General features: G+C 36.9%; 1 protein-coding gene across 4 annotated transcripts; it reads left to right on the top strand.

Annotated features, from left to right (window-relative positions):
- Positions 1-8,405: 8,405 nt before the first annotated feature.
- LOC126963127 (ATP-dependent zinc metalloprotease YME1L1-like) lies at positions 8,406-33,723 on the top strand. 4 transcript variants are annotated; one of them, XM_050805119.1, is made up of 7 exons: positions 8,406-8,599; positions 9,810-9,872; positions 11,564-11,676; positions 11,894-12,049; positions 17,023-17,090; positions 18,150-18,403; positions 29,872-33,723. In XM_050805119.1, exons 1-6 carry the CDS (start codon positions 8,547-8,549, stop codon positions 18,192-18,194), a joined length of 498 nt encoding a protein of 165 aa, XP_050661076.1. In that variant the 5' UTR covers positions 8,406-8,546; the 3' UTR covers positions 18,195-18,403; positions 29,872-33,723. The 4 variants fall into 4 exon arrangements, 3 of the variants coding, with proteins under 3 accessions (XP_050661076.1, XP_050661077.1, XP_050661078.1); XR_007728945.1 differs by lacking the exon at positions 9,810-9,872; XM_050805120.1 differs by lacking the exon at positions 18,150-18,403.
- Positions 33,724-56,608: the final 22,885 nt, after the last annotated feature.

The raw sequence follows: 56,608 nt of genomic DNA, 5'->3' as shown, positions 1-56,608 counted from the left end.
ATAACATGTTTAATTTAACATATATGTTAAGTACACATGTTTAGATGAGATTACCCAGGGAGTAAGTGTAACCAGAAGAGAGTCTAAATACTGAGCTATAGAACACTTGAAGGTTCATAAGACTGAGAGAAGAAGCCAGGAACCAAGACTAAGAAGGAACTGCTAGTGTTAAGTGACAAAGGTATCCTAGAAGAAAATATTTCTATGATGAGGGGAGTGATCAGCAATGTGAAATGCTATTGATGGGCCAAGTGAGAACTGACCATTTGATTTAGCAGTAGGTCACTGGTGTACCTGATAAAGAGCAATTTTAATGGAGTTGCAGGGGTTAAATTCCGACTGCAGTGGGTTTACAAGAGGTAAAAAGAATTGAGATGGAATAGAGGATTACAAACAATTCTTGGATTTTTTTTTTTTGACAGAGAAGCGCAGATAATTTATCTCATAGTACAAAATAAAGTTGGAATGTCGGTAAACTAGTAGGTGGGGGTTGTGGAAATTGACAGAATCAAGGTAACGAGAAGAAAGAATACGGTTGCGAGAGGAGGAATGAGTGATTTACGGAGCAAGTAAATTGTGTAGGAATAGGAGAACGAATGGAAATGGGAAATAAAGCTGTTGGGCTCACTTGAAATTTGGGATCATGAATTTACATCAATACAAGTCAAAATGTTTTTTTCTACTGATTTTCTATTTCTTTTATCTCTTCCACATATAAATTCCAGAACTTTAGTCCCACACCGTGCTCTTCTCTGTGCTTTGCCGTTACATCTGCTCTATTATATTTGATTTCTGAGATCTCTAGTGGCTGGGTAATTATCTTTCAGGAAAGTTTTGGAAGAAATTCTTCCTGCAGGAGGGATCTGAAGTATGTGATCTGAGGACTCTTCCAAATCTGAAGAGACTGGTTATGTTATTATTTCTGCTTTTCCTCTTTACATACTTGTGTCTCATGTTTTTTTCAACCTAGACTATTGGGGAATAAGGAATTGGGAATCATTATGATAGTTTTACACCAAGCAGTTATTTCCTTTCCTTTCCAGTTTAAATGGTTATGAACCCTGTTGGAATTGTATAAAGGGAACAATTGAGGAAGAGGTTGATGCAGTGATTATTTGAAACCTTCAATCATCAGTGTGGAGGGCTCTTCTCATTGTGTTTGAGGTCTGCGTGCCTTTTCTAAATTGAGCCTGTATTAAGGCTGTGGTCAGATAGGGCATTGTTATTTTCTGCCTGTAATGTATATACTTATTTACTGAATATACCACACTTCTTTTGGAATGAGATAATTTTTTTCTTTTTTGAGACAGCGTCTCGCTCTGTGGCCCAGGCTGGAGTGAAATGGCGTGATCTTGGCTCACTGCAGCTTCGACCTTCTGGACTCAAGTGAGACTCCTGCCTTAGCCTCCCTTATAGCTGAGATCGCAGGCATGCATCACCACACCTGGCTAATTTTTTAATTTAATTTTATTATTCTTTTTAGACAGTGTCTGGCTCTGTCACCCAGGGTGAAGTGCAGTGGTGTGATCTTAGCTCACTTCTACTCCTGGACTCAAGCCATCCTCCTGCCTCAGCCTCCCAGGTGACTGTGATTTCAGATGTGTGCCCCTACGCCTGGCTAATTTTTGTACTTTTTTTGTAGAGTCGGGATTTAGCTGTGTTGCCCAGGTTGGTTTTGTTCTCCTGAGTTCAAGTGATCCACCCATCTTTTCATCCTAAAGTGCTAGGATTATAGGTGTGAGAGGCATCGGGCCCAGCTGATTTTTTCCTTTTTTTTTTTTTTTTTGTAGAGACAGAGTCTCACTTTGTTGTCCAGGCTGGTCTCAAACTCCTGAGCTCAGGCAAACCTTCCGTCTCAGCCTCAGAAAGTTCTGGGGTAATAGGCATGAGCCACCACGCTTGTCCTGGAATGTGGGGATTTCTGAGTACTAAACTAAAACCATGCTGATGACTAAGCATAATGAAAGTAGACATCACAATTAAGATAGATCCTACAAAGTTTTCCATGCTAAAATGAATTAATTTTATAATTGTCATAAGACCTAAATTTATATAGAGCAAATTCAATAGCATTTATCAGAACAGCTTTGCCATTACGTAGTTCCTGTGTTCAAATTTTTACCAAATATCAAAGAGCTTGTATAGGAATATCGTTTCCTTGCCTAGAATTTCTGAATATATAGGCATACTTGTATATATAGCCTTAAATATTAATAAGGGCTTTTAATAACTTGATTCGTTACCTTGATCCCATTAACTATTTTCCTTGATAGATCTTACGTTCCTCAAGTGAGAATTCTCTTGCCGCAGAATTTGGGGAGATAATATAGTTTATTTGAATAGTAAATTATGTTTAATCTCTTCTCCTTTATCCCTACAACTTAAAATTGGCATTGTATCTATTATTTTGACCAAATGTATTTTAGTCTTCTTTTAGCACATGGATATTATCTTTCAAGTTGTCTTTTAATAAACCAGCCAAGTCTTTTTTTTTTTTTTTGACCATAAATCTCATTGAAGTTTAACAAATTCACACCAAGGTGCATAAATTTTCAAAAAGTGTCTGTGTTATAGGTATCCAGCTCAAGAAACAGAGCATTATCAGAAGCCCAGAACCTCCCTGATGCCTCCTTCTGGTTACCGTCTTCCCTACCTAGGGACACTTTCCTATCTAATACCACACATGAATTTTGCCTGTTTTTGGATTTTGATAAATGTAATCCATATAGAATATCTTCTTTTGTATGACGCTTTTTTTAAATTTTTATTTTTTGGATAGAGTCTTGCCCTGTCACCCAGGCTGGAGTGCAGTGGCGCAATCTTGGCTCATTGCAACCTCCACCTCTTGGGTTCAAGCGATTCTCCTGCCTCAGTCCCCCAGGTAGCTGGGATTACAGGTGCCTGCCACCAAGCCTGGCTAATTTTTGTACCTTTAGTAGAGGCAGGGTTTCACCATGTTGGCAAGGCTGGTCTCAAACTTCTGACCTCATGATCTGCCTGCCTTGGCCTCCCAAAGTGCTGGGATTACAGATATGAGCCACCACACCTGACTGAGGCTTCTTTTATTCAACATGATGTTTGTGAGATCCATCAGTTATTTGAGCTGTGGTTTATTTATCCTTATTGCATAGTATTCCATTATACAAATACCACAACACTGTGCAATTATACTACTTTAGGTGGACATTCGGGTTATTTCTAGTTTTTGGCTCAAATAGAGCTGGTGTGAATATTCTTGTACACATCTCTTGGTGAACATATGTACACACTTCTGGACCTAGGAGTGGGCAAAGCTTTCATATATATATATATATATATGTGTGTGTGTGTGTGTGTATATATGTGTGTGTGTATATATATACACACACATACACATACACACACACACACACATATATACACACACTGTGAAAAGAAAATGCTTTATTTTTAACCATTAACTTGATTAAAATGTTAGTAATTTTTTTTTTTTTGAGATGGTGTCTCACTTTGTCACCCAGACTGGAGTGCGGTGGTGTGATCTTGGCTCACTGCAACCTCCACCGCCAGGGTTCAAGCAATTCTCTACCTTAGCATCCTGAGTAGCTGGGATTACAGGTGCCCACCACCAAGCCCAGCTAATTTTTTTTTTCTTTTTTTTTTTTTTGGTATTTTTAGTAGAGACGGGGTTTCTCCATCTTGGCCAGGCTGATCTTGAACTCCTGACCTCGTGATCTGCCCACCTCAGCCTCCCGAAGTGTTGGGATTACAGTCATGAGCCACCACGCCCGACAACATTAGTAAATTTTTAATTAATGGTTTAATCAGAATAACTTTCAAAGACCATTCCAAGTCTAACAAAAAAAACATAACTTTGCTCTTTAATAAGTATAATATTTCCTGGAAATACGTCTGGGACTTTTTCTTGAAATAATAAGTGAATCATGACAATAATTGTATATTTTTGGAATGCCCTTTGGCATAAAGATATGTTTCATGTTTAAGTCTGCTCCTCATTAGGTAGTTTATTTTTAACTATGCCCAACGTATTTGACTTTTGTTTTCTCACTGAGAAAACGAAAATTCAGAATGATTTTTTGGGGATAGTAAGGAGATTTTGCATAACTGGAAATAATGGTCAGGGGAAAACCCTTTGTGTGTTTTATAAGGGGCCATTTTTGTGTACTTCTTTCACTGAAATAAAGAAGGCCAGGTTAATTCCATATCCAAATTAAATTTATGATTTTCAAAAGAGAAGCCTTGATAATCTAACCAAATGTATCCATTATCTAAAGTTATTTGAAAAATTGTGTCACTTTAGGTGGAGGAAGCTAAACAAGAATTACAGGAAGTTGTTGAATTCTTGAAAAATTCACAAAAATTTACGGTTCTTGGAAGTAAACTTCTGAAAGGTAAGATATCTTTTCTTTCCCATGATTTGATGTTAAAAAAAACCCTGTAATATATCACTAATATAATTTTAACTGATTGAAGTTTAAGTCTTAATTGCTATTTTACAAAATGGATGATCATTCTGAACAAATTCCACAGCCTTTTTTTTTGTAACTGCAAATTTTTATATAATTTCAGACTTTAAGTTACAACAATAGTACATAGATTGCTCCTCATATCCTTAACCTAGGCTCACACATTTTTAATATTTAGTTCTTTTTTTTTTTAGATTCGGTCTTGAGTACAGTGATGCAATCATGGCTCACTGTAGCCATGACCTCCTGAATTCAGGTGACCCTCCCAAGTAGCTGGGACCACAGGCACACACCACCATGCCGGTTAATTTTTGTATTTTTTGTAAAGATGAGATTACTCCATATTGCCCAGGCTCCTCTTGAACTCCTGGGCTCAAGCGATCCACCCACTTTGGCCTCCCGAAATACTAGGACTGCAGGCATGAGCCAGTGCGCTCAACCTAGCTCCCTTATAAAAATCATTCACTTTGTCTCTTTACACATATATAAATATAAAAATTATTTGTCAGTAAATAAATTTTTAACTATTTGAGGGTAAATTGTAAACATAGTCACCCCTAAGTGTATTCTTTTACATAACTCCAGAGTAATACGAAAATTAGGACATTAGCTGGGTGTGGTGGCTCAGACCTATAATTCCAGCATTTTGGGAGGTGGAGGCAGATGGATTGCTTGAGGTCAGGAGTTCAAGACCAGTCTGGTCTTGAACCAGGGGCCATTGGAGTTCTAACCAGCCTGACCAATATGATGAAAACCCGTCTCTACTAAAAATACAAAAAAAAAAAAAAAAAAAAAAAAATAGCCGGGCTTGGTTGCAAGTGCCTGTAATCCCAGCTACTCGGGAGGCTGAGGCGAGAGAATTGCTTGAACCTAGGAAGTGGAGGTTGCAGTGAGCCAAGACTGAGCCACTGTACTCCAGCCTGGGGGACAGAGTGAGACTCCATCTCAAAAAACAACAACACAAAAAAGACATTTAACATATCTACAAAACCATTATGAAATTTACAGTCTATATCCGTTGTAGTGTTACCCTGATCCTTACCCTCTTCCCCAGTTGAAGACCCAATCCAGGATCACATATAACATTTAGATTTTTATTGTTTGTTTGTTTTAATGAAACAATTCCTTAGCCTTTTTGTGAGGGAGTGGGGAGAAGAGGATTAATCATGCTTTTTATAATTGAAAGAGTACTTGCCTAATTATTTATAGAATGTTTTCAGTTTGGCTTTGTCTGATGTTTTCTCATGGTTAACATGGTTTTTAATGACTTCATAGTATCCTTCTAATTTATGGTTGTATCACAATTTAACCATTTATACTCAATTTTTATTTGGTTTCCAGTCTTTTGCTATTAAAAATAGTACTGTGGTGATCATCTTAATTCAAGGCTTTGCCTTCATGTTTAATTATTCCTTAGACTACATTTCTAGAAATGGAGTTGCTGAGTTAAAGGATGACACTCCTTTTTAATGCTTGTTTTTATACAGCCACCTATCTCTAGTGAGAATACAGCAGTGTATGAAATTATCTGCAAGGAACCTTTGCTAATTTAGGGCACATTTATTAAAGCAGTGCTATCACATCACGGAGTGAATGTTTAAAACCACAGAAGTATTAATAGCTACACTCCTCCCCGCCTTTTTTTTTTTTTTTTTTTTTTTTTTTGAGACGGAGTTTGGTTCTTGTTTCCCAGGCTGGAGTACAATGATGCGATCTCGGCTCACTGCAACCTCCCCCTCCTGGATTCAAGTGAGTCTCCTGCCTCAAGCCTCCCGAGTAGCTGGGATTACAGGCATGCTCCACCATGCCCGGGTATTTTTTTTTTTTTTTTTTCCAGTAGAAAGAAACGGGGTTTCTCCATATTGGTCAGGCTGGTCTTGAACTCTCGACCTCAGGTGATCCACTAGCCTCGACTTCCCAAATTGCTGGGATTATAGGCGTGAGCCACGTGACCGACCTACTCTTCTCCACTTTTTTTTCTTTTCTTTCTTTCCTTTTTTTTTTTTTTTTTTTTTTTTTTTTGACAGAGTCTCGCACTGTCGCCCAGGCTGGAGTGCAGTGGCACGATCTCCGCTCACTGCAAGCTCCCCCTGCCGAATTCACGCCATTCTCCCGCCTCAGCCTCCTGAGTAGCTGGGAGTACAGGTGCCCGCCACCAACCCTGGCTAATTTTTTGTGGTTTTAGTAGAGACGGGATTTCACCATGTTAGCCAGTCCCCCGACCTCGTGATCCACCCGCCTCGACCCCGCTAAGTGCTGGGATTACAGGCCTGAGCCACTGCACCCGGCCTCACTCTTCCTCTTTCTAATCGCAAGGAGTATTTTAAATTTGTAGAAAATTTGAGTAGTATAAATTTGTAGAAAAATCTTCAGATACCAAGATGTAATCCACAGAAATTAATATGATTTAAACCAGTTAAGTATCACTGAAACATGACAATACTAGAATAGTCATAAAGCTATCTTTGAGCTTGAGCTTTCTTTACTGTAATTTTTTAATGTTAAAATGCAGCAAACATGTATGTAAAGAAGTTTTGTTGCTTTTTAAATGTAATATGTATATTTACAAAAACATACAAATCAGGCAATTCTGTTTTTCTAACATGTGAAAATTATTATGATATTATGAAAATTTTCAAACATATGGAAAACCTTGAAAGAACAGTACAATTAACGTCCATATCCTACCAACTTAGACTAAACAATTGTTAACATTTTGTCATATTTGCTTTCTGTATATGTGTGTGTTTCCCCCCCCCCAAACATTTGAGAGAAAACTATAGACATCAACTACTTGACATCTAAAGACTTCATTATACATCACCTAAGAATAAGGACAGTGTCCTAAATAAACATAATAATCTTATCCCACCAAAGAAAATTAACACTATTTCCTTAATATCATATTGTCAATTCAAGATTCATGAATTGCATTTGATTGTTTAGTCTTTTAATCTATTTCTACTTGAATTTTTATCTTACTTATTTAGTGATAAAAGGGTTTGTATTTTTTTGCCTCAAGGTTCTCCCTGTCATGTCTGTTGTTGGTATGTAAACAATACTTACATGATACAGGAAAATTAATTTTGGACAAGATTCTGAAGTGAACCTATAGCAGACACAAGTATGGTTTACTGTGTTTCAAAATCTTGCTTATTGTTATGACCTTAACCTGAAAATTATATAAATGAATAACTATTTGTTTTATAGGTTCATATCGGGGGATTTTTAAAAAATACTTTGAATCATTCTTGTTTTGTTTTCTTTTAGGAATTCTTTTAGTTGGACTCCCAGGGACTGGAAAGTCACTTGCTGAGCAGGAGAAGCTGATGTTCCTTTTTATTATGCTTCTAGATCCAAATTTGATGAGATGTTTGTGGTGTGGGAGTCAGCAGTATCAGAAATCTTTTTAGTACATTTTGATGTATCTTTCATACAATACTAAATTTTGTTAATTTTAAGGGAAGTGTGTATCTTCCCCTTTCTTTGATAATTACTTTTCTTTTTCCTTTTTTTAATTTCTATTTTTTGGGGCCTCTAGCTTTGCATGCTAATTAGTTTTGATAGCTAAAATAGCAACTGTGGGATCTTGATTTGGATAGCTTAATATATGAATTATTGAAAGAGCTAGTGGAAGTGCAAAATGAGGTTGGAGGCTACCAAAAATCTCTTAGGTTTTTTTTTTTTTTCATTTTATTCATCAATTTTATAGTATGGAATTAGGGAGTAATAAGCTTCAAACCTAATTGTATATGATATTTGTATATCTAGGAAGAATGAATGCCTAATTGCTTTTATTTTAAATCATTTTCTTTGGTATAGTTTTTTTTTTTTCCTCCCGAAGCTACTATTCTTAAATCAGTAAAAATTGACCTCCTTTTGTGTATTTTCTTACAATGAATATTTTTGTTGGCTTTTGACAGTTTTATAGAATTTTAATATTTATCTTGTTCAAAACTGTTAACTTCTTTCAGCTTATTTGAATCTTTTTTGTTGTCTTAGGGGAAGAAATGCGAATGTTCCTTGTGTTACATTTATTGAGGAATTAGATTCTGTTGGTGGGAAGAGAATTGAATCTCAATGCATCCATATTTAAGGCAGACCATAAATCAACTTCTTGCTGAAATGGATGGGTAATTGAGTCTCCTTTTGTCTTAGAATATGGTGATGCCTCCCAGCATTTGATATATGTAGAAGTGGTCTTATGCAAATTATTTCCATAAGGCATTTCATATCTAGAGATATGAAAAATGTGATGTGTATAGGAAACAGAGTAGTCCCTCAAGCAAGAAATCAAGACAAGCTTTTTCTCTCATTATTGTATTGTTTTCACTACTAATTGGATATTTGAATATCAACTCATTTAATTTGTGGTATTTATATTCTTTTTCATTTGTTGTTGTACTTAAGATAGAAAAACAGTGATTCAAGCTGAGACTAGTAGTCTATTTGAAGAAATACACTTGTTTCTACACAGTTTATGACTAGCTTTTAATGTTGTGGCAGGTTTAAAGCTTACCTCAATGTTTATAATGTAAAAAGCAAGAGTTGATGTTGTTTTGAAAGAAGTGTCTTAAAAGTCAATATAAGACATTTTGAAACTACATAGGAAGCCCAGGAGCGAATAATTTGAATTGGTATGCTTGAAAGTAATTTTTTCAAAAATTAACCAGGCACCTAAACTTTTTTATATTAGGTTATCTTTTCCTACATAGACCAGATGATTGTGAAGATATGTAGCCACAGATGACTGGTGGTATTAGTCTCTTTTCTTAGCAGGCGGATCATGAGGTCAGGAGATTGAGACCATCCTGGCTAACAGAGTGAAACCCCGTCTCTACTAAAAATACAAAAAAAAAAAAAATTAGCTGGGCGTGGTGGCGGACGCCTGTAGTCCCAGGTACTCAGGAGGCTGAGGCACGAGAATGGCATTGAACCCAGGAGGTGGAGCTTGCAGTGAGCAGAGATCGCGCCACTACACTCCAGCCTGGGTGACAAGAGAGAGACTCCATCTCAAAAAAGAAAAAGAAAGAAAGAAAATAGTCAGTGGCTTGTACCTAGAAATTGGGGAGAAAATTTTTTAAAATAAATAAAAAATAAAAATAAATTAGTCAGGTATGGTGGCATGTGCCTGTTGTTCCAGCTACTTGAGAAGTTGAGGCAGAAGGGTCACTTCTTCCCAGAAATTTGAGGCTACAGTGAGCTATGAAGGTACTCGTGCACTCCAACTTAGGCCACAAAGGGAGTCCTAGTCTCAAAAAAAGAAAATGTTTTGTGTAGAGCATTTCTACATGTGTGCTGTGCTTCAATGTTAGTGAAAATATGACATATTTTCCTATGTAGTTGTCAACCCAATGAAGGACTTATCATAATAGGAGCCACAAACTTCCCAGAGGCATTAGATAAGTAAGTATTAAAAGAAGATTTTTGTGAAGTGCTGTTTACATGCTACAAAATTATGCTAAAAGAAGTCCATTGCAAAACATCATATTATATGATTCCATTTATAGGCAATGTCCAGAATAAGAAAATCCACAGAGACAAATTAGATTAGCTGTTACCAGAGGTTAGGGAGAGTGGCGAATGGCTGCCACTTGATATGGGATTTCTTTGTGGGGATGGGAATATTCTAAAATTAGATTGTGCTGATGGTTGTACAATTCTGAATATATTAAAAACCACTGAAGTATCCACTTTAAATTCTGTTATGTGAATTACATCTCAATAAAACTGTTAAAATATTTCTTTGTTATATGTCACAAAAGTTTTATGTAGACAGCATTTTTAAAATAAATTCACTGTAGCATTATAACTAGGTTTAAAGTTACTATGAAAAAAATTTATTGTACAAGTTATTCATATTTTTATTTGATCACTAGTTTGTCACTGCCTAAGACTCTAGTCTAATATTCTGTACTTAGTCTAACATTCCGTACAAGTCTAACCACACACTTAGATGTGTGCTTCTCATAACAGTTTTTTGTGGAATTATTTGTTCCTGAACTGAGCTGCTTTCATGCTTTTGTTTCTGAGGGGTAGGCTATCTAGGTACACACATGTATCTAAATGAGCCTTGTTCTGCCTTCTGGTTATTGACACTGTTACTTGAGCCTTGTTTCAAAAGGAATTATCTGAATATTTACGTACAAAACTCCATCTGTTCTCTGGCTGCCCTTGGCTTCCCACTCATGTCATTAGGGTGTCAGTCCTGTTGAATCTGAGCTTTAGCATCATCAGTTTATTAATTTGTATTTTCCTTTTACATTATTCCTGTAGTACCTTAATACTTCCTGGTCGTTTTGACATGCAGGTTACAGTTCCAAGGACAGATGTAAAAGGTCGAACAGAAATTTTGAAATGGTATCTCAATAAAATAAAGTTCGATCAATATAAGTCTAATTATATCGAAACAAACATTATCATTTCTATAAAGTGGTGATACACAACTCACCCTGTGTGTGCTCCTTTCAGGGTAAATGTATTAATATTAAAAGACCAGTTCATTTTTATCGTCTGTTTTTTTACCATTAGTATGTTCATTTAAAAGTCCATTCCTTAGTTATTGTGTATCCAGGAGATTCTATTGTTTTGAACCCTGATTCTAAAGAAAGGTTTTTTTAGAGTATTCAGACAGATAATATTTGAGGAAATATATATGTATATACATATTTTCTAAGATGAATGTAAAATGCAAAATAACAGAAAAAGCTTCAGAAACAGTAGCTCATGATATAGTCAGTATGGGGCCAAAAGAGAAGAATGCAAATTATAAAACAAAACATATGAAGATGTATTACCCATTTTAGTAATAAATGAAATTATTAAAGCTGCAGTAGTTTCAGAGATAGCTGGATCAATTCATTAAACTATATATGTTTCCTATAATTAGGGCACCTTTTATGTCCAAAGTAAGTATTTCCAGATGAAATTCAGAGAAAAAATGTCTAAACTATGGCTCAGAATAGCTATAGCTAGCTATTTTCTTTTTTTCCCTCAGAAGGTGAGTTTTTTGTTTTTGTTTTTTTGCGTTTGTGTTTTGTTTTGTTTTGTTTCTGTTTTGTTTTGTTTTGAGACAATGTTTCATTTTTTTTGCCCAGGCTAGAGTGCAACCGTGCGATCTCGGCTCACTGCAACCTCTGCCTCCGGGGTTCAAGTGATTCTCCTGCCTCAGCCTCCCAAGTAGCTGGCATTACAGGTGCACACCACCACGGTAAGCTAATTTTTGTATTTTTAGTAGAGACGGGGTTTCACCATGTTGGCCAGGCTGGTCCAAACTCCTAACCTCAGGTGATCCACCCGCCTCAGCGTCCCAAAGTGCTGGGATTACAGGCATGAACCACTGCACCCAGCCAGAATGTGAGTTCTTTGTGAAGAGCTTCTTTTTACCTGTTTTGGACTTTTAGTGTTGTGTTCTCTTTTTACATTAGCCATTGATCCAGAAATTATAGCTCGAGGTACTACTGGCTTTTCTGGAGCAGAGTTGGAGAATCTTGTGAACCAGCCTGCATTAAACATAGCTGTTGATGGAAAAGAAATGGTTACCATGAAGGAGCTGGAGTTTTCCAAAGACAAAATAATAATGGGTAGGTTTCACTCCACCTCCTGGGTTCACGCCATTCTCCTGCCTCAGCCTCCCCAGCAGGTGGGACTACAGGCACACACCGCCATGCCCGGCTAATTTTATATTTTTTTTGTATTTTTAGTAGAGACGGGGTTTCACCGTGTTATCCAGGATGGTATTGATCTCCTGACCTCGTGATCCACCTGCCTCGGCCTCCCAAAGTGCTGGGATTACAGGCATGAGCCACAGCGCCCAGCCTCCTTTGTTTTTTCAAAAAATTTTCTCAGAAATATTTTTTGGTTTTAATTGTACAGGTCTTTCACATAGCTTTTCAGATGTACCCATAAGCATTTTATATTTTAATGCTATGATAAATAGTATTATTTCAAAAATGTCAATTTCTTAATTTTTATTCCTAATGTAGAGAAACACACTTGATTTTGTATCTTGATCTTCTATCTTGCAACTTTGCAAAACTCATTTATTAGTTTAAGTCGCTTTTTAATGAATTTTATTGAGCATTCTGGATTTATTGAGTTGAGTATTGAAAAGCTGCTGAAGCTTAGAAGACAGTATCTATGAATAAAAAGAGTTTTACTTATTTCTTTCCAATCTGGATGTCTTTCAGTTCCCTTCCTTTTTCCTTTCCTTTCTCCTTTAAACATTTTTATTTATTTTTAATTTCTATAGGTTTTTGGGGGAACAGGTGGTATTTGGTTACACGAGTGATTTCTTTAGCAGTGATTTGTGAGATTTTGGTGCCCCCATCACCCAAGCAGTATACACACAACCCGATTTGTAGTCTCCTATCTCTCACCCCCTTCCCACTCTTTCCCCAAAGTCTCCAAAGTTCACTGTGTCATTTTTGTGTGTGTTGTTTTTTGAGACGGAGTCTCGCTCTGTCACCTAGGTTGGAGTGCAGTGGCGTGATCTCAGCTCACTGAGACCTCCGTCTCCTGGGTTCAAACAATTCTCCTGCCTCAGCCTCCCAAGTAGTTGGGACTACAGGCGTGTGCCACCACGCCCAGCTAATTTTTTGTATTTTTAGTAGAGACAGGGTTTCACAATGTTAGTCAGGATGGTCTCGATATCCTGACTTCGTGATGCACCCGTCTCGGCCTCCCAAAGTGCCGGGATTACCACTTTGTCATTCTTATGCCTTTGCATCCTCATAGCTTAGCTCCCAATTATGAGTGAAAACTTAGGATGTTTGGTTTTCCATTCCTGAGTTACCTCACTTAGAATGATAGTCTCCAATCCTATCTAGGTTGCTGTGAGTGCCATTAATTCATTCCTTTTTGTGGCTGAGTAGTAGTCCATAGCGTGTGTGTGTCTGTGTGTGTGTGCGTGAGACACATTTTTGCAACTGCAAACTGTGCTGCTATAAACAGGTATGTGCAAATCTCTTTTCATGTAATGACTTCTTTTCCTCTGGGTAGATAGTAATGGGATTGCTGGATCAAACGATGGTTTTACTTTTAGTTCTTTAGGGAATCTCCACACTGTTTTCCATAGTGGTTGTACTAGTTTACATTCCCACTAGCAGTGTAGAAGTGTTCCCTTTTCATCATATCCATGCCAACATCTATTAGTTTTTTATTGTGTGCATTCTTGAAGGAGTAAAGTGGTATCTCATTGTGGTTTTGATTTGCATTTCCCTGATCATTAGTGACGCTGTGCATTTTTCATATCTTTGTTGGACATTTGTCCATCTTTTCAGAATTGTCTATTCATGTCCTTAGCCCGCTTTTTGATGGGATCTTTTTTTTCTTCTTTCTTTCTCTCTCTTTCTTTCTTTCTTTCTTTCTTTCTTTCTTTCTTTCTTTCTTTCTTTCTTTCTTTCTTTCTTTCTTTCTTTCTTTCTTTCTTTCTTTCTTTCTTTCTTTCTTTCTTTTTTTGATGGAGTCTTGCTCCGTCACCAGGCTGGAGTGCAGTGGCACGATCTTGTCTCACGGCTACATCTGCTTTCCGGATTCAAGCAATTCTTCTGCCTCAGCCTCCTGAGTAGCTGGGATTACAGGCGTGCCCCACCATGCCCAGCTAATTTTTGTATTTTTAGTGGTGAAGGAGTTTCACCATGTTGATCAGGCTGGTCTCGATCTCATGACCTTGTGATCCACCCGCCTTGGCCTCCCAAAGTGTTGGGATTAGAGGGGTGAGCCACCGTGCCTGGTCGGATTGTTTGTTTTTTTCTTGCTAATTTGTTTGAGTTTGTTGTAGATTCTGGATATTAGCTCTTTGTCAGATGTATAGATTGTGAAGATTTTCTCTCATTCTGTGGGTTGTCTGTTTACCCTGCTCACTGTTCCTTTGGCTGTGCAAAAGCTCTTTAGTTTAATTAAGTCCCAGCTATTTATCTTTGTTTTTACTGCATTTGCTTTTGGGTTCTTGGTCACGAAATCCTTGCCTAAGCCAATATCTAGAAGAGTTTTTCCAATGTTATCTTCTAGAATTTTAATAGTTTCAGGTCTTAGATTTAAGTCTTTGATCCATCTTGAGTTGATTTTTGTATAAGGTGAGAAATGAGGATCCAGTTTCATTCTCCTACATGCCACTCACCTGTTTTCAGAAATGATTACAGTGGCTAGAACCTCCAGTACAATGTTGAATAGAAGAGGGAAGAACTGAAATTCCTGTCTCATTCTTGATCTGAGGGAAAACCATTCAGACTTTCCTCATTACATAGGATGTTAGCTGCAAATAACTTATTTTATTTTATTTTATTTTGAGGCAGGTTCTCACTCTGTCACCCAGGTCAGAATGCAGTGGCACAATCTTGGTTTACTGCAACCTCTTCCTCCTAGGCTCAAGGAATCTTCTCACCTCAGCCTCCTGAGTTGCTGGGACTATAGGTGTGTGCCACCACATCCAGATAATTTTTGTGATTTTTTGTAGAGACAGGGTTTCACCATGTTGCCTAGGCTATTCTAGTACTCCTGAGCTCAAGCAATCCACCCGCCTCGGTCTCACAAAGTCCTGCTGCAGATATCTTAAAGATGTCCTTTAACATGTTGAGGAAAATCTCTTGTATCCTTACTTTGCTGATATTTTTTTAAAAAATGGGTAGTGGATGTTGAATTTTGTCAAATTTTCTGCATCTACTAGATAATCATATGGTTTTTCTTTTTAGTTTGTTAAGATGGTGATATCATTAATTGGCTTGCAAAGGTTAAATTTATTAAAATAAATCTTAAAATGCAGTTCTTTCATGAATTTTTTAGGTTAACTGCAAATCTTGTGCTCTCTTTAAAATTGTCTAAACTTTGTCAATTATTTTTTAAAATTCTGGCAAAACATATATAACCTAAAATGTACCATTTTAACCACTTTAAAATGTACAACTTAGTGGCATTAAGTACACTTACAATGCTGTGCAAGCATCACTTCTATTTACTTCTGGAATTTTTTCATCATCCCAAACAGAGACTGTCTGTACCCATTAAATAATAAATCCCTATCATGCATCCCCTAGCTTCTGGTAACCTCTATTTTGCTTTCTGTCTCTATGAATTTGCCTATCGCAGGTACCTCATATAAGTGGAATCACCTGATATTTGTCCTTTTGTGTCTGGCTCATTTCACCTAACATAATATTTTTAAGAGTTATCTATATGGTAGCATGAATCAGTAATTTTTTTAATTTTTAGTTTTTATTTTTTTCAGACAGGCCTCACTCCATTGCCTAGCCTGGGGTGCAGTGGCTTCATTTTGGCTCATTGTAACCTTGATCTCCTGGGCTCAAGTGATCTTCCCACCTCAGCTTCCTGAGTAGTTTGGATCATAGGTATGCGCCACCATGACCCAGCTAAATTTTTTGTAGTTTTTGAAGAGCTGGGGTTTCGCCATGTTGCCTGAGGTGGTCTTGAACTCCTGGGCTTAAGCAATCCTCTCACCTCAGCCTCCCAAAGTGCTGAGATTAAAGACGTGAGCCATCATGCCCAGTCAGTAACTTTATTTTTTTCTTATTGCTAAGTAATATTCTATTGTAGAGGTTTATCACATTTTATTTATCAGTTGATGGACATTGGGTTGTTTACAAGTTTTGACTATTATGAGTGATGTTGCTATGAACTCCATTGTGGACATATGTTCCTCTTGGGTGAATATCCAGGAGTACAATTTTTGAGTCATAGGGCAACTGGTTTTAATCTTTTGAGGAACTATAAGACTGTTTTTCAAAGCAGCTATCCAATTTTACATTCCCACCAGCAGTGTATGAGTGTATGAGTGTTCCAATTTCTCCACATCCTTGCCTATACTTTTTTGTGTGTGTCTTTTTGATTATAGGCATTATAGAGGTGTGAAGTGTTCTTATTGTGGTTTTGATTTGCATTTCCCTAATGACTAATGATGTTGAACATCTTTTCAGATGGTTAATGGCCATTTGTCTGTCTTCTTTGTTTTGTTTGTTTGTTTGTTTTGAAATGGAGTTGCGCTCTTGTTGCCCAGGCTGGAGTGCAATGGCGCGACTTTGACTCACCACAACCTCCGCCTCCCGGGTTCAAGCGATTCTCCTGCCTCAGCTTCCCAAGTAGCTGGGATTACCGGCATGCGCCACCATGCCAAGCTAATTTTGTAGTTTTAGTTCAGATGGGGTTTCTCTATGTTGGTCAGGCTGATCTTGAACTCCCGACCTCAGGTGATCTGCCCACCTTGGCCTCCCAAAGTGCTGGGATTACAGGCATGAGCTACTGCGGCCGGCCACTGTCTGTCTTCTTTGGTAAAATACCTAATCAGATTCATTGACCATGTTTTAATTGATGGTCTTTCTGTTGTTGAGTTGTAAGACTTCTTTATATATTCTGGTGAAAAGTATTTTTAGTACTCTTTTATCATAAACTTTATTATAAATCTTAATGTTCTTTATTGTTTTGTTTCTGTGCTTGTCCTTTTTTTAGTTTTAATTTTTTATATTTTTTGAGACAAAGTCTTGATCTGTCACCCAGGCTGGAGTGCAGTGGTGCAATCTCAGCTCACTGCAACCTCTGTCTCCAGGTTCAAGTGATTCTCATGCCTCAGCCTCCGGAGTAGCTGGGACTACAGGTGCGCACCACCACACCAAGGTAATTTTATGTATTTTTAATAGACTCAGGGTATCACCAGGGTGCCCAGGTTGGTCTCTAACACCTGAGCTCAGGCAATCCACCTGCCTTGGTCTCCCAGAGTGCTAGGATTACAGGTGTGAGCCACCAAGTCCAGCCTGTTTCTGTGTTTTACACTTCTATCTCATCAACCTCTTTGCCTTTTCTCAGGAATTTAGCAATGGCAGCATATATTTCTTTATTTTAATCTTGGTTTTATAAATTGCTTCCTTGCCTAAAAGAAAAAAAATTATTTTCATTACCCAACAATTTCTTAGCCTACTCATACCCACTACTTCCCTGTAATCCACATTATCTCCTAAAGAAGGGATTGGAAGGATTACTTTATCTTGCTTAGGGAACTTTCTTTATGTTGGTGAGGAGTTGCTTTCATGAAATTTTACTCAGTTGGGGAAACCAGGGAAAAGCAGGCATGCTGCTGCTTCACTCAGGAACACTGGCCATATTGAAAGGATTAGTAGACCCTCAGCAAATTATCTAGGATACTAATAGCTGCCATCTCATTAATTGTCAGGGTTTCTTATAAATCAAAGGGGAAAACAGAACTTACATAACAAAATATTCTGCTATAAAGGTGGCAAATATTTGACTAAAACTGGTATGTTTGTTCCACGTAACAAAACTAGAACCGAGTTTCTGCCTTTCTCATTCCCCTTACGTTTTTATTTTTATTCGTGTATTTATTTTTTGAGGCAGGGTCTCACTCTGTCATCCAGGCTGGTATGCAGTGGTGTGATCTTGGCTCGCTGCAAACTCCACGTCCTGGGTTCAGGTGATCCTCCCACCTTAGCCTACTGAGTAGCGGGGATCACAGGTGTGTACCACCATGCCCAGCTAATTTTTTGTAGAGACAGGGGTCTTCCTATATTGACCAGGCTGGTCTCGAACTCCTGAGCTCAAGTGATCTGTCCACCTTGGCCTCTAAAAGTGCTAGGATGACAGGCGTGGGTCAGCATGCCTGGCCACATTTTCATTTTTTATTTGACAAATGTCTTTTTCCCCTTTATGTCATGCTTCCAGGTGTCACTCTGGAAGTGTCACTCTGGAAGTGTCAATTTGAAATGACCACACACTGAATTGTGAAGGTTATTGAGGACATCCATCTCATGAATGAGAAAGCTCAGGAAGTCTGAGCAGATGGCTCTGGAAGCAAGAAGGAGGAAAGATAAACTTCTCTTCCTTCCATGCTGAGATTCTGCCCATTATTTCAATGTACACTACAAAAACCACAGATGAACATCAGTTGTTTAACTACAAGAAGAAAAATATTCAAGGTAAAGTAATTGTGAGGGGAACTGTTTTCCAAAAGCCAATTATTCTATGGGCAAAGTTCAGCATATACTAGATGAATAACAGGTGTAAGGTTAGATCTCATGGTTTTGATTTGCATTTTCCTGAGGATTAGTGACATTGAACTTTTTTTATGTACTCATTGGCTGTGTTTATTTTATTTTGTTGAGAAGTATTTATTAGGTTCATTTTGCCAATTTTTAAATTATTTGGGGTTTTTTATTTAAACAAAAATATTCAAGATAAAGTAATTGTGAGGGGAACTGTTTTCCAAAAGCCAATTGTTCTATTGGCAAAGTTCAGTATATACTGGATGAATAACAGGTGTATAGTTAGATCTCATGGTTTTGATTTGCATTTTCCTGAGGATTAGTGACATTGAACTTTTTTTATGTACTCATTGGCTATGCTTATTTTATTTTGTTGAGAAGTATTTATTAAGTTCTTTTGCCCATTTTAAGTTATTTGGTGTTTTTGTTTGTTTGTTTGTTTGTTTGTTTTGTTTTTTTGCTACTGAGTTGTTTGAGTTTCTTATTTTGGGTATTAAACCCTGGTCATATGTATAGGTGGCAAATATTTCTTCCATTCTATAGGTTGTCTCTTAATTCTAAAGAGGCCTTTTTGATGTAATCATATTTGTTGATTTTTGTTTTTGTCGTCTGTGCTTTTGAGGTTTTATCCATAAAATCCATGCCTGGACCAATGTCATGAAGTATTTCCCCTATGTTTTCCTTTAGTAGCTTCATAATTTTTGGTCTTGCATTTAAGTCTTTAATCCATTTTGAGTTGATTTTTGTGTATGGTGAGACATAAGGATCTAATTTCATTCTCTGCAAAAGTATAACATTCCTACCTTTGAAAAATTAGAGGTCAGGCGCGGTTGTCTCACGCCTGTAATCCTAGCACTTTGGGAGGCTGAGGTGGGTGGATCACAAGGTCAAGAGATTGAGACCATCCTGGCTAACACGGTGAAACCCCGTCTCTACTAAAAATTTAAAACACACACACACACACACACACAAAATATTAGCCGGGCATGATGGCTCATGCCTGCAGTCTCAGCTACTTGGGGGGCTGAGATAGGAGAATTGCTTGAACTCGGGAGACAGAGGTTGCAGTGAGCCAAGATCGCACCGCTGCACTCTAGCCTGGGCGACAGTGTAAGACTGCATCCAAAAAAAAAAAAAAAAATGAGCAATTAGAGATAAATGAGTGGAACGTTTGCTTTTGGATTTTATAAATGGGATAATTTTTTCAAATAGTAAGTACAATTAAATATTGTGGGCTTAGAAGTCAAGCATAGTTATCTTTAAATCTTGACTCTACCTGTCACTTACTATTGTGCAACATTGGACAAGAAGGCTCTTTGTACATTGTGGAACACAGAATAACTCCTTAGTAACTATTAATTGTGGTAACAATAAATATTAATAGTAGTATTACTACTACTATTATAGTAGTATAGTAGTAGTTTCTAAGAAATTTCAATTATTTAATGCCTTGAAAGATAAGAAAAAATTTCTTTACTACTATTACTATTAAACTACTACTATTATGGTAGTAATACTATTACTATAAACATAATAGTAGTAATACTACTACTATAATAATGACTAATGTTATTGTGAGTATTGGGTTAATTTTTAAGTTTGGTTAAGAAGCTTGGTAAACCCAGAGCTTTTACGACTAGGAGCATTACTGTTTTAAATGTTTAGTTATTTTCAAAATTTCTCAATAGAAACACTGTCTCTCTTAAAGCCGGCTCAAAGTGTCTAATGTATTCAACCTCATAGAAAATAATGTTTGGAGATAAAACTGAACTGAATTTGTCAGAGTAGAAAATCTACCTTCTGAGACATGTAGGACATTGTAATGAGGCAAAATTTGGCTCCAAATTTCTGGAATTAAGTGAATTGAGTAAAGTACCCAAGTCACCATTTTCAGTCAAGAGAAAATATACACTTTGGGATAAGGGGGTGGTAGAGAATCATGCAATTCTTCTGCCACTTAATACAAACAAATTTAAAATAGAAGGTAATCTGTCTCAGAGATTAAGTTAAGAAGCATCTTAACAACAGAATTATTCTAAAATGATTTCCTTGATGATCAATTTAAAAATCATGTCATTGCGGTAATTGAAATTGCAATGCATAACACATAGTGGTGGTGGGAGCTGCTGAGTTTCAGAGGACTAACAGTACCATCATGACACTCAATCTATGCCCTGATGATAGGGTTGCCCAGGGTGGTGAGATACTGGTGTATTCATGCTGACCTTGCTGGAAACAAATGAGTTCTAAGAAATTTCAATTATTTAGTGTCTTCAAAGATAAGAAAAAAATTACTTTAAAACATTGAATTGCAATTAGACATATAAATATCTGACATTTTTTTCCCTCAATCATTACTCTGTTTTGCAGTTTGGGCATCTAAACTTCAGAATACAGTCAATTCTTGGCCAGGCGCGGTGGCTCACGCCTGTAATCCTAGCACTTTGGGAGGCCGAGGCAGGTGGATCACGAGGTCAGGAGATTGAGACCATTTCAGCCTATATAGTGAAAACCCGTCTCTACTAAAATACAAAAAATTATTCGGGCATGGTGGCGCATGCCTGTAATCCCAGTTACTTGGGAGACTGAGGCAGGGGAATCGCTTGAACCCGAGAGGCGATGTTGCGCTTAGCTGAGATCGCACCACTGCCCTCCAGCCTGGCAACGTAGCAAGAGTCTGTCAAAAGAGAAAAAGAGAGGAAGAGAGGAAGAGAGGAAGGGAGGGAGCAAGGGAGGGAGGGAGGAAGGGAGGGAGGGAGGGAATTCTTAATAGATCAGGCCACAGAGTTCTTAAATTCTGGAATGAAATGTGTACGGTCTTATATATTCTCAAGCAAAGTACTGTATGGTACTTCTGTGAAACTTCACGGTTTTAATTCCATGATATGAGAGAGATATAGGCGAAGAGTTTGACCTGGATTCTTTTGGAGACTGCTCTATTTTAGTTAGGCTTACTAGTGTGAATTAGCTCTAAAATGTATCTCTGGAGAGCTGAATGACTTTAATAGTTGAATGAGGGACTTTTAATATTGACGTTTTGGAAGTGGATCAACACCTACAAAGAACAACAATTTTCTTTTCTTTAATTAATATAAGCCTGCCCCATCTGTTAACATCTTACTACTGCTTTTGAGAGCTACTTAGCATTGCTCCTAGTCAGTAACAATGAGGTGAGAGTATTAGTTAAAATGGAGAGTATTAGCTCTGCTTTTAGATTTTAGAGAAAACTCCATACTGTTTTCCCTGGCTCTACTAATTTACATTCTCACCTACACTGTAAAAAGTAGTCCCTTTTCTCGGCATCCTCTCCAACATTTAGTTATTTTTTGTCTTTTTGATAATAGTCATTGTAACTGGGTTAAGATGATGGCCCGTTATAATTTTGATTTGCATTTCCCTAATGATTAATGGTGTTGGGTGTTTTTTCATATACTTGACCATTTGTATGTCTTCTTTTGAGATATGCCTATTCAGGTCACATGCCCAATTTTAATCAAATTATTACTATTTTTTATTTTGAGTTCCTTGTGTTTTCTGAATATTAGTACTTTGTCTGAAGCTTGCAAATATTTACTGCCATTCTTTGGATTGCTTCTTCCCTCTGCTGATCGTTTCCTTTGCTGTGAAGATTTTTTTTTTATATAGTCCCATTTGTGTATTTTGTTTTTGTTGTCTATGCTTTTGAGGTCTTATCCTTAAAACCTTTGCCTAGACCTAATGTCCTGAAGCAATTCCCTTTTCCTTGTTTTTTCTTCTAGTAGTTTTATAGTTTTGGGTCTTACATTTAATTCTTTAATCCATTTTGAATTGATTTTTGCATATGGTAAGAGTTAGAGGTCTAGATTCTAGAAATCCTGCTGACTATTTATTCAAAGGAAAGAAAATTAGCATATCAAAGAGATATCTGTCCTTCTATATTTATTGCAGTACTAGTCATGAGAGCCAAGATATGGAATCAACCTAAATGTCCATCAACAGATGAACAGATAAGGAAATGTGGTCTATATATCCAATAGAATACTATTTAACCATGAAAAAGAATGAAATCCTGTCATTTGCAGCCTACATAGATGAACCTGGAGGACATTATATTAAGTGAAATACGTCAGTCACATAAATATAAATACTGCATGTTCTCACTAATATGTGGGAGTTAAAAATGTGAATGCACAAAAGTAAAGAGCAGAATTATGGTTATTAGAGGCTGCAGAGTAGGGATGAGGGAAACATAGTGAGGGGTTGGTCAATGGATAAAAAATTGTAGTTACATAGGAGGATAAGTTCTAGTGTTCTATAGCACTGTAGGATGAATATAGTTAACAGTAATTTGTGGTACATTTTCAAAAAGCTAAAAGAATTTTTAATATTCCCAACACAAAGAAATAAAAAATGTTTAATGTGATGGATGTAATTACCCTGACTTGATCATTACACATTATGTACATGCATGAAAATATCACTCTGTATCCCATAAATATGTACAATTACTACATGTCAACTAAAAATGAAAGAAAAAAAAATGTAGGATAATTAAGTTACCATCTGAATGACATTTGGGCAACTAAATATTTTATGGGCTATCTTCCCTTTCCACAATCATTGATTTAGGTTATTAATATTTCATCATTATTTCATGATTCAATTCAAAGGAACTAAATCATCTATTTTAGAACTACAGGAAAAAAGTTAGAAGGCAACTGATAATTATTAAATATTGCAATGTATGTAATAAAAGATAAATATTATTGTTCACCTACAAACTATCTTGCTATCATTAATTTTAGTCCAGTGATTGTTTTGTATCACATGCTAATTATAGGTATGAATTCTGCAAACAGTTTTGATTTACTCATGACTATTCTTGTTACAAGATTGGGCTAGCTATAGCAGAGCTGGTTGACGTGAAAATACAGTCTGAACCTTGTTGAAAACTGGTCTGTAGTTTTGAGGGAATATCTAAATTGGCCAATAACTTTGCAGGATTAAATTTTATTTTCATGTGGGCTGGTTGATATTTCTTAGCCCTTAGCCAGCTTGTATCTATGGAGTTCATTCAGAAAAGCTGTTAGGCAAGAAATAGGATCCATGATTTGGGCAGAATTGTGGCAGCGACAGGACTACCATTTTTCTTGCTTATAGGTATTATTCAAATATTTCACAATAGATAGATGGAGTTGTGCTATTACAATAACTTGGAATTACAAACTGTTAAGAGGCTCTGCAAGGAGTATGTCTGTGTGAAAGAGCTATGGGCTTGTCATTATGTCCTCAATGGAGACTTGGATGACTAAATTCCCAAATGGATAGATGATACTGTAGGCCAAGGTGACCATGAAGATAATTTATTGTTTCTCCTGACATTTGACCCCAAAGTTGATCATTGAGTGCAAAAGAAATTTAATGAGTGATGATTTTAGTCAAAAAAATTATTATGGAAGTTTTGTGCTACATTTTCAAATTGCTTTATCTGATTTCCATTCTTAACAATAACTTAATAACTTTGATTATGTCTTTTAAAGTACCTGGAAGTCTTTTTTAATCAAAGAGATCAGATGTTAATGCTCATATTTCTGGGAAAGGCTGTTCTTGGAATGTTTACTATTGCCTGTGACCTGACTGAGGGGGAAACTGATCTAAAACATGAGTGAATGTAGAGAGTGGCACGCTTCAGGCCTCTGGAGATAGCTCTTGAAATTGAGATGAGACCTCATTCTCTCACAATATGTAAGAGTTGCCTGAGAGTAAGTGATTTAAAGTCCAAATAAATGTAAGCTTTATGAGACAGTGGTTCCCAAGAGTTTCCATTATAAAACTCCCTTATTAACAGAATAATCAATTTTGATTTTAGTATTCATTAATTGATGAAATCCACAACAGAAAACCTCCATGAATTCAGTAACATTTTAAATTAAATTTATGTAATTTATTCTTTATGTCTGTTATATTGTCTATAAATCATACCCCTTCTTATAGTCCTTCAATGGCCTTTGGAATAAAATAAAACTCTTTTTTTTTCAATTTCTATTTTTTTTATTATTATTATACTTTAAGTTCTAGGGTACATGTGCATAACGTGCAGGTTTGTTACATATGTATACTTGTGCCATGTTGTTGTGCTGCACCCATCAACTCGTCAGCACCCATCAACTCGTCATTTACATCAGGTATAACTCCTCTTTATCATAACCTTCAAGGTGCTGAGACCCATCCCCTGCCTACCTCAGTGATCTTGTTCTCCCATCCCATTCCTTCTTTCTCGCTGTATGCTTCAACCATACAGGTCTCATTTCTGATCCTTGAAAATATCAAGGTCATTCCAAACTCTACACCTTTGTCCTTATTTTTACTTCTACTTAGAATGCTTTTCCTCATCATTGCAATAGAGAAGACAATGATTGGATCTCATTGTCATGTAATCCTTACATTGTCAGAGAGGACTTCCTGACAACCCAATCTGAACTAGCCTTCTCTACTTGCCACTTCACTTATTGATAGCCTACTTCATGGTAACAAAAAAGTTGAATATCCTTTTATTAGCTTAAGAAAAAACCTAGTGAGGGTCTGTTTATTAACAGTGAATAGTGCTATCTCCCTTATTTGAGAAGTAGGTATATGTTTTCCTATACTCTAAAATTGCCCATTTTTACCTAAGATTGTGTAGAAAGACATTCTATAAAGTATTCTTTCTTTATATTCGGAAATTTTCTCTGTAATAAGTAAATGGGGAAATGGATTTTCCAATTTATTACTCTAAAATTGAACATTTGGAAGAACTATTGCTAATCCTGGCATTAAATTATCTGGGGATATTATACCACCTGATGAATTTTTTTAAGGAAAGAAAAAGGATTATCATGTTGGTTTCAGAATTTACAAATTAAGTTACACTAAATTCTTGAGGTGTTAGAAAAATAATCTATATCGTATATTGTTCTGGAGCCAACTTGCTCTGGCTCATATAAGTTCTGCTTGTTAATTTCCAGGAACTTTGCAAACAGGTTGATTTTGCATGAAAGCTTGAAATTGGCCATGGTGGGAGTATTTACATCATTGAAATTGGCAAATGCTACATACCATGACTTCCTCCGCTTTTCTCCACCCCAGCCAGACAACCAGAATACCAGCATATCATTGTATATAACTAAAATTTCAGAAGCTGAATTATTAAGCTATATATAATGTCAACTCAGTGATGACAAAGGAATATGGATAGCTCAAATTAGTCAAGTTACCTTTATGGGTGTTTGGATTTAAAAAGTCACACATTTTGGGCATGGAAGAAAAAGACTTTCAAAAATAAATTATTTGTACACAGAGATAGATAGTAAAGATAAAAAAATCATGATCTTTATGTTTGCTTCTTATATAAGTCAGGCTGCTGAATTATTTCAAAATATGTTTAAAATATATACTCTGGGCTGAGCAGATGGCTACCTTCTGGTACTTGTGTTATCAGCTTTCCCCAACTCTAATACTAATAACAGAGCTCAACTAACTGATTTTATATGCATTATATCTTAGTTATAGTGAGTGTCTTAGACCATTTCCTTGGGGAAAGAAAAGGATTCAAAGAAGAGTTCGCTGGAGGCCCTGATTAATTATAGTCTGTAATGTTGGGGCAAGTAAAGACTAATGAGTGTTGACCTAAGGTTTTCAGTAGTCAATGGGAAAGGGCTTAAAGGAAAATTACATGAAAAGGCTGGGCTTTGGGTATTATTCTCTGACAAGAACATCTTTAGGGTTGTACTACACAGAGGCACAAGATATCTATCTTGCTATGAGAACAGAGACAAATTATTTGTGTCAATTCAGAGACAATAATACTATTTGGCAATACCTGTATGAAGGTATAAATAGTAAGATGTAGGTCCTATATTGATTAGTTTCTTTTAAAGTGACGCAACAGCCTATATGGAAGCCTCCAGTTTGTTTCTTCTGAGACCTGAAATTAAATGTCCTCCATCCAAAATAAAATTTGAGAAACAAAAGCATCCTGAAATCCTCTCCCTCCCATCCCACACTCTGCATTCTGTGATAAACAATTGGAAAGTTTGGATAATTCTAAGGAATTGTGTTAGAGCTCATTGTTTAAACTTTTGTAACGTCTTCAAACAGGTTAATCTTATTTATCAGAGGGGGAGAAAGTGACTTTCTTTAATCATCTTTGGATGGTGCTAATTATAATTATGTTCTTGGAAGAGGGCTTCATTTTTAGTCTTGCTGCATTTCTAGGACTTAAATATCTTTGGAGCACTATAAATACTTCCCAAAGGATAATATACCATCTGTATGTAGCTAAACAAGTTGTGGTTCTTGATTAGTTTTTATTGTGCAAGAAACTATGAACCCATCAAATGGCCTCACTCTCTGAGAAAAAAAAAAAAAAGAAAGAAACTTTTAGGAAAGAGAAAATATAATACAATTTGGCCAAAACTAATTTCCTGAATACTAAATAAGCTCATATTCTTGAAAAAATAATCCCAGAACAGTAGATCTCAGGAGTCAATATGAAGGTGCCACTGGTATTCTTGAGACCAGGAGTGGTGAAGGTAATTATAAGGAGTGGTGAAGATAATACTACAATTAATACTGCTACAACCTTTATCTCCTACCATTTGCTGAAAGTAACATTTTATTCCTCAGTCTTCACATATAAACCTGTTAAGTTGGCATTTTAAAAATATAATTTTGTAGATGATAACGTGAACAATCAGAAAAAGTAAGACAACCCACTCAGATTTTTTTAGGTGCCAGGGCTAGGATTAAGACCCAAATATCTGTCTCTTCAAAGCCTATGGTGGTTTTTTTTGTTTTGTTTTGTTTTGTTTACATTTTCAATAGGCACATACTTTCTTACTCTAAAATTAATTTTGTATCCTGCATTTTCACTTAAAAATAATAGAAGAATTTCCTCCATGCGATTAACACTCCTCATAAACATAATTTTCATTGCATCCTAACATTCCATTCTAGGATTATTCTTCATAGTAATAAAATTTCAATTGTTTTTATTTTTATGTGTATCTTTGTACTACTTAAAACTAAATCATTACAAAACATAATATGTAAAGGCTAGGCTGGTTAGACTGAGATCTAGATGAAAAGCCTCCCAGAAATGGGGAGGGAAGACTAATGCTTTAGTCTATATTCACTACTGCAGGTCATTTCCCTGGAAGCCACTTGCTAAGCAAATGTGGGTAAAGGTCAGCTTGTGTTTAATTTTTTAAAAATTAAGACTTTTAATATAACATTCCAAATGTACTGTCTCCTCTCTGAATTGCTAAGGTCTTTCATCTTATCCAGCTTCTGACTTTTTGTTAGTGCTCTGATTGTACTCCTCTTGATAAAGTATTCCTTAATGTCTCTTCCACTTTGAATTTTGCATTCTTAGAAAGTCATTTGGAACTTCTTATGCCAGCAAATAAACACCACAATGTTTTAAGTTCTGCTAAAACTTTTTTGTTCACTACTGAATTCCAGTTACAAATTTGAGTGTCTTTCCGACTGACTACCTGTATTGAATCCATACCTAAAACATGTTGCACTTCAAACATCTTGTTCAATAGTTTTGTCTGCCTTATTACCTCAATCTAAGCTGCTTGAAGAAGAAATCTTCTCGGCCAGGAGCTGTGGCTCATGCCTATAATCCCAGCACTTTGGGAGGTCGAGGCAGGCAGATCACGAGGTCAGGAGATCGAGACCATCCTGGCTAACACGGTGAAACTCTGTCTCTATTAAAAAATACAAAAAATTAGCCGGGCATGGTGGCGGGCGCGTCCCAGCTACTCGGGAGACTGAGGCAGGAGAATAGAGTGAACCCGGAAGTGGGAGCTTGCAGTGAACCCACATCGCCCCGCTGCACTCCAGTCTGGGCGAGAGAGCCAGACTCTGTCTCAAAAAAAAAATAAATAAAATAAAAAATAAAAAATTTTAAAAAAGATAAAAAGAAATATTATCTAAAAAAGCATGAGATGTATGTATAAAGAACTATCACATTTCTACCAGTTGTTTCAAACAGCTACGTAGGAATTCAATTTTTATTTTTATTGATTTTTTTTTTTTTTTTTTTTGAGACGGAGTCTCGCTCTGTCACCCAGGCTGGAGTGCAGTGGCCAGATCTCAGCTCACTGCAAGCTCCGCCTCCCGGGTTCACGCCATTCTCCTGCCTCAGCCTCCCGAGTAGCTGGGACTACAGGCGCCCGCCACCTCGCCCGGCTAGTTGTTTGTATTTTTTAGTAGAGACGGGGTTTCACCGTGTTAACCAGGATGGTCTCGATTTCCCGACCTCGTGATCCACCCGTCTCGGCCTCCCAAAGTGCTGGGATTACAGGCTTGAGCCACCGCGCCCGGCTGATTTTTTTTTTTTTTTTTTTTTTTTTTTTTTTTGAGGTAGAGTCTCGCTCTGTCGCCCAGGCAGGAGTGCAGTGGCGCAATCTGGGCTCACTGAAAGCTCCACTTCCCAGGTTCACGCCATTCTCCTGCCTCAGCTTCCCAAGTAGCTGGAACTACAGGAGCCCGCCACCACACCTGGCCAGTTTTTTGTATTTTTAGTAGAGAGTTTTTTGTATTTTTTGTATTTTTAGTAGGGTTTCACTGTGTTAGCCAGGATGGTCTCAATCTCTTAACCTTGTGATCCGCCCACCTCGGCCTCCCAAAGTGCTGGGATTACAGGTGTGAGTCGCCACACCCGGCCGAATTCTTATCTTTTTCAATCCAAAAATATTACTTGAGCAATATTATCTCCCACCATTTACCGAAAGTAATATTATATTCACCAGTCTTCACACATAAAGCTGTTAGGTTGGTATTCTTTAAAAACTATTTTATAGATGACTGGCATCTTAGTAGATACTGGGCATACAGTAAAGAACAAATTTAAAATGATCCCTGCCTATGGGGTGCATAAAGTCTAACAGAAGAGGTACATATAAAGTACATAGGCATTTTTTTCTTTAATTGTGTATTATACAGTACATCCCTGATGTTCTCTTACAAATATAAACCGTAGTAACAATATTTGTTTTGGAGTTTAAAATTTTTGTTCATATTTATTCTTAAACTAAATTACAAACTTTGAAGTGTGTATCCATTGGTTTTCTAGCAATCTATGTGATTAAGAAAAAGTCTAAAGCAAAATGAACTTGTATGATTTTGTTGGTTGGTTGGTTGGTAGGTCACTTATTCATTAAATGATAGGATACTTAAAAAAAAAATTCGTAGTGCCTTTTTTTTTTTTTTCTGTCATGGAACTACTTTATTCTCAGGTCTTCCAGAAAATTAATGGATTCCTAACAAGAAAATACATCTGTGGTGTGCCAGAGCACTGTATGGCTTTGCTAAACCGCACAAACTATGAAAGAGCTTGTCAGATGTGCCAGTAAATCTTCCCTTTCTTGCCATAGGTCCAAAGATCTTATAAAGGAAGCTATCCTTGCTAATGACTTTATGGAGAACTTAGAGCTGTCACAGATCCAGGAGATTGTGCATTGTATGTACCCAGTGGGAGTATGACAAAGACAGTTGCATCATCAAAGAAGGAAATGTGGGGTCACTGGTATATGTCATGGAAGGTACGGTTTGTAACTCCAATCGTCTGACATTCAAATAGTCTCTTTTCATCTTATCAGCCTGCACACAGATGGCAGTGCATTACATGGAAAATTCCATTTTTCCTTCTTTTATTGAGAAATTAGTTTGAAAAGAATTGAAACACTACTTAGATACAGTGGTTAACTAAGTGAAGTGTTTGTGTTTAGAATATTAATATGTTAATCCAGAATTTTTTCAGACATGGATAAAGTTAAAAATGTGAAAAAAGAAATGCCGTTTATTACACTGAATAAGACTGCATGTAGTCAGGTCACTGAGCAAACCTACAAAGCTTCAGCAGAAGCTGGAGATCGCTGGAAGTATTTTTGGTCTGATAATTTAAATGCCTTCAACTCCACCCTTAACTTTTAATATGTGACTAGTTTTCCTGCTATGAAGCTTCAGTAAAAAGAAAATGTTTTTCATGTGCATGACAGAGGCAGATAATAAAGGTTGGATGGCATATCACCTGCCTAAATAGGAATGATAGCTTGTTTCATACATCTTGTAAATACTAATATAGAAAGTGCTTTGAAACAAACTTAAGCACGCACTGTGTAAATATGTTTTATGCCCAGGTAAATTTTCATAATATTTATTTCTGACTGGAAATTTATAATGACATGTTTTTCTTTTGTAGTAAGAAAGTAGCTTGAGATAATGACTGAATTAGTTGGGAAGAAAGTGAATTCAGAAATACCTTTAATGTAAGATGGTGAAGCATGAAAATCAGTTTCTTAGGTGGTGATTAAGGTTTTATCCAAAAGATTTGTGTGATAGTGTCCTATAATTATCAAACTTGTAGGTTGTTCAGAGAAGGCGTGTATTTGGGCAAGTCACTTCATTTCTTTCTTTCACCTAAACAATTTGTTAAAAAAGAAGATACTCTTTCTTTCTGCCAATGGTTTTCAACTGGTGATGATTCTGTCTCCCAGGGGACATTTGGTGATATCTGGAGACATTTTTGGTTGTCACAAACTGGGTGATGTTGGGGAGACTGCTGACTTCTAGTGGGTAAAGGCCCCGCACACTGCTCAAAAGGGTAGTTGCCCAGAATAAAGTTTTTTCTGGCCCAAAATGTCCTTAGAGCCAACATTTAAAAAATCCTGCATTCTACCTTCTTTACAGGATTGGTATCAAATAAGATAATTTGTATGAATGTTTAATGTAAAGTATAGAACACCACAACATAATAATAAGTATTATTATTCTATTAAAAAGTTGACAGTGTATAAGAAATATTCTTTCTTCATTCAGCGTTCACTTTTTATTTATTCTTTGTCAACTTCTTGGATATATGTTAGGCATATATGTTAGGCATTCAGTTTTTAAGTAGTAATTTCTATCACTTATTACCCTAATAGTTTTCACCTTCTGTGCCAACAATATAAAGTTCTTTCCAGCCAAAAAATATAAATATTCATCTAGACTTTCTTCTGGTGACAAAACACAGTAAACAAAAATATACATAATGTACACTTGGCAGAGAATTGCAAAGAAAGGTGAAATTATAGGGCAAGGCTGTATGTGAATAGTGAGAAGAAAGGATGAGAAATGTAAAAAATATATATAGAGGTCAAGTATAGAATATAAAAATAGAGGCAATATCTTAAGAACTACTAACAGTTAGAAACCATGTTTTGTTTTGTTTTTATTTTTGTTTATTTTTTTGAGACGGAGTCTTGCTCTGTCACACAGGCTGGAGTGCAGTGGCACAATCTCGGCTCACTGGAAGCTCTGTATCCTGGGTTCATGCCATTCTTCTGCCTCAGCCCCCCAAGTAGCTGGGACTACAGATGCCCCCCACCATGCCTGGCTAATTTTTTATGTTTTTAGTAGAGACAAGTTTTCACCATGTTAGCCAAGATAGTCTTGACCTCCTGACCTTGTGATCTGCCCGCCTTGGCCTCCGAAAGTGCTGGGATTACAGGCATGAGCCACTGCGGTTGGCCTAGAAATCATGTTTAAAGCATTTCGGAGATTACATCAGTAGCTTCATATGATATTATTTTTCAGATATTGGTCAGCACTTTTTAGTAAAACAGTTATTGTATAAAGGAAAGTATACTTTTACTTCATCTGTTTTCAAATGCTAATTATTGCTATTTCATTCAAAAAACCACAATTTTGAACACCTGTGGGTTCAATGTTCCTTCATCTTGAATATGTCTTACAAAAATAGATTCCCAAACAACTATGTAAATTATTTCTAAAATTTATTCTTCTTGTCCTTTCTTACTAAGCCTAACTGAAAGTTTCTAGCTATATTGGAAGAAGGTTGGGAATGATAGTTAATTAATATTTGTTAATGTTTAGAAAATGCCCAACACATAGAACATGATTTTTCTAAATATTTTACATATAAAGTTTATTTAAACCTCAAACAATCCTGTGATGTAAAGGCTGATATTTATTATTCCATTTAGTAGATGAGGAGACTGAGGCTCAATGTGGTTAAGTAATTTGCCCCGGTCTCCCAACTAGTTTACAATAGAGTCAGGATTTATACCCAGGTTATTTGGGTTCAGAGCTCAAACTGTTAACTATGGGGCTATGTATTAGTCAGGTCTCTCCAGAAAAGCAGGACAAATAGGATGTGTGTATCTATATACAGTGAGAAGGGGATTTATTTGAAGGAATTGGTTTATGTGATTGTGGAGGCTGGCAAGTCCAAAAGCTACAGGGTAAGGCCCATCAGTCAGAGATGCTGCAATTTAAATCTGAAGGCCGTCTGCTGGCAGAATTTCCTCTTCCTAGGGGAAAGGTTCGACTTATTCTATTCAACTGATTGGATGACGCCCGCCCACATTATTGGAGGGTAATCAGCTTTACTCAATGTCTATTCATTTAAATGTTTATCTCATCTAAAAAAAATACCATCACCAAAATGTCTGCAGTAGAATAATGTTTGAGCAACTTTCTGGTATTGTGACCTATCCAAGTTGACATGTAAAATTAAACATCAGAATCAATCGACCCCTTGTCAACTTGGCACCCATACATATCTCCTTAAACCATATTTAATCTTCAAATGAAGACAAGAACAAGGTCATACTTCCACCTAACATGATTGAACAACCCTGTGTATAGCTGCAAATTTATTAACCCTTTCCCCAAAAGGAGACACAAAGTTCTTGGGTGATGTTTACTCATCTCATTGCTATCCCATAGCTTGAATACTATGATGTGAACTTAACAATACTTAAATACTATGATGTAAAGTCAATACATCTTATGCTACATGATAAGGAGATAAGAGAGGGAAGCAAACAAAGATATTTGATACAAGCACACACATACATAAATGTTAACAAAGAAGAAATACTCACAATAGATGATATTCGTTCCCCAGGTAAATATACTAATATTTTCCCCATTGCTTCATGATAATTTTAATAAATTTTATCTTCCTTTTATTGCTAGATTGTGTAAACAGCATGTCATCTTAATAATCCTTTTAAAAATTGGGTTCTAAATAGTATATCAATATTCAGAGTCACAACTTTTGCAATGATGTTGATTACCTTCAGGGTCATAGCATTTGCAATGTTGTTGATTGCCTTCAGTTAAACTCAATAAAATGACTACAATTTTATAACCTGATGCCAATCTTTCCCTACATGGTAATTCTAGCCAGCTCAATGTAATTTTAGCAGATCTTGTGCTAATAGCCTTATGTCAAAATAATTTAAAATTTTAAAAATGATTATTTAAATTTTAAAAAGTTGTAATTGAGGAAACGTTTCATTGTATAATTAAAAGAGAACGCTCATATGGTAAGACTTCATTAATTAGGATGACTGGGGAAAAGTCATCTGGGTGTAGTATACACACATTATCATGTATTTTCAAGCAAAATGAGTTGTGTTGATTTCAGATACTTAAAAGTGCTACCTAGTAGAAGTTTTGATTTCAAGTTTTGATCAACATTGTTTGGTATTAACTTCTTAAGGCAGTAGGATAAGGAGATTATATTGCTTAAGGCTCTTTTCATATTTTAATTGAGTTAAAATACTTAAGTGAGTCTTACGGAACATTTGGATACAGTTTACTTTCTTAATCAATAGACATTGGCCTTAATTATGAGGTAGCATGGGTTAATACCCTTATATATTCTTGTTCTCTTTTTTTTTTTTTTTTTTTTTTTTTGAGATGGAGTCTTGCTCTCTCTCCCAGGCTGGAGTGCAGTGGCACTATCTCGGCTCACTGCAAGCTCCACCTCCTGGGTTCACGCCATTCTCCTGCCTCAGCCTCCCAAGTAGCTGGGACTACAGGTGTGTGCCACCATGCCCAGCTAAATTTTTGTATTTTTAGTAGAGACAGGATTTCACTGTGTTAGACAGGTTGGTCTCGATCTCCTGACCTCATGATCTGCCTGCCTCGGCCTCCCAAAGTGCTGGGATTACAGGCGTGAACCGCTGTGCCTGGCTGTTCTCCATTTTTATTATAAAGATAAACCTCAGTTTACCTTCATCCAGAATAAAACAAACTCTGATTTAGTGATTTAGAGTTGGTGATGTTTTATTTTGGGTGAATTTTACCTAATAGTCTAGTATTGGAAATATCTAATTTATACCTATGGTAATGGTTGATTTGCTTAGAGACATTGGTTTTCTTCATATTTTGGAATCCTTCATGATGGAAGCAGATAAATTTCATTTTATTTTTTTAAATGGCAAGTGTATGTTTAGTGTTCTTTAACTATTGGTTATTTTAAGTTAAACTTGAAATGCCATTTTGGGGGAACGGACGGGCCCCCCAAATCTGGCCATAAACTGGCCCCAAAACTGGCCATAAACAAAATCTCTGCAGCACTGTGACATGTTCTTGATGGCCACAACGCTCACACTGGAAGGTTGTCGGTTTACCGGAATGAGGGCAAGGAACACCTGGCCCACCCAGGGCAGAAGACCGCTTAAAGGCTTTCCTAAGTCTTAAACAATAGCATGAGCGATCTGTCCCTTAAGGACATGTTCATGCTGCAGATAACTAACCGTAGCCCATCCTTTGTTTCAGCCCACCCCTTGGTTTCCCATAAGGAATACTTTTAGTAAATCTATAATCTATAGAAACAATGCTTATCACTGGCTTGCTGTCAATAAATATGTGGGTAAATCTCTGTTCGGGGCTCTCTCAGCTCTGAAGGCTGTCTACCCCCTGATTTTCCCACTCCACACTCTGTATTTCTGTGTGTGTGCCTTTAATTCCTCCAGCGCCACTGGGTTAGGATCTCCATGACCGAGCTGGTCTCGGCTGGCCATCAATTTTTTTTTTCAAAAAATCAATCTGACATTAATAAGGCAAATCATGGGTCACGTTAAAAAGGCGCACCCTTTTCCCCTCTTATTCTTACTTCAGTTATTTATTTTATTTCTATGCTTATTCATTTTGCTAAGATATCAATCTGTTCTTTCTTCATTTTGAGAGAATGCCAGGTTGGAAACTTTAAAAATGAATTTTTTTTTTTTTTTGGTAAAAATTAGAAACAAAAATAGCATACCTGAAAAAGTAAAAATTGAGAAGAAAACGTGGATTAGTACTTTTTTGGCAATGGTGTAATAGCACATTGATTTCTTGGTAATGAGGTAAAATTTACTTCAACCATCATGACATAACTGTGAAAAGAGTTTGAATGCCGAACATTTCACACAATTCTACAATTGTTGTGTGTTCATTTTAAAAACACATAAATATGTTTCTTCAGGGACTTTAATATGATTTTCAATGATTTCTCTGTGGGACTGGATAGACTAATGCTTTTAATATCCATCCCTCTAATGAGAAAGCCTTGAATGTTTAGTAATTTTTTTGACATACTCTTCAAGGGCTGGACGGATAAGAGCTACTTCCTAGCACAGGGAGCTTACTGGTGTGGCTACCATGGAAACAGCCTACCCCACCCCCACCACAGAGAACATCAGAATTGGTGTCTGAAGTTCTTATTGGAATTCTCCCATGTCTCCACATTTGAGAAACACAGGCTGTGATTGCATCTAGTTCATCTGAATTTAACTACTGAAATTTTAGAAAGCTACAGTCTGAATCTGATCTTTGTATTTAGGCCCTTCTATAAACTCCTTTCTGATAAAATGAAAATATTTTTGTGCTAAGGCTCCAAAAGTAGTACACAGAGATTTAGAATTATGGTTGATGACTTAAAATGGTATTAAAATCAATCTGAGAATTCACACTTTATGTGTATTTAAAATATCAAGAAATTCTTATCGAGTATATAGTTACATTAATGATTTGTATAGTATCTTTTTTTGCCTAATTGATCCAACTTGACTGAAGGGAATTTTTTTCTCTGTATCACAAAACACCCCATAAGTTATTCATAAGAATATATATGCTTTTATCTTATTTTAAATGTTATTTTATTATGTTTTGAGAGAGGGTCTCACTCTGTCTCCCAGGCTGGAATTCAGTGGCTGAATCATAGCTCACTGCAACCTTGAACTCCTGGATTCAAGCAATCCTCCTGCCTTCGCCTCTAGAGCAGTTAAAACTACAGGTTCATGACACCATACCCAGCTAATTTTTTGGATTTTTTGTAGAAATAGGCTCTCACTATGTTATACAGGCTCTTCTCAAACTTCTGGCCTGAGGTGATTCTTCCACCTCAGCCTCTCAAAGTTTAGAGATTACAGAAATGATCTACCAAGCGGACCCTGTTTGATGGGGCAAATGCTTTTATGTAATTTAATTTATTTATTTATAAATAAAAAATAAATACTAGAATTAGTATTAGAACAATCTAGTATAAATAAATAAAAAGCAAATGCTTTTATTATATTTATTTATTTGTTTACAAAACGGAGTCTCACTCTGTCATGAGGCTGGAGCGCAGTGGCACGATCTTGGCTCAAGATCCGCCTCCCGGGTTCAAGTAATTCTCCTACCTCAGCCTCACTAGTAGCTGGGACTACAGGCACGTGCCACCACGCCCAGCTAATTTTTGTATTTTTAGTAAAGACGGGGATTTCATTACGTAGGCCAGGATGGTCTCGATCTCTTGACATTGTGATCCGCTCACCTCGGCCTCCCAAAGTGCTGGGATTACAGGCGTGAGCCACCGTGTCTGGCCTGCAAATGCTTTTACAACCAAATAGTAATCTCAGCTACTCAGGAGGCTGAGGCAGGAGAATCTCTTGAACTTGGGAGGTGGAGGTTGTGGTGAGTCAAGATCACACTGTTGCACTCCAGCCTGGGGAACAAGAGTGAAACTGGGTATCAAACAAAAGCAAAAACAAAACGCAAACAGAGTATTTACTTTCTATTTGCTGTTCACTGTCTTTGTAGCTGAACAAGAACAGTTAATTTACTCTGTATACTTTTCCATATAAAAGCTAATTAAGTTACTTTGATCATTTATTAATAGTAAAGCCTTATTAGAAAAAGCATCTGGTGAAGGTGGTCAAACTCTTATGAAGATAGTTTTCAATTTCACAAATATGTAATGGTATATTTACTTAGGAAATCCAAAGTTTTCCACAAAATCATAAATGAAGTCAGTGAGTATAAAATTTTCCTTTAAAAATTGATCAGGCTTCTTTAAAAGATCCTTTATTCCCCTCTGGAAAAAAGAAGGGTGTGAGCATTTGTTTCCTATAAAGTTTAATTAATAGCCTATTGTAATAACTTTTGCTGAAAGTCATTCGCTCATACTCATCAAAGAAGTTTTTTTTTTTTCATTTTTATGGCTAGAAGAACATAATTCAATGTTACACTTTATATATGGATCATGTGGATTATATTTAGAGTATTATTTTTTATCACATTTCTATTACATTGCATTTCATCTTGTTTTAGAATATTTAATACCTTCAGCAACATTCCTAATATAGATTTGTGTGATCCTTGATGGTTCACTCAATGACGGTACATGCCCTCAATTTAAAGCCACTTAAAAAAAAAATTTTTGTAATAACTTGCTCCAGTATTACCAGTGCAAAGATTTTTATTGACTCAACCTTTTGGAAATATGCATATGCAAATGTTTATACTTTGTACCTATATGTGTATATGAATTTACATGACATTGCCTTTTCCCTGAGTTTATATCATATTTCAGGAAATGGTGGGGTTAGTGGTATAGCATGTAAAGGATGTTATCAATGATTAAATTCAAATTTACAAGAAAAACAAGATTAATAGCAGTAACTATAGGTATTGACGATAAAGCTCCCAAGTGAATTAAAAATGATTCTTTAAAGAAGCCACAATGATTTTTCAGCATTATTTTGCATATTATCCTTTTCAATGAAAATTAAGATGACTTGTATGGAAACTCTTGAAATTTCTTTTCATTTAATTCTATTAATTTAAATCATTTATTATTTCAATTCTAGTATCCAAAGCCACATGAAATAGGAAAAATATTTTGGAAATTTTTCTTTGTGCTGAGTAACGAGTTACATCTGTACAAAGCAGGCATTCCTCTTCTTTTAGATGGTGTGTTTCTACAAGCGGAAAGAGTGCTAGAGATAAAGCGGGGTGTGACTTTGACAAGTGTGTTCCATGAACATTTGAAACTTCGTATATTCCTCAAAGAGAGATAATAGCAAAAAAAGTATACAATGAACTTCCTTTTACAATATATAGTCTTTATTCTCCTTTATCAGAATTCATTTGATTATTTACTAGTTCTTGCATTCAAGAAGTACCTACTCAGTGATGACTATGTCTCAGTGGACACTGAGGATATTATAGTGAACAACATGTATATAGTGGTTCTTCTAGAGCTCACATTCTGGTGATAGTGGCAAGGGAAAAAATAAAACCATATATGGAAATAAGCATAATACTTTCAGATGGTAATAAGTACTATGAAAAAAATGAAATAAAACAGGGTGATAAAAGGGAATCACGGAGGCAATGACTGTGTGGATCAGGGTAGAATTCCCTGGGAAGGTAGCATTTGAGTTCAAACCTGAATGATAAGAAGGAACCAAACAAAAGTGTGGATAGAGGATTCCAGATGAAGTTAAACAGCAATAGAAAGGCAGTAAGGTGAGGAAAAGCTTGACATGTTAAAAGAGATGGAAAACATGAGGTCAGATTGGAATGGTTGGCAGAGGCAAGGTCATACATAGGACCCTGTAAGTAGATTGCTTTTCTAAGAGATTTAGTGAGCATTAGACGAGTTTAGGTTGAGATGAGACATAATCTGATTTATGTTTTATGAGTAGAAAAATGGATTCCACTAATAATCTTGGAAGAAAAAATGGATTGTAGAGTGGTGGGAGAAAAAGGAATACCACTTGGGAAGCCATAGAAGTAATCCAAGCAAAATATAATGATGACTTGGGCCAAGATGACAGAGTAGGAGATGAAGAAAGTGTGGTATAATTTGGCAGTTCGTGGATTAGATGTGGGTGTGAGAGAAAGGGAAATTAGGAATGACTTGTATGTTGTTTATGTAAATAATTAAGTAAATGGTGGTACCATTTTTCTCAGATGGGAAAAAGTGAGATATTTCATCTTTAAGAGTGCAAGTCAAGATTTCTGTCCTAACAGTAGATATACATTCAGATATGCATTCCTGAAAGCTCAATTGAGAGGTGAGAGTGTGAAGGTAGTGTTCTGCTGACTAAACCAGGCATAGGGAGAAGATTGATGAAAGTTGTTCTCTTCTAATTAAAGTAGTTGTTTTACATGCATCACATTAAATGGTAAATTTGGATATTTAACAGATTTCATGGATATAGGTATTCATAACTATTTTTAAATTCTTTACGAGAAATCTTTTTAGTAAACTGAAAATTCCTTCCTATTTTATGCAGACTAATATTCTTAAAGCAGCAGTTCTAAAAGTGTGGTCAGGGACACTTTTAGGGGATCCTTGAAGTCAGAATTATTTTCATAATAACACTAACTTTTCTGTCTTTCTGTCTCATTCTCTCAGGAGTATGCAGTGAAGTTTTTTTAGAGGCCATACGGTGTGTGGTATAGCAGCAGACTGAATGCAGAAACAGAGAATACAGCTGCCTTCTATTAAGCTAGACATCAATTAGATTTCCCCAAAGTGTCAAACAATGGCATGCTTTGTATTACCTTTTTTGTTTTAAAAGTGTATTTAATATTTAATTAAAATGGCTGGGCGCGGTGGCTCAAGCCTGTAATCCCAGCACTTTGGGAGGCCGAGACGGGCGGATCACGAGGTCAGGAGATCGAGACCATCCTGGCTAACACAGTGAAACCCCGTCTCTACTAAAAATACAAAAACTTAGCCGGGCGAGGTGGCCGGCGCCTGTAGTCCCAGCTACTAGGGAGGCTGAGGCAGGAGAATGGCGTGAACCCGGGAGGCGGAGCTTGCAGTGAGCTGAGATCTGGCCACTGCACTCCAGCCTGGGTGACAGAGCGAGACTCCGTCTCAAAAAAAAAAAAAAAAAAAAAAATTTAATTAAAATATTAAATGCTTATTTTGAGTTGGTGTCACAGAATACTGATTTTTTTTTTTTTTTTTTTTTTTTTTTTTTTTTTTTTTTTTTTTTTTTTTTTTTTTTTTGTAGTTAGACTTGTAGTTCTAAAGGAATAAAGGAAAACAGATATTATTTAAATCCAATCAGCATTTTGGAGAGAGGAAATGGTTTCATGCTGTGCTTATTTCTCACTTAAAATAATCTTAGAAGATACCACATTTTATCTTTTGAAGTCTCAGTACAATGACTTCTCTCATACCACAATGCTTTCAGATTAAAAGGGAATACATTATTGTATACGTGGTCCCACTTTAATATCCTCAGTGTATTTGTAAACCTAAATTGTGAGCTGCTGATTGGATGTCTCTTTTACGGTTCTTTTGCTAAGTAAATGTTTGAAATGTCTACATATTTCTCTTGTGGTGCATTTTGCAAACAGCTTTATCATTTGCTATTACCTTTACTTGTTTTTGATATTTCACCACCATTAGCATTTTCTTGGGATAAGTTAAATTTTTTTAAATGCTGTTTTTACTTCTTTTTCTTGGAAAAACACCTTTCTTCTTTCTTCTCTTAAAAAGACAGCTCTTATGAGGTAAGTAACATTGGAAGACAAAAGGCTTACTACAACACATATGACATTATATTGTTATGAGTAATTAATTTTAGGGTTTGTTTTTTATGCAAATTATATAGTTCAGTATTTTCTGTAACAGTACCTGCTGTTTCCTGTTCTTACAAAGTATAGACTTTTCCAGACATAACTAGATTCCTGAACTAGCTTTGTGCCTCTTGTCTCTCTGTGTTTTACGTTATAAACTTTAGCCATGTAGTCCAATTGTCTTGCAGAGAAATGACTACAAGCCTAAAAATCGTGAGTCTTGGGAGTTTATTCCAGATCCATGCATTAGGTGGCTCCGTGACCAGATTGAACTGTTTGAGATAATACTCTCTGTATACGTTCCCTACTTCATTCCCCAACTTTGTGGATGACACCTATTTTTCTCCCTAACATTTTCCTACACTAGAAATCCAGGAGTTATTTCAAAAATCTGTTGCACAAATCCTATTCAGTCTATTAACCTATCAAAATCATGTGTCCCTGTGTGCTACTGCTTTAATTGAGGATTTCATAACTTCTTGCCTGAATTTTCCCAACAATTCTTATAGGTCTTCCTGTCTCTAGGTTTACTTGACTTTCTACCTTCTCTACCTGACCATGAGCAAGATCTTTTAAAAGGAGAAATGTGTTCATGTCCAACCCCCTACTCAATGTTTTTCAATGTCTTCCCATGGTAAAACTTCAGATGCCTTAGGATGGAAGACTACAGTGAAATGAAGAGAGCTAGATTTTGGAACTTGGCAGACATGAACTTGAATTCTGATTCTGCCATATAACCAGCTAAGTAATTTTTAGGAAATTCTCTAAATTTTTTAGTCATTTCTTCCTCATTCGTCACTTAATATATGTCAAGCATTAAGTCCTGTGTCTGGCACGTGGGAGTGGCTGTTACCCATTGATCTGCCCTGCTTCCCTACTGGATTCTGCACTCACCACTTCATAGCTCTCGTTCAACCTCCTCGAATGCTCTCTTGTCCGTTTGACTTGTACGTTTTCCTCTGCCTGGCATATATGTACTGAAGCACTACTGCTCTTCAGAGTTGATGTAGAAGTTGGGTCTTCTAAGAAGCCTGCTCTGACACCGTCTGACTGGGCTGGACTCTTGTCTGTGAAATTCCTAACATCCTCTGTGTTCCTCTCTATAAGCACATTGGTCAGATTGGGTTTTGTTCATTTTATTTCTCCAATTTAATCATTCATGAAATGCTTATTTTGCATAAAAATCATTCCAGACATAATACAAAGTTTTATTAACATGGTGCTTATATCCTAATGGGGAAAATACAAAATTTAAAAAATAAACAAATATTTATAGTGTGTTTATATAAGGAATAAACTCCCAGGATTTATGGCTTTTAGACTTGTGGTCATTTCTCTGCAAGACAATTGAGACCAAATAGCTAAAGTTTATAACATTAAATTGATAGCTCCCAATTTATTTTTAAAAATTTGTGGGTATACATGCACACACACATGCAGACACACACACACACACACACAAAAAAAAACCTGGAGATAATAATGGGTATGAAAACCAAAGCATGGCAAGGGGATAGAGTGACATGTGGGATGGGGAAGAGATTGCTGTGTTATGTAAGGTGCTCAGGGAAGTCCTCTGTAAGTTGAACTTTGAGCAGAGATATCAATGAGGTGGCAATAGGCAGCACTAATATCTGGGGAAAAGAGCATTTTATGCAGAGGGAATAAATATGCAAAGCTCTGAGTCAGGATTATGGTTGGCATGTTCAACAAGCAGTATGGAAGCCACTGTGGCATAAGTGGGGTGAGTCATTGCAGGGGTCGGGGTAGGGGAGTTGAGTAGCAAAACCAATTATATAACTGAGCTCTGATGGTATGGTAGCCCATTCTAAGAACTTTTATTATTATTTTTTTAAATCAAGATGGGAATCCACAGGAGGATTTGAGCAGAAGAGCAGCATACTCTAAGTTGTGGCAAATAAAGGACTCTCTTCCAGCTATGGAGAATAAACTCTCCGGTAACAAGCACCCATATTAGCTAGAAGGCTATTAAATAGTCCAAGAAGTAGATAATGACTTGGACTAAGGTCATTATCCAAAAAATTGGAGGTGGTAAGAAATGGTCAAATTTAGGAACTATTTTGAAAGCTCAGCCAATAGTATTTGCTAATGGATTGAACTGGAAATGGTATGTGAGACACAGTGAGGAGTGAAAGATGACTCTAAGTTTTTGGCCTAAAGAATTTGAATAATGGAGTTGCCTTTTACAGAAATTGAGGACTAATTGACAAGCAAAACTGTCAGGGAATATCTAGGGTACAATAATAACTGTGTGCTTATTTATTGTATCAGGGATTGGCTAAATTGTGATAACAAAGAGCTCTTAAAATGTGATGACTCAAATAAGATTTAGGTTTCTTTATTGTGCAATATCCTAGAAGTGAATGGAGGAGGCTGGTGGAGCAGCTCTACCCCTTGTAGCCATTCAGGCACCCAGGTTTATTTCATCTTGTTTGCTCCGGTGTCACCCAACTGTTGTCCTTTTATACATGATTGAAGCTGGGTCATTACCTTGTTGACATTCTATCCTATGGGAGGAGAAGGAAGAGAAAAGACAGGGCAGGTAGCTCCGTGTTTTAAGTTGCACACTTCACCTGCCTTCATACTCCTGTCTAGTATTTAGTTACAGAAAGGCAAGAAAAAGTAATCTTGTCAAAGGCAGCCATCTGTCCAGTTAAAAATTTGTGGGCATTTCTTTATTGAAATGAAGGAGAGAATGGATTCTAGGGGACATTTTTGCTGTATTTGGTTCACTTTCATAAGCAACTTAAGGTCAGGAACTACTATGTTCTCTCTAAGCCCACTGTTCCAGCACATAGCACATGTTCACTAGATGTTGGTTTCCTTAATACTAAATTAATTTTTTGGGCAGGAATTGGTTTATGCTTGATAGTGTGTTTCCTCCTGGGTACTTCTTAATTAATTGCATAACTCATTTTTTATATTTTAGACTATATTTTAATGTATCTTCATTACTAATGAAGAAAAAGTGTAGCATTTCAATTACCTTTAAATCACTGTCTTACATTTATTTATTATTCAGGGATCAAGCTATGGTGAGCAATGATTTATGTTTTCCAAAGAGTATTTACCTCACACATTTACTTCCAAATAACAATTCCAGAAATCATACTCAGTGATGAAATAATGAGTCACTTCCATATAATAAAATTGCATCACGTATTCCAAATTGCCTAACTCTCCAAATCTCACCTAACACTCTAAGCTGAATGCTGCTGCTGTCTTCTTAGTACTATTTAGCTTAAAGTTATAGAAAATGTATTTAAGGCTTTCTAAATATACAATCATGTCATCTGCAAACAGGGACAGTTTGACTTCTTCTTTTCCTAACTGAATACCCTTGATTTCTTTCTCTTGCCTAATTGCCCTAGCCAGAACTTCCAACACTATGTTGAATAGGAGTGGTGAGAGAGGGCATCCTTGTCTTGTGCCAGTTTTCAAAGGGAATTTTTCCAGTTTTTGCCCATTCAGTATGATATTGGCTGTGGGTTTGTCATAAATAGCTCTTATTATTTTGAGGTACGTTCCATCAATACCGAATTTATTGAGCGTTTTTAGCATGAAGGGCTGTTGAATTTTGTCAAAAGCCTTTTCTGCATCTATTGAGATAATCATGTGGTTCTTGTCTTTGGTTCTGTTTATATGCTGGATTATGTTTATTGATTTGCGAATGTTGAACCAGCCTTGCATCCCAGGGATGAAGCCCATTGTCTCAGCCCAAAATCTCCTTAAGCTGATAAGCAACTTCAGCAAAGTCTCAGGATACAAAATTAATGTGCAAAAATCACAAGCGTTCTTATACACCAGTAACAGACAAACACAGAGCCAAATCAGGAATGAACTTCCATTCACAATTGCTTCAAAGAGAATGAAATACCTAGGAATCCAACTTACAAGGCATGTAAAGGACCTCTTCAAGGAGAACTACAAACCACTGCTCAGTGAAATAAAAGAGGACACAAACAAATGGAAGAACATACCATGCTCATGGATAGGAAGAATCAATATCGTGAAAATGGCCATACTGCCCAAGGTAATTTATAGATTCAATGCCATCCCCATCAAGCTACCAATGAGTTTCTTCACAGAATTGGAAAAAACTGCTTTAAAGTTCATATGGAACCAAAAAAGAGCCCGCATCTCCAAGACAATCCTAAGTCAAAAGAACAAAGCTGGAGGCATCACGCTACCTGACTTCAAACTATACTACAAGGCTACAGTAACCAAAACAGCATGGTACTGGTACCAAAACAGAGATATAGACCAATGGAACAGAACAGAGTCCTCAGAAATAATACCACACATCTACAGCCATCTGATCTTTGACAAACCTGAGAGAAACAAGAAATGGGTAAAGGATTCCCTATTTCATAAATGGTGCTGGGAAAATTGGCTAGCCATAAGTAGAAAGCTGAAACTGGATCCTTTCCTTACTCCTTATACGAAAATTAATTCAAGATGGATTAGAGACTTAAATGTTAGACCTAATACCATAAAAATCCTAGAGGAAAACCTAGGTAGTACCATTCAGGACATAGGCATGGGCAAAGACTTCATGTCTAAAACACCAAAAGCAACGGCAGCAAAAGCCAAAATTGACAAATGGGATCTCTTTAAACTAAAGAGCTTCTGCACAGCAAAAGAAACTACCATCAGAGTGAACAGGCAACCTACAGAATGGGAGAACATTTTTGCAATCTACTCATCTGACAAAGGGCTAATATCCAGAACCTACAAAGAACTCAAACAAATTTACAAGAAAAAAACAAACAACCCCATCAAAAAGTGGGCAAAGGATATGAACAGACATTTCTCAAAAGCAGACATGCATACAGCCAACAGACACATGAAAAAATGCTCATCATCACTGGCCATCAGAGAAATGCAAATCAAAACCACAATGAGATACCATCTGACACCAGTTAGAATGGCGATCATTAAAAAGTCAGGAAACAACAGGTGCTAGAGAGGATGTGGAGAAATAGGAACACTTTTACACTGTTGGTGGGATTGTAAACTAGTTCAACCATTATGGAAAACAGTATGGCAATTCCTCAAGGATCTAGAACTAGATGTACCATATGACCCAGCCATCCCATTACTGGGTATATACCCAAAGGATTATAAATTATGCTGCTATAAAGACACATGCACACGTATGTTTATTGCGGCACTATTCACAATAGCAAAGACTTGGAACCAACCCAAATGTCCATCAGTGACAGATTGGATTAAGAAAATGTGGCACATATACACCATGGAATACTATGCAGCCATAAAAAAGGATGAGTTTGTGTCCTTTGTAGGGACATGGATGCAGCTGGAAACCATCATTCTTAGCAAACTATCACAAGAACAGAAAACCAAACACCGCATGTTCTCACTCATAGGTGGGAACTGAACAATGAGATCACTTGGACTCAGGAAGGGGAACATCACACACCGGGGCCTATCATGGGGAGGGGGGACGGGGGAGAGGGGAGGGATTGCATTGGGAGTTATACCTGATGTAAATGACGAGTTGATGGGTGCAGCACACCAACAAGGCACAAGTATACATATGTAACAAACCTGCACGTTATGCACATGTACCCTACAACTTAAAGTATAATAATAATAAATAAATTAAAAAAAAAAAGAAAATGTATTTAAGGCTTAAAATTTTTAAACAAAAGGAGCATAAACTATATAACATTTAAGAATTATGTCTTAGAATAAAGACTATTCTGAATATAAAATTTAATAAAACAAATTGTTAAGACAATAAAGTATTTTATAATAAGGCAACTGAGTGTTGACACACAGAACATACTGTAATTCCTTTGGAAAGCTTGGGTTTGGGCTCTTAATATAAAAGAAAAATATCTACTTTTTAATAATATTCCATTTTGAAAATTGGCCCTGTCCTTTTTCCAAGATCAATTTATCTATCTATCTATCTATCTATCTATCTATCTATCTATCTATCGTCTATCTATCTACATGTGTATATTTTGCTAGGTAATCATCTGTGTGGAAAACTGCACATTATTTTCCAAACACCTTCAATGGGAATGCTTGAATTTATTTGCACATCTTCAAGCCTAGGTCTATGAATCAAATATATATTCTTAATTTACTAGTAAATTTTTGTTCAAAAAGAAATGAAGACATGGATATTAAAGAACATTTTTAGTCTAATGTACTCTAAGTTCAATATGGGTAGAAACATTGTAGTTCTCCAATGCCTAGCCCTGAACTGGCATATGGAAGATGTTTTATTCACTTAACAAATAATTAGTATTTGAATCTTGTTTGAAAGCCAAATTACTTCTTGGCACTAAAACTTCACAGTTCATTTGCAGTTTATTTTAGGGAATACACCTGCATGTGTGCAAAAACATATCACATACACAAAATTTTATTCAATTCTTTTCACATCTAGAATTATCTTCTTATAGATAATTATAATAAGCAATAGTTTTGAAAACATTTAAGCAGGATGTTATTTTGCATCTGGCTTATTTTGCATATTATCTACCTGTTTTCCCTCTATATGAAATTTTTATTCATTTAATTTTTAAAACTCTCACATTTAGTCTCTTAAGGTTTCTGAAACCTCCTTTAAAGTATAATAAGCCACAGCTTTAAAAAATTATTTGTTTGACCTAATATATCACTTGGACTGTGCAAACTTTCAACTAAGATTGTTAGAGTTGGCCGGGTGCGGTGGCTCACTCCGGTAACCCCAGCACTTTGGGAGGCAGAGGCAGGTGGAACACGAGGTCAGGAGATCCAGACCATCCTGGCTAACACGGTGAAACCCCATCTCTACTAAAACTACAAAAGCAAAATTAGCCGAGCATGGTGGTGGGCACCTGTAGTCCCAGCTGCTGGGGAGGCTGAGGCAGGAGAATGGCGTGAATCTGGGAGGCGGAGCTTGCAGTGAGGCGAGATCGCGCCACTGCACTCCAGCCTGGGTGAGAGTCAGATTCCGTCTCAAAAAAAAAAAAAAAAAGATTGTCAGAGTTGTGTGGGGGGTGTGTGTGTGTGTGTGTGTGGTGCGTGTAAATTGTCAACTTTTTGAAGATAGTGAGAAGGAGATTCACAAAACTGTCAGCAATGTGGAAGCATATGCCATTATGCTCAAGATAATTTATTGAGCTAAACTTCACCCTAAGGAAATAAAAGTAAATTGGAAAAAAAAAAATTGAGTAGAAATGTTTAGTTTTCCACATCTTATAATGATTTGCCTGTAAGTAAAATGAAACTTAATAAAATTTTATCATGCATGACAAGTGTATTCCTTCAATTCCTCATACCAAATGTATTTCTTTCTAAAAATACCCAGCCATATCACAAAATTACTAGATTTAAAAGGAGATCAAAAAATAATCAAATTTTTCTTGAGGTTTATATATAAAGTCAGGCCTTAAGTGCTAAAAAAATTGAGTGAACTAAATTTCGCAAAACCTTTTACTATTGAGAGTATTTTTCCTTATGCTTAATCTAATACAACCCAAAACTCTATTTTTAAATTAAATTATTTTTATTGTTAAAATATAGAGAACTGGTTATCAACTTCTGTTCAATTATCCTTGCTCCCAAGAATGAGGTAGGAAAAAGTATCCCTCAAGTATATTTTTGACATAGGGAGGCAATTAATCTTAGTAGTCAAAAATATATTTTAAATGTTTTCACCACAAAAATGTAGGCATGTGAGGTAATGGATATGTTAATTAACTTGATTTAGTCATTTCAAAATGTACACATATATTAAAAAATTATATCAGGCACTATAAGAATATATATTTTTTTCAATTAAGAAAAGAATAATCCTTGGTTATTTAACCTTTATGAACTTGTGTTTGATTCTCTGTAAAATAATTAATTAATAATGCCTTCCTCAAAGGGTGCTTGTGATCATGAATGTGAAATATTTAGAACACATTTGTAACATTGTAGAAGTTTTCAAAATATATACTAAATTCCTTTTAGCATAGTAAATTCAAATATTTAACTTTCTTCTCACCTCCTTACAATGTGCATGTAATCAAAATTTTCATTCTATCAGTCTCAAGGAGTGAGAACTTAAAATTGAAAATGGTGAACGTTTGACAATCTGTTTTGCAAAAAAAAGAAAGAAAAAAGAAAAAAGTTTTGATTTTTAGTCATTGAAAGTCTTCACGGTGCGAATATTTCCATCATAGTCAATTTCAAACTACCAACATGATGCCTGAAAATGTAGAGTTGCTAATGTGTTTGAGTGAGTTGTGGTGCACCCCTGGGTATGGTCATAAAGAACTGCTTAATCATATTGATATTGATAATGGCAGAATTCGTATGTGAATTTGCAGATTACACTTTATTTATGATCCATTAGCTGTATTTTCCATCAAACAGTATATTGATTATACATATATATACACACATGTGTATATATGTGTGTGTGTGTGTATATATATATATTTTGTGTGTGTGACAGAATCTTGGTCTGTGACCTAGGCTGGAGTACAGTGGCACCATCTCATCTCACTGCAAGCTCTGCCTCCTGGGTTCATGCAGTTCTCCTGCCTCAGCCTCCCCAGTAGCTGAGAATACAGGTGCCCACCACCACGCCCAGCTAATTTTTTGTATTTTCTAGTAGAAACAGTGTTTCACCATGTCAGCTAGGATGATCTCGATCTCCTGACCTCGTAATCCGGCCACCTTGGCCTCCCAAAGTGCAGGGATTACAGGTGTGAGCCACTGTGCCTGGCCAGATTATATATATATATATATATATATATATATATATATATATATATATATATATATATATATATATATATATATTTTCTTTTATTTTTTTTATTATACATTAAGTTCTAGGGTACATGTGCACAATGTGCAGGTTTGTGACATATGTATACATGTGCCATGTTGGTGTGTTGCACCCATTAACTCGTCATTTACATTAGGTACATCTCCTAATGCTATCCCTCCCCCCTACCCCCTCCACACAATAGGACCTGGTGTGTGATGTTCCCCTTCCGGTGTCCAAGTGATCTCATTGTTCATTTCCCACCAATGAGTGAGAACATGCGGTATTTGGTTTTCTGTTCTTGTGACAGTTTGCTGAGAATGATGGTTTCCAGCTGCATCCATGTCCCTACAAAGGACATGAACTCGTCCTTTTTTATGGCTGCATAGTATTCCATGGTGTATATGTACCACATTTTCTTAATCCAGTCTGTCATTGATGGACATTTGGGTTGATTCCAAGTCTTTGCTATTGTGAATAGTGCCGCAATAAACATACGTGTGCATGTGTCTTTATAGCAGCATGACTTATAACCCTTTGGGCATATCGCTAGTAATGGGATGGCTGGGTCAAATGGTATTTCTAGTTCTAGATCCTTGAGGAATTGCCACACTGTTTTCACAATGGTTGAACTAGTTTACAGTCCCACCAACAATGTAAAACTGTTCCTATTTCTCCACATCCTCTCCAGCACCTGTTTCCTGATTTTTTAATGATTGCCATTCTAACTGGTGTGAGATGGTATCTCATTGAGGTTTTGATTTGCATTTCTCTGATGGCGAGCAATGATGAGCATTTTTTCATGTGTCTGTTGGCTGTATGAATGTCTTCTTTTGAGAAGTGTCTGTTCATAGCCTTTGCCCATTTTTGATGGGGTTGTTTTATTTTTCTTGTAAATTTGATTGAGGTCTTTATAGGTTCTGAATATTAGCCCTTTGTCAGTGAGTAGATTGCAAAACTTTTCTCCCATTCTGTAGGTTGCGTGTCCACTCTGATAATAGTTCCTTTTGCTGTGCAGAAGCTCTTTAGTTTGATTAGATCCCATTTGTCAATTTTGGTTTTTGTTGCCATTGCTTTTGGTGTTTTAGACATGAAGTCCTTGCCCCATGCCTATAACCTGAATGGTATTACCTAGGTTTTGCTCTAGGGTTTTTATGGTATTAGGTCTAACATTTAAGTCTCTAATCCATCTTGAATTAATTTATGTATAAGGAGTAAGGAAAGGATCCAGTTTCAGCTTTCTACTTATGGCTAGGCGATTTTCCCAGCACCATTTATTAAATAGGGAATCCTTTACCCATTTCTTCTTTTTGTCAGGTTTGTCAAAGATCAGATAGCTGTAGATTTGTGGTATTATTTCTGAGGACTCTGTTCTGTTCCATTGGTCTATATCTCTGTTTTGGTACCAGTACCATGCTGTTTTGGTTACTGTAGCCTTGTAGTATAGTTTGAAGTCAGGTAGCGTGATGCCTCCAGCTTTGTTCTTTTGACTTAGGATTGTCTTGGAGATGCGGGCTCTTTTTTGGTTCCATATGAACTTTAAAGCAGTTTTTTCCAATTCTGTGAAGAAACTCATTGGTAGCTTGATGGGGATGGCATTGAATCTATAAATTACCTTGGGCAGTATGGCCATTTTCACGAAATTGATTCTTCCTATCCATGAGCATGGTATGTTCTTCCATTTGTTTGTGTCCTCTTTTATTTCACTGAGCAGTGGTTTGTAGTTCTCCTTGAAGAGGTCCTTTACGTCCCTTGTAAGTTGAATTCCTAGGTATTTTATTCTCTTTGAAGCAATTGTGAATGGAAGTTCATTCATGATTTGGCTCTCTGTTTGTTACTGGTGTATAAGAACGCTTGTGATTTTTGCACATTGATTTTGTATCCTGAGACTTTGCTGACATTGCTAATCAGCTTAAGGAGATTTTGGGCTGAGATGATGGGGTTTTCTAAATATACAATCATGTCATCTGCAAACAGGGACAATTTGACTTCTTCTTTTCCTAACTGAATATCCTTGATTTCTTTCTCTTGCCTGATTGCCCTAACCAGAACTTCCAACACTATGTTGAATAGGAGTGGTGAGAGACGGCATCCCTGTCTTGTGCCAGTTTTCAAGGGGAATGCCTCCAGTTTTTGCCCATTCATTATGATATTGGCTGTGGGTTTGTCACAAATAGCTCTTATTATTTTGAGATATGTTCCATCAATACCAAATTTATTGAGAGTTTTTAGCATGAAGGGCTGTTGAATTTTGTCAAAGGCCTTTTCTGCATCTATTAAGATAATCATGTGGTTCTTGTCTTTGGTTCTGTTTATATGCTGGATTACGTTTATTGATTTGTGTATGTTGAACCAGCCTTGCATCCCATGGATGAAGCCCACTTGATCATAGTGGATAAGCTTTTTGATGTGCTGCTGGATTCGGTTTACCAGTATTTTATTGAGGATTTTTGCATCGATGTTCATCAGGGATATTGGTCTAAAATTCTCTTTTTCTGTGGTATCTCTGTCAGGCTTTGCTGTCAAGATGATGTTGGCCTCGTAAAATGAGTTTGGGAGGATCCCCTCTTTTTCTATTGATTGGAATAGTTTCAGAAGGAATGGTACCAACTCCTCCTTGCACCTCTGGTAGAATTCGGCTGTGAATCTGTCTGGTCCTGGACTTTTTTTGGTTTGTAGGCTATTGATTATTGCCTCAATTTCAGAGCCTGCTATTGGTCTATTCAGGGATTCAACTTCTTCCTGGTTTAGTCTTGGGAGAGTGTAAGTGTCCAGGAAATTATCCATTTCTTCTATATTTTCTAGTTTATTTGCGTAGAGGTGTTTATAGTATTCTCTGATGGTAGTTTGTATTTCTATGGGGTCGGACGTGATATCCCCTTTATCATTTTTTATTGTGTCTATTTGATTCTTCTCTCTTTTCTTTATTAGTCTTGCTAGCAGTATATCAATTTTGTTGATCTTTTCAAAAAACCATCTCCTGGATTCATTGATTTTTTGGATGGTTTTTTGTGTCTCCATCTCCTTCAATTCTGCTCTGACCTTAGTTATTTCTTGCCTTCTGCTAGCTTTAGAATGAGTTTGCTCTTGCTTCTCTAGTTCTTTTAATTGTGATGTTAGGGTGTCAACTTTAGATCTTTCCTGCTTTCTCTTGTGGGCATTTAGTGGTATAAATTTCCCTCTACACACTGCTTTAAATGTGTCCCAGAGATTCTGGTATGTTGTATCTTTGTTCTCATTGGTTTCAAAGAACATCTTTATTTCTGCCTTCATTTTGTTATGTACCCAGTAGTCATTCAGGAGCAGGTTGTTCAGTTTCCATGTAGTTGAGTGGTTTTGAGTGCGTTTCTTAGTCCTGAGTTCTAGTTTGATTGCACTGTGGTCTGAGAGACAGTTTATTATAATTTCTGTTCTTTTACATTTGCTGAGAAGTGCTTTACTTCCAACTATGTGGCCAATTTTGGAATAAGTGTGATGTGGTGCTGAGAAAAATGTATATTCTGTTGATTTGGGGTGGAGAGTTCTGTAGATGTCTATTAGGTCCGCTTGGTGCAGAGTTGAGTTGAGTTCAATTCCTGCATATCCTTGTTAACTTTCTGTCTCGTTGATCTGTCTAATGTTGACAGTGGGGTGTTAAAGTCTCCCATTATTATTGTATGGGAGTCTAAGTCTCTTTGTAAGTCTCTAAGGGCTTGCTTTATGAATCTGGGTGCTCCTGTATTGGGTGCATATATATTTAGGATAGTTATCTCTTCCTGATGAATTGATCCCTTTACCATTATGTAATGGCCTTCTTTGTCTCTTTTGATCTTTTATGGTTTAAAGTCTGTTTTATCAGAGACTAGGATTGCAACCCCTACTTTTTTTTTTGTTTTCCATTTGCTTGGTAGATCTTCCTCCATCCTTTTATTTTGAGCCTATGTGTGTCTCTGCATGAGATGGGTCTCCTGAATACAGCAAACTGATAGGTCTTGATTCTTTATCCAATTTGCCAGTCTGTGTCTTTTAATTGAACCATTTAGACCATTTACATTTAAGGTTAATATTGTTATGTGTGAACTTGATCCTGTCATTATGATATTAACTGGTTATTTTGCTCACTAGTTGATGCAATTTCTTCCTAGCATCGATGGACTTTACATTTTGACATGTTTTTGTAATGGCTGATACCTGTTGTTCCTTTCCATGTTTAGTGCTTCCTTCAGGATCTCTTGTAGAGCAGTCCTGGTGGGGACAAAAATCTCTAAGCATTTTATTGTCTGTAAAGAATTTTATTTCTCCTTCACTTATGAAACTTAGTTTGGCTGGATATGAAATTCTGGGTTGAAAATTCTTTTCTTTCAGAATGTTGAATATTGGCCCCCACTCTCTTCTGGCTTGGGGAGTTTCTGCCAAGAGATCTGCTGTTAGTCTGATAGGCTTCCCTTTGTGGGTAACCCGACCTTTCTCTCTGGCTGCCCTTAACTTGTTTTCCTTCATTTCAACTTTGGTGAATCTGACAATTATGTGTCTTGGAGTTGCTCTTCTCGAGGAGTATCTTTTTGGTGTTCTCTGTATTTCCTGAATTTGAATGTTGGCCTGCCTTAGTAGGTTGGGGAAGTTCTCCTGGATGATATCCTGAAGAGTGTTTTCCAAGTTGGTTCCATTTTCCCCGTCACTTTCAGGCACACCAATCAGAGGTAGATTTGGTCTTTTCACATAATCCCATATTTCTTGGAGACTTTGTTCATTTCTTTTTACTCTTTTTTCTCAACACTTCTCTTCTTGCTTCATTTCATTCATTTGATCTTCAATCATTGATACTCTTTCTTCCAGTTGATCGAGTCAGTTAAGGAAGCTTGTGCATTTGTCACATAGTTCTCGTGTTATGGTTTTCATCTCTATCAGTTCTTTTAAGGACTTCTCTACATTGGTTATTCTAGTTAGTCATTCATGAAATCTTTTTCAAGCTTTTTAGTTTCTTTGCGCTGGTTATGTAGTTCCTCCTTTAGTTCTGAGAAGTTTGATCGACTGAAGCCTTCTTCTCTTGTCAAAGTCATTCTTCATCCTGCTTTGTTCCATTGCTGGCGATGAGCTGCATTCCTTTGGAGGGGGAGATGTGCTCTGATTTTTTGAATTTCCAACTTTTCTGCACTGCTTTTTCCCCATATTTGTGGTTTGATCTGTCTTTGGCCTTTGATGATGGTGACGTACTGACGGGGTTTTGGTGTGGGTGTCCTTTCTGTTAGTTTTCCTTCTAACAGTCAGGACCCTCAGCTGTAGGTCTGTTGGAGTTTGCTTGAGGTCCACTCCAGACCCTGCTTGCCTGGATATCAGCACCGGAGGCTGCAGAATATAGAATATTGCTGAACAGCGAGTGTTGATGTTTATTCTTGCTCTGGAAGCTTCATGTCAGAGGTGTACCCTGCCATGTGAGGTGTGAGGTGTCAGTCTGCACCTAGTGGGGAATGACTCCCAGTTAGGCTACTCAGGGTTGCTGTTTATTCTTGCTCTGGAAGCTTCATGTCAGAGGTGTACGCTGCCATGTGAGGTGTGAGGTGTCAGTCTGCACCTAGTGGGGAATGACTCCCAGTTAGGCTACTCAGGGTTGCTGTTTATTCTTGCTCTGGAAGCTTCATGTCAGAGGTGTACCCTGCCATGTGAGGTGTGAGGTGTCAGTCTGCACCTAGTGGGGAATGACTCCCAGTTAGGCTACTCAGGGATCAGGAACCCACTTGAGCAGGCAGTCTGTCCGTTCTCAGATCTCAACCTCCGTGCTGGGAGAACCACTGCACTCTTCAAAGCTGTCAGACAGGTTTCTGCAGAGGTTTCTGCTGCTTTTTGTTTAGCTATGCCCTGTCCCCAGAGGTGGAGTCTACAGGGGCAGGCAGGCCTCCTTGAGCTGCAGTGGGCTTCACCCAGTTCGAGCTTCCCAGCAGTTTTGTTTACCTACTTAAGCCTCAGCAATGGAAGGCACCCCTCCCCCAGCCTCGCTGCTGCCTTGCAGTTAGATCTGAGACTGCTGTGCTAGCAATGAGGGAGGCTCCATGGGCGTGGGACCCTCCGGGTCAGGTGTGGGATATCATCTCCTGGTGTGCCATTTGCTAAGACCCTTGGTAAAGCGCAGTATTAGGGAGTTACCCGGTTTTCCAGGTGTTGTGTGTCTCAGTTTCCCTTGGCTAGGAAAAGGGATTCCCTTCCCCCTTGCACTTCCCAGGTGAGGTGATGCCTTGCCCTGCTTCAGCTCTTGCTGGTTGGGCTGCACCCACTGACCAGCAGCAACTATCCAACATGCCCCAGTGAGATGAACCCGGTACCTCAGTTGAAAATGCAGAAATCACCCGTCTTCTGCGTCGCTCATGCTGGGAGCTGGAGGCTGGAGCTGTTCCTATTCAGCCATCTTGGGTGTGCCCCCACCATTGCAATTTATTAATTATATCTCACGTTTCAAAATCATTCCCTTAGAAATACACCAAAATTATTTAAAATCTAAATATGTTTCACAAAATATGCCAACACAAAGTATTGAATAATTGACTCTGTAGTAAGACTAATAATGAATGAGTAAATTACAAAAATTTTATCCCTAGCTAGTAGTGATTTCCAAAGGGCCAATTTCAGTAAAAATTGTAAGTTCAAAAAAATAGTATCTTTAAAAATACAATGAAGACATAAAACTTGAA

Source organism: Macaca thibetana, chromosome 9 (assembly GCF_024542745.1).
Source record: "Macaca thibetana thibetana isolate TM-01 chromosome 9, ASM2454274v1, whole genome shotgun sequence".
Lineage (NCBI taxonomy): Eukaryota > Metazoa > Chordata > Mammalia > Primates > Cercopithecidae > Macaca > Macaca thibetana.
Note: the sequence above shows the minus strand (reverse complement) of the source record. Positions and strands in the feature narration are given on the sequence as shown.

What these genes read in the sequence shown, in the direction of transcription:
- LOC126963127 (XM_050805119.1), top strand. Translation starts at nt 8,547, where the DNA reads ATGCATCCATATTTAAGGCAGACCATAAATCAACTTCTTGCTGAAATG. An exon ending in TACAGGTGCACACCACCACG is followed by an intron (nt 11,677 to 11,893) that starts GTAAGCTAATTT and finishes TTTTTACATTAG; the next exon opens with CCATTGATCCAGAAATTATA. An exon ending in GTGCGCACCACCACACCAAG is followed by an intron (nt 17,091 to 18,149) that starts GTAATTTTATGT and finishes TCATGCTTCCAG; the next exon opens with GTGTCACTCTGGAAGTGTCA.